Below are 61,627 nucleotides of genomic sequence, written 5' to 3' on the forward strand. Positions count from 1 at the left end.
TTATTCATATATTTACAAAAGTTATTTTCGTTGTTTGACAGTAAAGATTATAAAAACAACATTTAAAACATTTGTCAATAAGAGCTTTATTAAAAAAAACAACAAACAAACGGTGGCATGTTTATTGCATGAAACTTGAATAAAATGGATTAAAAACAAACTTTGATGAAGAAATGCATGTTATTCCAGTGACACGATATGTTATTTTTTATGCAGATCTTCACACGTTTGCTTCATCTTGCTTTCCTGACATTCTTTTACAAGAAAAGAACTTTCGAAAAGACAAAAAGGAGTAAAACTTAATGCTTACAAAACATGAAAATCTGTAGACGTCAACGTTATCAATGTCCGCATCAGCGTCATTTCCGTTGTAGATAGTGACGTAATTATCGCCATCAGAGGGAACTGTATCAACACACCACACACTTTCAGATACTGTTGATAAAATATGACATTTTCATAATGTATTAGTACTTTTTAATACGTTTGTTACTATAAATAGTTACAGTTTTGCCAAAAATTTCAATTGATTACATGTATGCGTTTTCGGTCAGCGTATAACGCATGACGCCGTTTATAGAGTTATTTAATCATTGAGCAACTTAGCGCGCTCCTTGACGCCGTTTAAACAGTAATTTAAGCATAACCAAACTATGCGTGCTACCTGAAACCGTGTTAACAGTAATAAAAGTATGCCAAACTTTATGTGCTCACTGCCACCGCTTAAACAGTAATTTAAGCATAATCAAACTATTCGTCCTCTCTGACGCCGTTTAAACCATTATCTAAGCATAATCAAACTGTGCGTGCTCCCTGAAGCCGTTTAGAGAGTAATTTAAGCATAACCAAACTATGCGTGCTACCTGGCACCGTTTAGATAGTAATTTAAGTATAATTAAACTATGCGTCCTCCCTGACGCCGTTTAAACCGTAATATAAGCAAAATCAAACATGCGGGCTCCCTGAAGCCGTTTAGACAGTAATTTAAGCATAACAAAACTATGCATGCTCCCTGGCGCCGTTTTAACAGTAATTAAAGCATAACCAAACTATGCGTGCTACCGGGCACCGTTTTAACAGTAATTTAAGCATAATCAAACTATGCTTGCTCCCTGGCGACGTTTAGACAGTAATTTAAGTATAACCAAACTATGCGTCCTCCCTGACGTCGTCTTAACCGGGCACCGTTTTAACAGTAATTTAAGCATAATCAAACTATGTGTGCTCCTTGAAGCCGTTTAGACAGTAATTTAAGCATGACCAAACTATGCATGCTCATGCGTTGAAAACATTATGTGTAACAGTAAGAATTGACAATTTTCAGGGGTGATTAAGGGAGGAGCTGAAAACTTATGAGGTACTTCCTTTATAGAATATATGAAATTATAAAAATTTAATTCCTAATTAGTAGTTACAATATGTTTTAAAGGACTTTATTACTCTTAATTAGGAGAAATTACAACCTAATTAGAATTTTGTTTAAAAAGTTTAAAAAGCCGTTTTAGGATATATTATGAATGCTTGGAAAAACTAAGTCCTAATTAAAGGTGTCTTTTTTTTTTTTAAGATATAAAGAAGTATAAAATTTTAATAGGATATTTCTAAGTTTGATTTAGGTTTTCTGTTTTTCTTATTTAGTATTTCATAGCTCCTAATTAAGCATAAGAAAGTCGATGATATAATTTTATTTCTACTAATTAGGCTTTTAAAACTTATTTTTAAGATTTCTAAAGGATACTTTGGCTTATTTTTCCTAAGCAAGAGTTAAAAATTTTAATTAATTGTTTCTTGGAGTAAGAAAGTTCTAATTAGATATTTTATTTCGCCTATTTAGAAGTAGTAAAATCCTAATTATTCTTTTATAACTCCTAATAAAATAAGGAAATAGTCCTTATTAAGATTATAAAGCCCCTTAAGAAAAGCAAAGAAGTCCTTATTATAATACTTTTGCAATAGAACATTAAGATTTGGAAGCAAAACACATGTAAGAAAAAATGTTAGAGATTTTCGACCGTGCGACCACATACACGCATCGAGGACATTTCGGGAAAAAAGTGACCGTGCGACCACATACACGCATCACAGATTTCCCCTTCTCATACGAGAAAGGGACAAAGAGCAGTCCGCCCCTAAACAAAATAGGGCAGACTTTGAAATATTGCCTTTACCTGATCGATATTGATAAGGTGGCTATTTCCTTACCAAAATGTTTGAATTGGTTTATATACAACTATAATTATGCAAACCAAGCGGGTTTCAGTTTTCGTCCATTGCAGTTCCTTTTAAAATTTTAAGAATATTTTATATATTTGTTTGGAAAATTCTTAGTTTACAGTTTTATTTTATTTTCATTTTATGTATATTAGAGAATTTTCTGCAAAACATGAACGTTTCAAATACGTTTTTTATTCATTAAATGTTGGAGATATATTTCACACTTTGTTTGCAAATATTTGCTTGAGGGCATCTCGACTTATCCTACTTGCGAAGAAAAGTACCAGAACAGAAGAGGACAGAACTTGTAAAAGGAAAATACCAGTGAGACGGGCTGCAAAAAGATTAATTTTGAGCAGATGATGCAAGCAATCTGGTCGATTATGTACGAAAAACCAGTGTGGACATTTCAACTTCATGAATTCCCAATTTAATCTTCGTTAAATTCACAATTTTAACTTCCTGAATTCATGATTTCAACTTCGTGAACTTCAACTGCACAAACGTACGCTTTCAGCTTCAAGAATTTACGATTTCACCCCGAAAAAATTCACGATTTCAACTTTTCATTGATTAAGCTTCGGGAAATCGCGATTTTAACTTCACGAACTCATTATTTCCACTTTACGAATTCACTATTTAACTTCATTTATTCAAATTCATGTTTTCATTCTTCACGATTTCAACTTCACAAATTCAGGATTTCATCTTCATGAATTCACGAATTTAACTTCATTATGATAAAATTGTGAAGTTCAAAACATAAATTCATGAGGTAGAAACATAAATTCATGAGGTTGAATTCGTGGAGTTGAAATCGTGAATACAAAAACCATGTTTTATCAGAATACGATATATAACAAGAGCACCGCTAGGCGGAGCATTATATGCCCGAAAGTGTTTTTTTTTTAATAAGGATGAAGCATTTATAAGACATGGGAATTAGCTGTTCATCCTATAAAATTTTACAGCTGTAGGTTGATTAATACTTAAGTTATTAATAATGACCTTAACCTTTGACCTCTTTTGACCCCAAAATCAATAGGGGTCTTCTACCTTATATATGGACAATCATCCTAAAAAGTTTGAATATTGTTGGCCACTTGGAACTTTTAATTATGCTCTAGAAACTGTTTTCAGTATTAAGGTAAAAGTGACATTGACCTTTGACCTTGTGACCCAAAATCAATAGGGGTCTTATACCCAATATGGACAATCATCCTACGAAGTTTTGAATATTGTGGCCAAATGGAACTTACTTTATGCCCCGGAAACTGTTTTTTGGTTTTAAGGTAATTGTGACCTTGACCTTTGACCTTGTGACCCAAAATCAATAGGAGTCTTCTGCCCAATATGGACAATCATCCTATGAAGTTTGAATATTGTGGGCCAAATGGAACTTAAGTTATGCTCCAGAAACTGTTTTCAGTTTATAGGATAATAGTGACCTTGACCCTTGACCTTTTGACCCCAAAATCAATAGGGTCTTCTACCTAATATGGACAATCATCCTATGAAGTTTGAAACACTGTGGGCCAAATGGAACTTAAGTTATGCTCTGGAAACTGTTTCCAGTATCAATGTAATAGTGACCTTGACATTTGACCTTGTGACCCCAAAATCAATAGGGGTTTTCTTCCAAATATGGACAATCATCCTATGAAGTTTGAACACTGTGGGTCAATTGGAACTTAAGTTATACTCCGGAAACTGTTTTCAGTATCAAGGTAATAGTGACCTTGACCTTTGACCTTGTGACCCCAAAATCAATAGGGGTCTTTTGACCCAATATGGACAATCATCCTATGAAGTTTGACACTGTGGGTCAAATGGAACTTAAGTTATGCTCCGGAAACTGTTTTCAGTTTTAAGGTCATAGTGACCTTGACCTTTGACCTTTTGACCCCATAATCAATAGGGGTCTTTTACCCACTATAGACAATCATCCTATGAAGTTTGAACATTGTGGGTCATTTGGAACTTAAGTTATGCTCCGGAAACTGTTTTCAGTATCAAGGTAATAGCGACCTTGACCTTTGACCTTGTGACCCCAAAATCAATAGGGGTCTTCTACCTTATATGGACAATCATCCTATGAAGTTTGATTATTGTTGGTCGAATGGAACTTAAGTTATGCTCCGGAAACTGTTTTCAGTTTTAAGGTCATAGTGACCTTGACCTTTGACCTTTTGAGCCCAAAATCAATAGGGGTCTTCTACCCAATATGGACAATCATCCTATGAAGTTTGAACATTGTGGGCCAAATGGAACTTAAGTTATGCTCCGGAAACCAAATTGCTAACGGACGGACGGACGGACGTACGGACGGACGGACGGACAGACAGACAGACGGACGCCAGGGGCTATAACATAATATGCCCTTTCGGGCATATAAAAAGGACATTACCTGAATATGCTACTTTGGTACTGCATGTACTATAGTCGAATGACATTTCCTGGCTATCAAAACAAGTTGACAGCACGTCTCCTGGAGAGTTACAGGAAGTAGTACCGTCTGCCGTGTGAGTGTAGTCATAGGAGCCGAGAAATGTGTATGGGCAGTCAATCTTTGCTGCGGCAACATTGTCTAAAAGGAAGAAGAGTATATGGTAATTCTCAAAGGAATTTGAAATTGAGATAAGGTGCAAGAAAAATTTATCGGATTATATATGGGCTGGAAATTGGGCAAATATTTTGCTTAGAATAGCGGTATGGCCGAATGGTTAACATGTCTAATGATTGCCATCCGTGTGACTTCAAACCCCGTCAGAGTCGAACTGTTGTTTCCTTAAACCAGAAACTTTATACTCATTGCACAGTACTTGCTGGTTCCAGGAACCGATTCGAGAGTTGTCTATAAGCTAATAGCTTCCTACACAATCGAACTAATATATAATCTGTAAAAACACAGTAAGCATGAAAAATACTTAACAACCTTAACGTTAACTGTACAATGTTTCCAATCTTATGCAGTATTTATTCCATGCGCTCTTATGTTTGTTTTTCTTTAGTCAGCAAGCCGCTAAATTGATGCTACGCACAGTTCGACATGTTTTCCTGCATTCGTGGTTTATAAGTTCACAGTCTTGAGACTGTCAAGCTATTTGAAGCTCGCAATACATAATCGTCACTAGGACACCGAATCTTTATCATTACGTCATGAATACATTTTGATGTATAAAGATATTTTTTACAGTAAAACGAAGCTAAAGAGATCTTTTTAATCGTGACTTACCTTTTTTAATCATCACCCTATACTCAGAATCAGCCGGTCTTCCAGCGGCATATAGATCGTTCTGTAGACACAACAGTCCCCAATTCTCGCTATTGGCGTCTTCTGAAACACCGACGCGTTCGTTGTCCAACTCACCACTTGCACCTGAAGCATTTAAAAGTACATCAGATTTAACTGAGACTTAACAGAACGTTGATTTCACTTAGAGTATAGTCCAATTAGGGCAAAAAGCCTTTTTATCATATCATTTCTAGTTGTGTAGTATGTGGGTGGTTCGGGTGTTAAAAACATCGACACTGTTAAGCTCATATTGCAACTTGTCTAGTTTAATTGGCGGAGGAAGACCCAAGGTGCCGGTCATCGCATTATTCTTTGCTCGAACGGGTACGTTAGAATAATCACCGATCTTCCGTAAACTAGCCGGATATATTTTCCTCAATGGAAAGAGTCCAAAAGTCACGGTCGGGATACAAACTCAGTAGGATGCAAAGAATATCTAGTCAGTGCTCTTCACCACTTGGTCATAAAAGCTAATTTTTATCAACAAGTACTTGAGTTTTGGGGTCCTTTTACCCTGAATTAGATATGGGGGTATTTTAGAATATAGAAAGCATTATTGACCAGTGTACCGTGATACTGACAATCAAGAATACTAACCAGATTTGAGGTAATATCTGTACGAAGACGGAGTAATTTCTGACAGTTGCAAACACAAAAATCCATAAAATTGTTTATTGAATAACTCGAATGTGTTCGGAGTGCTGGAAATAGAAATATAAAAAAGCTCCTTAAGTCTTTTTCTTCAAAGTTATTGTTACAAGTATTAATTTGTAACGGCACAATCATTTTTTCATATTATTTTGGTCATATCTGGAGATTAATACTGTTATAGAACGTAAACGAAATATTATCCTTAGGCTAATAAAACATACAAAAACAACATATTCATCTGCTGATATCATCATATTTACAGATGAATTTATGCATACGCCACCTACTTAAGAGGAATTTAACTATAATTGTTTTTCTTATGTTAGGTTCTTCGGCTTTTTTTTTCTTTCTTTTTTTTTAATCAAGAAACATGTACAAGCGGTTACAGACAGTCCAATATGCAGTAAAACCACCTGCAGAGCAACTCCCTTGGGATGTTGTTGCTAGGAGGTATTTCTCGAGAGAGTTTAAATTTGGCGTTAAAAGTTAGTGTGGGAAGTTCTGATTCTGCTGTAACAGTTGCAAAGAGGTTTGTGTCTTATAAAGGGCCTCTCTGCGGAGGCTACACTGTACCTTTATAACGTTTATGTTAATTTTTCTTTGTCAACACCGTCTCCAACATCATTGTCATCGTAATCATCATCACAATCATCAACAACATCATTATTATCATTATAATTTCATCAACAACATTATCACTCTAATCATAATGAGCATAACTATTATCATCATCATCATCATCACCATGAATGTAATCAATACCACCGTCATCACCATCACGATCATCATTATGATTACCATTATCTTCATAGTTAATATTATCATCATCGTAGTCATCACCTTATTTTTATATATAATTATCATCATCATATTCTTATTTCTATATTTCTATCGTTTTTGTTATCATTGTCTTTATCATTATCAGCTTATGAGCTTTGAAATTTAAATAACTGCGCATCTGAACTCTAACCTTGCATTTCATACGACAGTGTACTCAAAGAAGTCAAAACAATGGCACTCTTTAACAAGTACTTACATGGCGACTATAATGTTGTCCGACTGATACAGTGTTGTTGAGTGGCACTTCCAGGTATCGTAGTCAATACCAGCAGTTGTGAATGTCCATCCAGTTAAGGTATCTGTGGTGAAAGTAATCTCCCCTTTACTACTGTCATCCCATATCGTATTAGCCAAGACATCGGGCCAGTCACAGGATCCTAGTATATACAAGTTTATTTGTATGTCAGTCTAGATAAATCATGTACATTATTAATAATTAATATTTTTAATATGTTAAATTAACCTCTGCCCCCTCCCCCTGCTTCCCCCCTACGCCAATCCATTCACTTCACCCCTTTGTCACAAACAAACTAATAACAAGTTAATTTTCAATATTCCATTAAACCAAAGGGAGGGTCCATGAGGACAAACATACACATAATGAACAGGACAGTGTATAGCATATACATACAATATTGATAATAAAATGTGTAAGCGGAGTATCAAAAACAAAACAACATATAAAATGCTGAAGGTAGCTCGCTACTTTCCGACTAAAATTTGACAACAAAGCGCCCATACTAATGCTCCTTCTTTAGAAAATAATGCTGCTGATCTAAATGTTCGAGTACCAAAAAATCAAGATCTGTGATTTTGTCAAATTTCGGTAGAGAAAATAGCGAGCTACCTTAAATAATAGCAAAAATTAGTAAGAGGTTATCTGCAAAACATTGCTATGCATGAGAGTGATAAAATATATTTATTATGTGTAATTTAAATTTACATTCATATGTTTTCGTGTATGTTGTTCTTGTCGAAACAAAACATATACTAGTATATTCAAAAATGTTAATTGAAGTTCGTTTTTTATCGTAAATTTTAAGAGTAATTTTTCAATTGTTCTGGTGACATGATAACTATTTAAAAAAACTTTTGACTACAGCACTTACCTGATATATTTTTCACTATGAACAATATAATTGATATTAGTTTTATAACCATTTTCATGTATTATAAGGTCTAAATATTATAATAAAAATATTAAAATCCATAAACAAAACTATGAATAATACATAAATAAATTATAACTATATACGAAAACATTCCATAGTTGTTATCATTCAGAAAAAGTCCCTTAATTTCTTTATGAAGTATTATATTACATTTTCGTTTAAGCATAACAACTTTAAACAAAAGACGAATGGCACGCCTAATGACTCCGCAAGTGCGTTTGTGTTTTTAAAAGATAGATAAAAGTGATTTAGTATCACGTAGTCTTTATTGTAAGAGATAAGGTGATTAGTTAAACTGCTCTGACTAATTTTCAATAATGATATTTCTGATTTGAACCATTATTATTATTTGAAAAATAACATCAGAATATAATAAAGATGACACTGGTGTTATGATGATATGTGTTGTTTTGATATATTGAATAAATTATACTTGAAATATTATTATAGATGTTAATGGCAATATTGTTATACTGAAAACATGATTTTGAAAAATTTGACTATATTAATTAAATTATAAAGGCAATATTTAATTAATTATATTTGAAATGTAACTAGTATATTAAATAGGGGCAATATTGTTATGTTGAATATATTATATAGGAAATGTAACTATATTGAACACATGATAGGGCAATATTGATATATTGTAATGAATTAATTATACAAATGTACTTGAAGTGTGTAACTATATCAAATAGATGTTAAGGGCAGTATTGTTATATTGAGTAAATCATATTTAGTGTCTTGAACTATATATATGAAACTATATTAAACACATGAGGGGGACAATATTGATATATTGAATAAATTATAATTGAAATGTAATCTTATTACTGATGGAATCATCACTTAAGGATACGTATGCAAAAAATCAACCCAGAGTGTCTTTTCTTGAGAATGGTACAGGCGTCCGACGTGAAAATGCTGCCGTTGTAATTGCATGCAGAAATGTAATTTCGAGGCTGCCTGTTATGACGGAAAATGCACTGAAAGTTGCTAGCAGTCTGACAGAAAATCAAGCTTACTCTTTTATCATTATTAAAAAAAAGTAGAGGCTTGAAAAGTACATTTTACCAATACAGCGGGGTTAACATTGAGCTTGAAAATATGTACAGTATTACCAGTGTAAGAATTGTCAGAAGCTCTTGCTTAAATTATTTTTATCACATTATTTCCTATTACAAGTAGGATAAGTCGAATATAGAAATTAAATGCGTACTTTGGCAAATACGTATGCCCCCAGGTTAATATTTGCAAACAAAGTGTGAAATTATCTCCCATATCTAATGCATTGAAACGTTCATGTTTTGCAAAAAATTAATAATTCTGTTATATACATAGAATGGAAATTAGATAAAAACTGTAAACTCAAAATTTTCCAAGAAATTAAATAAGATCTTTTTAAAATTTTACAGCGGACTTAAAAGGACGAATACTGTTACCCAACTTGATTTGTATTACTGTTCTCGTATATAAACCAATTCAACACATATCTATGACAATTAGCCTCCTTATCAATGAATAAGGAATTGGCATGTTTTTAAAGTTTGCCCTTTAAAAAAGGGCAGACAACTCTTTGTCCCTTTCTCATACGAGAAGGGGAATTCCGTGATGCGTGTATGTGGTCGCACGGTTACTGTTCCTTCTAAAATGTCCTCGATGCATGTATGTGGTCGCATGGTCGAAACTCTAAAATAATAATAGTCTGAAGGTCTCAACAAAATTTGGTAACGAATTCTAATTAGTAAATAATTTTAAAAGTCAAAGTAGAAATGTCCTATTTCTATATAGGAGTTTTAAAAGCCTAAAAAGGACTTTCTAATTAAGATGCAGTATAATTAGGATTTTGATTCTTCTAATTAGGAGATGCAATAAGCCTTATTACAATTTCATACTCCCAGTAAAAAATTAGGAAATTTACCTCATAATTAGGAGTAATAAACCTGTTAATAACGTGAAACTCTTAATAAGAAATTCTAAAAGCCAAAGTAGGAGACATAAAATTATTAATAGGAGTTGAGTAATATAATCATAATTAGGAGGAGCTTATAAATTAAGAACCAAATTCGAACTTTGTTCCTTATAATTAAGTTTAATAAAAAGAAGAGATAATAATTCTATTTCTCCAAATAATATTTAAAAATTCTATTTAGGTAGTTTTCAGATATTAAAACTTCTCAACAACAAAGTAAGGTCATACAGCAATTTTCAAGCTTGACTCGTGGAGGAATGTTGTTATAATTGTGTTTGAAATGTAGTTGTGGCGGCGTTTCCCAGTTAGAGAATTCAGCGTTGAAATGGGCCGTTTCATCATGAAACAGATTATTTTTCCTCCAATTTTCATATAAGCAGCATTTCGGATTAAAAACAAATACGTTTCAAGTAGATATAATGTCTAAAGATGAAATAAGATTGAAATCAAATCAAAACATTAGTTAATAAAGAAAATATAGGATATTTGTTCTTGGAGACAGCTCTGTCGTGAAGGAGGTAGTCATGTCGCCAAGGAGATAGTTCTATGGTTACGTACAAAGTGTTTTATTGTGTATATTTTATTCATAACATTTCTCACGACACAAAAATTTAATAAACACAATATACATGTATATTGTTTATATATAATTACAGCGTTCAAATTGTTATCGACTTAATTGTTTTTCACTGTACACAACGACATGCACTAGCTGGGAAGTAGCGATAGAGCGATTTACCGTATACCTCCGAAAGAGGTACATGTAGCTCTATCATTTACCATTCGTGTTCTACTGTACTCCAGTTAATAGTTTAAACATTTTATTTGCAAACAAAAAGGACATTTAAAGTGTATTGGTCTATGATGAAAAGTACGAATATATTGATAGTCTAAAGCATCATGTGTGATAACAAACCATAAAATAATAATATGTGGATGTTGATAATAAATTGTTTGGAAAAAAAAACCCATTAGTAATTCATCATATAGATGTGTTATCAAATCACGAAGAACTAGATAAGCATTTATGTTTAATAAATATTTTGTAAGAATATCCGAATGACACGTTTCTATTGCTTTCATCAATAGACTGGTAAAGAGATATTTTAAAAAGCACGTGAAAGTACAAGTTGAATGAGTTTGATCAGTTACTTCATCTTTTCATCGACGCCGACTATTAATTTTATACCTACCCTACAAAATAGTTTAAACAAATTAGTAATAACGTATTCTAGTCAGTAGTTCTGTGCTTCTCCTGCCTTTAATTGCATGTCTCGTACAAGGTTAATATGGCAAATTATATATTTGCACCTCACCGATGTTGGCTACATTGCCAATAATCGTCATTTCCTCTTTTTCTTCTTCTTCCTTTTCTTTTTATTTTTAATAATCATTCTTATTACGTGTTATTATGTTTGCCAGATACAAAAATACGCCAGGGACAATGTGTTTTATTAGAAAACAAATAAAACATCCAGTAAAATGGTTATTTATCGAAAACAAAACATAAGGACGAAAATTCTTTAATTATCAAAGAGAGAAAAGTTAAAGAATTTCGTAAGCTCTCACATAATTTGAGTCACGTAACAACATTCACATTACAAATGTACAAAACAATCACAAAGGAGTACTTCAAATAAACTGGTAAAACAGTTCGCCATTACATTTACAACATTTAATATCTTAAATTGACATGTCAATCTTTCAGACTCGACAAAACCTTTCATCCCTTTTTTACGGAGAATTTCATACGAAAACAGTTAATACAATTGTCCAGTTGTAACATACAGGGTAATGATTAACTAATAACACGTGATTCAACAGAAACTTAATAAATAAATGAACAAGTAAATAACATTTTATTGAACAGTTGTAAACATATTTGATCTTGGAGTACTACATTCATCGGGTTCTTTGACTTTCATGTGATGTTTAACTGGAGTTGAGGCTCTCTGTGGCTGCTCAGACAGCTTTAGCTTTGGTACTACCGATCCTCCATTACTAATGCCTCCCCCAGTCTTAGATACTGACCCAAAACGTTTAACCTTTGTTGTAGACCGAGCACTAGCTTTCTCCGATTCACTTTCAGTATTGTTTTCTTTCTCGTACTTGCTATTCTTCACTTCAGACTCATTAGCTTCAATAGAATTCTGACGTTGAATTTTCTTACCGAACGACAATTTCTTCTTTTTAGTGTGACTCTGTGTGGTGCTAGAGTTACCTCTTGGAGTAACCAAAGTGCCGTTTTCTGATATAGGTGGAAATATACTAGGGTTAGAACTATAGCTGGGTCCATTTTCGTGTTTAAGTTTGGATTTTATGCTCCAAGGAGCTGGATTGTTTTGGTCTAATATCACTGAGCTCGTCGTGTCTTCTCGTATTAGGTTTAAATGGCTCAGATGAAGACTGGAATTTGACGTGGATGACGATAAAGACCGTGGAGTGACGGAATCAACTCTGAAAGGAAACATTATGTGTCTTTAATAAAGTTTTGGAGTTTAGGATCAGATTTTTTTAAAGATCTATCTCATATGAAGATATTAAGGAAGCCTCATTGACAGATGACTGTGGCGCCGTTATATGTCGCAATGCCGCTAAATGTCGCAATTGCCGCTAAATGTCGCACCATTGCCGCTAAATGCCGCAACCGCCGCTAAATGTCGCAAAATCATTTGCCGTTAAATGTACGCAATGTTAACGTTAATGTCGCACGAATTTCCCTTACCGTTAAATGTCGCAACACTACCGTTAATGTCGCAAGATGTAAATTCATGTTAAAATCATTTCTAAAGTAGAATTATGTTACCTTTTAACATTCTCATAGTTATTTTAATTGTAGTTGCAATTACACAAAAAAATCTTTGTCTTACTTGGTTTCTTTAATGAACCTAAATTTTCGAGGTTTTGAAGCTGCTATATAATGTAAATCTTCAGGCTAGAAAGGATAATTGATACTAAATTCTTAATAGATAAGTATTTTTCTTTTCTTTAACATTTCGTTTGTAACCCTGATTGACAACAGATTAAAGGTATAATGGTAATTGTTTCGCCCTTTCAGAATTTGGTTTAAGTCATTTCATTTTTTTTCTCAGAAACTACCGAATTTACTTTAAAAGTGGTTTAGTTGTTCACTATGCTCATATGATGCAATATAAAAGGCACATAATCCTAGTTATATTTTGCTAAGTTATTCCCCTTATTTCTCTAAGATGTTTTCGCTCTGATTAACCTTTTGGTTACGGCTTATTTCAAACATATTCACTTTAAACTTAAAATACTTATTTCATATGAAAGTACTTATGCATTTCTAAATGACAGATGACCCAGAAAGGTATTTTTTCTAAAAATATCTCCCTTTTTATTTTTCCAAAATAAAAACAACATCACAAATATTCACTTCAAACGTGAAAATATAGATTGAATATCAAGGCAATTTTTTTTTATTTTAACTGAAACGGCAAATACGTGAAAAACATAGTATGAAATGCACGTTCAATACGAAAATCAAAGAAAAAAATCATGTAGTACTCCTTGATCATGTAGTATTCGATCCGCAGTCGGGTGCTAGATATGAGCGAATTTTACGATTATATGCACCGGAATTTTTGTAAGCAGCCAGCCCGCATAGAGCTCGAGACTTGTAACCTCGACCTTGTTGGTTCTATTCCCGGGCTGGCCAACTAAAATTACTTATCAGTCTTTCGGATGATACTTTAAATCGGGGTCCCGTGTATGGGTGCTAAAACAACTTGGCACTTTAAAGAAGGGGAAGCGTCTGGAATCGGAGCATCTTTCTAAATCTGTAATTGCACTATCCTCTAAAATCTAAAATGACTTGTACTCTTCTGGAGGACTCGCCCATATGGGCAACCGGTGGCGAGTATAAATAAACGCAAATTCACACACAGTAAGCAGATGTCAAAGTTAAAATAAGTACACAAGATTTAGTACATTTTACTATTTGTCAAACATTATTTACGCTTTGACATTGTGGCAAGTGATATTTTACTCGCCAAAGTCCGCTTTATAACTATGAAAGATTCTCAGTAAATATCATATAATAAGAATTCAAATAATTGATTAAGCTCATATTGGCCTTGCTGTTTGGCTGAAGACAGCTAGCCGTTTTGGCCAGAGAATTTAGGCTTTTTATATCATTGCTTTGCTGTTATGAAAATCTTAATCTGTAACGCCCTTATTATAAATATTTCAATGAAATTAAAATCTGACTTTTCGAAAAAACACAAGACATGAATATTACATATGTAGCGACGGTATTTTGGTTAGATATCTGTAACCACTTTTATGTTCGTCCTTAAATGCGCATGTCGAGTACGTCATAGTGAAGTTCAAATGACCATAAAATACAAAGATACGCACAATAGTGTATCTATTTTAAGATAATTTTAAGAACTTTATTTTTCAAAACAAAAAAATGGAAGCAGATGTGTAAAGAAAACATCTTTTTAATTTATCGCAACAATAATATGAATGACCACTGCCTTTCTGGCGTTAAAATGGAAATAAAAACACACATACGACTAGCAAATTTGATAAAAGCATAAACTGTTTGTGTGAACTTCATCCTGCAAATTTAAATCTATTTTAGCATTTGTGACCGTGACCAATTGATCCCTTCCACAATCAAAAGGAAGAATACCATGCAAGTTATCTACCTTCCAAATATGAAATACATTTGTCAATAGATAAAGGCTGTAAAAGAGTAGAAATCTATTTCAGAACTGGTGACCTTGACCCAACTGAACCATAACTCTATCCAAAGGAGAAGACCTCAATTCCATGTTCCTACCAAATATAAAAGACATTTTCCAAAAGAATAATGTTAAAACACCTGTAAAAATGTTAAAATCTATTTTTGGCATTGGTGACCCCCAACTAAACCCACAGGAAGAGGACCTCCCTTGGCATGTTTGTATATGTATGTTATAAAAATCACACCTGTGACCTTGACACTAGGGACCCCTTACTCCATAAAAAATACCATTTATGGTATCCACCTATATAGAGGATATCATTAAATAATTTTTAAGATAAATCCAACTTACTGGAATAGTTTAACCATACAAGGTCCTATTTTCAAAGTGAAAAAAAAGGAATATAACTTGGGAAAATGGATGGCAATATCATGAACTTTTCCTAAATAAGTAAGTGTGGAAATTATGAAGCCATAAGTATAGACAGTACTTAAATAAATCCAAACTGCCGTTTAAGGTTAACGATATTCATTCTCAAACTGCTGGAAAATGACATAACTTGATTAAAATTTATGAAATAATAATGTTACTTGCCAGGATCAAGTTTATTGTATTGATTAAATAAATGTGTAAATTATGAAGCCATTTGTACGAGTAGATTTTAGGAAAAATCCAACTTGCCGTTTTAATTATTTGATCGTTCCATTTTTTAAAACATGACACCAATTTTAGGCTGCCAGGCTACTAGACTGCCAGCTTTAGACTATAGACTACAAAGTTAAGTGTCCTAAAGGTAAATGCATTTTTTTTTCCCATAATCATGCATGTGTATGTGCTTTTTGCATTACCTTTCATAGTGATTTTAATGTATTTTAAATTGTTTCCATATTTATAATATAAGTCATTTAACTTTGAGCTACTAGGCTGCCGACTCTAAGCTGTTAGATTTTCCAACTTCAAGGTTGCAAAGCTGACATCGATAGGCTGTTAGGATGTGAGGCGGCCTCATCAGGATACCAGGCTGCCAACGTTAGGCTATCAGGGCGTTAGGCAAACTCCTAAGGCCTAGGGCGTCAGCAATTTAGGCTTCCTCTTCCAACAGCGAGACAATTTGCCTCCTCAGTCAACTAGGCCATCAGACTGCCACCTCAGGCAGCCTGTCTCTTCTGCCATTTACAGACACAATTTTACTAAACTATTTACAGAACAATACCAATTTTGCAGTTCCATAAAAATAGTAGACAATTGTATAATTATCAATATCGAGGGCTGAAAGCGAAACTAGTGTAAGTGCATTTTCAAACATTTTACAGGAGAAGGAAATAACTGTTTAAATTTATTATTACTAAATATTTTAACTAAATACTACAATTATATGTGCAAATCAATTATTTTTCACTACTTCTTTGTTTTGATTTTCAGATTCATTCATCACAGATAAAAATATTATAATAAACGTCACTTAGAACAGTTTCACGCTAAAAAACCTTTTAAAATGTTTAAAAAATTGAATGTGAAAGGTGTGTAAGTGCAGTTACTCAAGATTATTTTTTCAACTATTTATACCTCAATTAATGTGGTTTTGGTTCTAAAGAGCTGTTTTTTTTATAATATTCATCTTTTTTGTAAAATGTCAGTTACATTGTTATCACATTTATAAATGCAGACATTTGAAAGTCTGTCATTGTCACTTACATACTGGTAGGATCAGCTCAACCAAAGTTCCAAAAGGTATCTAAGGGGAATAATTGAAAGAATTGAGTCTGGTGTTAAATTTTATTCAATGGGGTTTATTAGTGAAATAAAATCTGTATCACCCACAGTTTATCACTGACATAGGGGAATATTGGTTTAGAAAGTAATTTGAACCACAATTTGGTTCCACATTGTCATGTTACTTTGTTATAATAATCACTTAAGTTTGTAAGAGGTTAAAAAGGCCTTGTGTTAAGTCAATTCCAGGTCTTCATAGATATGAACTATAAATACTTAAAAACATACTATAGCATATTTTGTAAGTCATGTTCTTATGGGATTTTGCAAACATTGGAAACAATGAAAAACAATGTTATTTTAAATGTTTCATTTCGATTAAGCTTTAGTGAGAATTCATAATTTTGGCAAGTTTAGTATGCAATTTATCTTTAAGTAAATCATACATTCATTACAGATACATTTGTTTGCTCAAATAACTTATCATAAATATTTCACACACAGGAGTCAATATGATTTTACTATTTACTGTAAAGTATTTAATTACAGGTGATAAGGCTAATTCATTTGTGCCAAATGGCATTTTAAATGCACTGCTGTCACATACCATTGATCTGCACCGAAACAGTTAACTTTTGCACCACCATTTACATCATCATTTGTACCAATTGCAATTACAGTGGTGCAATAATTGAAATCACAATTATTGGTTTTACCTTTATGATTTTAGGCACAATTGATATGAAACTTTTTGTGCAAATGATAAATTCTAATTGGCCCAATTGGCACATTTGCAATTGCCCAGGTGATACAATTCTAATAAATTTAAGTTTACCATTGTAGAAAATGTAATATACATGCATATGTATGCCGAATAACATGTAGGTAAATCATATATACCTGTACTGGGGTCCTACATATTTACCGGACAATAAGTTTACCGGACAAAATTTATTTCTGTGAAATAAGGCTTTTTTTTTTGTTTTGATTAAAAAATCATCTGGTCTGAATTCAACACACACTTTCTATTTCAAAGTAAATAACAACAAAACCACTCTCAGGCATGTACATAAAGTTAGTTCCCTATTCCTTATTCCTTATTCCTTTTTCGAATAAGGAATAAGGAATCAGTTCCTTATTCCTTTTTCGAATAAGGAATAGGGAACTAGTTCCTGATTCCTTATTCAAATCTAAATAAGGAACAGCAGAATTAGTATTTAATTAAAATAAAATTTATACCTCATTCAAATCATTGCATAAAGAATCTGCATGAATTATTTTGAAAAAAAAATCGAATAAGGAATAGGGAACCAGTTCCTTATTCCTTATTCATCTCCGAATAAGGAACAGAAGTAAATACGTAAAGAAAAGACACCAGTTGCAATTATTTTTGATAAATCTGCATTAGAATTGCAAGGATCAATCATAAAAATCATGAAATAAAGCATCTGCATAAAAATATTTTTGAACAAAATGTTAAAGTCGAATAAGGAATAGGGAACCAGTTCCTTATTCCTTATTCAACTCCGGATAAGGAACAGAAGAAAATACGTAAAGAAAGACACTAGTTGCAATTATTTTTGATAAATCTGCATTAAAATTGCAAGAATCAATCATTAAAATCATGAAATAAAGCATTTACATAATTTCTTTTTGAAAAAAATGTTAAAGTCAAATAAGGAATAGGGAACCAGTTCCTTATTCCTTATTCAACTCCGAATAAGGAACAGAAGGAAATACGTAAAGAAAGACACCAGTGGCATTTATTTTTGATAAATATGCATAAGAATTGCAAGAATCAATCATTAAAATCATTTCATAAAGCATCTTCATATTTTTTTTTTGAAAAAAAATGTTAAAGTCGAATAAGGAATAGGGAACCAGTTCTTATTCTTATTCAACTCCGAATAAGGAACAGAAGAAATTACGTAAAGAAAGACACCAGTTGCAGTTATTTTTGATAAATCTGCATTATAATTGCAAGGATCAATCATAAAAATCATGAAATAAAGCATTAGCATAAAAATATTTTGGAAAAAAAATGTTCAGGTTCATTCGACTCCGAATAAGGAACAGAAAGAATTACGTAAAGAAAGACAGCAGTTGCAATTATTATTGATAAATCTGCATTAGAATTGCAAGGATCAATCATTAAAACCATGAAATAAAGCATCTACATAATTTTTTTTGAAAAAAAAATGTTAAAGTCGAATAAGGAATAGGGAACCAGTTCCTTATTCCTTATTCAACTCCGAATAAGGAACAGAAAGAATTACGTAAAGAAAGACAACAGTTGCAGTTATTTTTGATAAATCTGCATGATAATTGCAAAGATCAATCATTAAAATCATGAAATAAAGCATAAGCATAACAATATTTTGGGAAAAAAATGTTCAGGTTCATTCGACTCCGAATAAGGAACAGAAAGAATTACGTAAAGAAAGACAGCAGTTGCAATTATTATTGATAAATCTGCATTAGAATTGCAAGGATCAATCATTAAAACCATGAAATAAAGCATCTACATAATTTTTTTTGAAAAAAAAATGTTAAAGTCGAATAAGGAATAGGGAACCAGTTCCTTATTCCTTATTCAACTCCGAATAAGGAACAGAAGAAATTACGTAAAGAAAGACACCAGTTGCAGTTATTTTTGATAAATCTGCATTATAATTGCAAGGATCAATCATAAAAATCATGAAATAAAGCATTAGCATAAAAATATTTTGGAAAAAAAAATGTTCAGGTTCATTCGACTCCGAATAAGGAACAGAAAGAATTACGTAAAGAAAGACAGCAGTTGCAATTATTATTGATAAATCTGCATTAGAATTGCAAGGATCAATCATTAAAACCATGAAATAAAGCATCTACATAATTTTTTTTGAAAAAATGTTTAAAGTCGAATAAGGAATAGGGAACCAGTTCCTTATTCCTTATTCAACTCCGAATAAGGAACAGAAGAAATTACGTAAAGAAAGACACCAGTTGCAGTTATTTTTGATAAATCTGCATTATAATTGCAAGGATCAATCATAAAAATCATGAAATAAAGCATTAGCATTAAAATATTTTGGAAAAAAAATGTTCAGGTTCATTCGACTCCGAATAAGGAACAGAAAGAATTACGTAAAGAAAGACAGCAGTTGCAATTATTATTGATAAATCTGCATTAGAATTGCAAGGATCAATCATTAAAACCATGAAATAAAGCATCTACATAATTTTTTTTGAAAAAAAAATGTTAAAGTCGAATAAGGAATAGGGAACCAGTTCCTTATTCCTTATTCAACTCCGAATAAGGAACAGAAGAAATTACGTAAAGAAAGACACCAGTTGCAGTTATTTTTTGATAAATCTGCATTATAATTGCAAGGATCAATCATAAAAATCATGAAATAAAGCATTAGCATAAAAATATTTTGGAAAAAAAAATGTTCAGGTTCATTCGACTCCGAATAAGGAACAGAAAGAATTACGTAAAGAAAGACAGCAGTTGCAATTATTATTGATAAATCTGCATTAGAATTGCAAGGATCAATCATTAAAACCATGAAATAAAGCATCTACATAATTTTTTTTGAAAAAAAAATGTTAAAGTCGAATAAGGAATAGGGAACCAGTTCCTTATTCCTTATTCAACTCCGAATAAGGAACAGAAGAAATTACGTAAAGAAAGACACCAGTTGCAGTTATTTTTGATAAATCTGCATTATAATTGCAAGGATCAATCATAAAAATCATGAAATAAAGCATAAGCATAACAATATTTTGGAAAAAAAATGTTCAGGTTCATTCGACTCCGAATAAGGAACAGAAAGAATTACGTAAAATTACGTAAAGAAAGACACGTATCTTTACGTATTTCCTTCTGTTCCTTATTCGGAGTTGAATAAGGAATAAGGAACTGGTTCCCTATTCCTTATTCGACTTAAACATTTTTTTCAAAAAAAATTATGTAAATGCTTTATTTCATGGTTTTAATGATTGATCCTTGCAATTCTAATGCAGATTTATCAATAATAATTGCAACTGCTGTCTTTCTTTACGTAATTCTTTCTGTTCCTTATTCGGAGTCGAATGAACCTGAACATTTTTTCCCCAAAATCTTTTTATGCTAATGCTTTATTTCATGATTTTTATGATTGATCCTTGCAATTATAATGCAGATTTATCAAAAATAACTGCAACTGGTGTCTTTCTTTACGTAATTTCTTCTGTTCCTTATTCGGAGTTGAATAAGGAATAAGGAACTGGTTCCCTATTCCTTATTCGACTTTAACATTTTTTTCAAAAAGAAATTATCTAAATGCTTTATTTCATGATTTTAATGATTGATTCTTGCAATTTTAATGCAGATTTATCAAAAATAATTGCAACTGCTGTCTTTCTTTACGTAATTACTTCTGTTCCTTATTCGGAGTCGAATGAACCTGAACATTTTTTTTTCATAAATACTTTTTATGCAGATGTTTTATTTCATGATTTTTATTATTGATCATTGCAATTATAATGCAGATTTATAAAAAAATAACTGCAACTGGTGTCTTTCTTTACGTAATTTCTTCTGTTCCTTATTCGGAGTTGAATAAGGAATAAGGAACTGGTTCCCTATTCCTTATTTGACTTTAACATTTTTTTCAAAAAAAATTTATTAGATGCTTTATTTCATGGTTTTAATGATTGATCCTTGCAATTCTAATGCAGATTTATCAATAATAATTGCAACTGCTGTCTTTCTTTACGTAATTCTTTCTGTTCCTTATTCGGAGTCGAATGAACCTGAACATTTTTTTTTCCAAAATATTTTAATGCTAATGCTTTATTTCATGATTTTTATGATTGATCCTTGCAATTATAATGCAGATTTATAAAAAAAAACTGCAACAGGTGTCTTTCTTTACGTAATTTCTTCTGTTCCTTATTCGGAGTTGAATAAGGAATAAGGAACTGGTTCCCTATTCCTTATTCGACTTTAACATTTTTTTCAAAAAGAAATGATGTAAATGCTTTATTTCATGATTTTAATGATTGATCCTTGCAATTCTAATGCAGATTTATCAATAATAATTGAAACTGCTGTCTTTCTTTACGTAATTCTTTCTGTTCCTTATTCGGAGTCGAATGAACCTGAACATTTTTTTTCCAAAATATTTTTATGCTAATGCTTTATTTCATGATTTTTATGATTGATCCATGCAATTATAATGCAGATTTATCAAAAATAACTGCAACTGGTGTTTTTCTTTACGTAATTTCTTCTGTTCCTTATTCGGAGTTGAATAAGGAATAAGGAACTGGTTCCCTATTCCTTATTCGACTTTAACATTTTTTTTTCAAAAAAAATTATGTAGATGCTTTATTTCATGGTTTTAATGATTGATCCTTGCAATTCTAATGCAGATTTATCAATAATAATTGCAACTGCTGTCTTTCTTTACGTAATTCTTTCTGTTCCTTATTCGGAGTCGAATGAACCTGAACATTTTTTTTCCAAAATATTGTTATGCTTATGCTTTATTTCATGATTTTTATGATTGATCCTTGCAATTATAATGCAGATTTATCAAAAATAACTGCAACTGGTGTCTTTCTTTACGTAATTTCTTCTGTTCCTTATTCGGAGTTGAATAAGGAATAAGGAACTGGTTCTTTATTCCTTATTCGACTTTAACATTTTTTTCAAAAAAAATTATTTAGATGCTTTTATTTCATGGTTTTAATGATTGATCCTTGCAATTCTAATGCAGATTTATCAATAATAATTGCAACTGCTGTCTTTCTTTACGTAATTCTTTCTGTTCCTTATTCGGAGTCGAATGAACCTGAACATTTTTTTTCCAAAATATTTTTATGCTAATGCTTTATTTCATGATTTTTATGATTGATCCTTGCAATTATAATGCAGATTTATCAAAAATAACTGCAACTGGTGTCTTTCTTTACGTAATTTCTTCTGTTCCTTATTCGGAGTTGAATAAGGAATAAGGAACTGGTTCCCTATTCCTTATTCGACTTTAACATTTTTTTCAAAAAAAAATATGAAGATGCTTTATGAAATGATTTTAATGATTGATTCTTGCAATTCTTATGCATATTTATCAAAAATAAATGCCACTGGTGTCTTTCTTTACGTATTTCCTTCTGTTCCTTATTCGGAGTTGAATAAGGAATAAGGAACTGGTTCCCTATTCCTTATTCGACTTTAACATTTTTTTCAAAAAGAAATTATGTAAATGCTTCATTTCATGATTTTAATGATTGATTCTTGCAATTTTAATGCAGATTTATCAAAAATAATTGCAAACTAGTGTCTTTCTTTACGTATTTTCTTCTGTTCCTTATTCGGAGTTGAATAAGGAATAAGGAACTGGTTCCCTATTCCTTATTCGACTTTAACATTTTTTTCAAAAATATTTTTATGCAGATGCTTTATTTCATGATTTTTATGATTGATCCTTGCAATTCTAATGCAGATTTATCAAAAAATAATTGCAACTGGTGTCTTTTCTTTACGTATTTACTTCTGTTCCTTATTCGGAGATGAATAAGGAATAAGGAACTGGTTCCCTATTCCTTATTCGATTTTTTTTTCAAAATAATTTATGCAGATTCTTTATGCAATGATTTGAATGAGGTATAAATTTTATTTTAATTAAATACTAATTCTGCTGTTCCTTATTTAGATTTGAATAAGGAATCAGGAACTAGTTCCCTATTCCTTATTCGAAAAAGGAATAAGGAACTGATTCCTTATTCCTTATTCGAAAAAGGAATAAGGAATAAGGAATAGGGAACTAACTTTATGTACATCTCTCAGGCAAATATTGTTGATTAAGGTCTTTAATTACTAACATACCCTTTTGTTTACTATAGTTATTCCATGACCTGTTCATGCGGGGGAATAATCTGTTCTGCGCATGCCCAAATATTGTGGCCCTTAATGGGATTTAAGATGGGTTTTACTTTTAATTTTTCTCAACGTTAACTCAGGAGACAAATTATAAAACATATAAGGAAACGGGTTATGCCCATGGGAGGAAACTCTACACAGGTACGTATATTAATATTTATTTATACGTATATATTTTATGGCTTTTGTAACATGCTACATGATGACCAAAACGGAACTGTATGACAAAGAACATAATTCCATTTGAATATGGAAATGTTTCATGCGTTTAAGGATTATCAAGAATCAATACTTTAATTGAGTTATTAGTGTTAATTTCAATTACACCCCTACATGGCCTCTTCGTAACAAGCATGGCTGCCGTGTCTATTTTACTGACATACTGGGTTTGCCATTCAAAAGTCGTAGTTTCCTAGATTAATTTCAATTCACGACTTCAGAATGTTTTGATACACAATGTCCGGTAAATTGAGTTGTCTACACGATTTTTTCCTCTTACAATGCCCTACTCTAAAGACATATGTCTACGGTCAAATGTTAAATTTCATGTTTGATAAAGGAATGTTTACGTGTATTAAGAACCCAAAATTATTTAGGTAAAATTCCATTCTTTTTCATTATTTTAAATAAAAGTTACAGCGAAAAAACATCATATTATAAAAGTAACACTAGAACAATAGTCACTATTATATTACAATTATTAGATGGAAAGCATGAAATAGAAAAACTCTCATATAAATTGCCACTTTTAAAAATACCAGAAATTAGCATTATACATTAACATCCAATAAGTAATAGAAAGAGCACCGAAACATGAGGCTATCTGATTTGTACGAGGGGGCAGTGCCCCCCGAGTATAAATCAGATTGCTAAGTGTTTTGGTGTTCTTTCTCTTTTGTATCATAGTCAAACATAAAACATGTTCCCTGCTGTCACAATATGAAACCCCGGGAAAAAGTAACCAATGAACGAGCATCTACATATGATATTTCTGTCCCTTTCCTTTTCTCGTCCGTCACAATAAGTAAACCCCATCAAAAATGAACCAATCAATGGGCACGCTCTGGAGTGCGGGTAACGAATATCTGCACTCCAGTTAACGCCACTGTACATGTATATGTATACTATTTAACTCTGACACATTTTCAACAGAAAATCCCCAAACTATGATACAAGTAAATAAAGAGCATCGAACACTAGGCCTATCTGATTTGTACGAGGGGGCGATAGCCCTGAGTATAAGCAGATTGCGAGTGTTTTGATGTTCTTTCGCTTTTGTATCATAGTCAAACATAAAAACACATTCCCTGTTGTCGCAATATGAAACCCCGGAGAAAAGTGACCAATGAGCGAGCATCTGATATGATATTTCTGTATCCCTTTCTCTGCTGTCGCATATGTAAACCCCAGCAAAAATAACCTATCAATGGGCATGCTCTGGAGTGAGGGTAACTTAATAATCCCTGCACTCCAGTTAATCACACTGTGCATGTATATGTATACAATTTAACTCTGACACATTTTTCAAACAGAAAGGTCCCCAAACTACGATTGACAATTTTGATTTAACACATTTTCCAGTCACTATATATCTATTATTGTTATGCACACGATGAGAAACTTATAAACATTCCACTTTTCAATTAAAACAATTTAAATATAGAACAAATCAATATTATAAGTTTCAATGTATTTTCATCAAGTTTTTTTGTAATTACATCAAGGACAAGATCTGCCAGTATGATTGAAATGTTCCACAGCTTTACTCCTAATTAAGAGGTTAATACAATATTCAGACAAATCTTAAACAATATTCGGTATCTATAATTTGTATCATAGTTTGGAGACCTTTCTGTTGAAAATGTGTCAGGGTTAAATCTTATACATATACATGCACAGTGCGTTAACTGGAGTGCGGGTATTAGTTACCCTCACTCCAGAGCATGCCCATTGATTGGCTCATTTTTGCTGGGTTTTACATATTGTGACGGCAGAGAAAGGGAAAGCGACAGAAATGTCATATTCAGATGTTCGTTCATTGGTTCATTTTTGCCGGGGTTTCATATTGTGACAACAGGGAACGTGCTTTTATGTTTGACTATGATACAAAAGCCAAAGAACACCAAAACACTCGGCAATCTGAGTAATACTCGGGGGCTACGCCCCCTCGTTCAAATCAGATAGCCTCGTGTTTCGGTGCTCTTTCTATTACTAAATTAACAAAACTTAACTTCAAATTTACTTTGCACAAGTTGCATTTGCTTGTTATAAAAATTTAGATATATAGCTGCTTTTAGAAGATGCAAAATATACATTAAATATCATAGAGACTTACTTTAGAATGACTAAAATACACACACCTATGCAATAATTAACAACATTTTTAAAAAACTTTAATAATATGGCATATACATGTAATGTAATGCTATAATAGGTAGCACAATTTAATATAAACTTGAAATGAACATTGACCCCTAATGAACTGGCCTAAAACCCGGTAACTACTCAAAATTTCTATCATAAATGCTATAATGGGTATGCACTACATAGATATTTAATTAACAATCTTTATAAAAATCACTTATCGTAATAAGTTTCTTACACAAGAATTTTCTTAAGGACTCATGTGTCATTTTTAAACTACATTATTCTTGTGACTGTTCAATACTAGTTTCATGTGGCAGAAAAGCATAGAAAAAATGGTTTGCTCTAGGAATGATGTTATCAAGGCACAGAGTAACAAGATCATTAAATTTATCAGCACTTATCTTTTACATAGTCATTTCTTAATTTAGCCAGGCCTAAAATAAGTCATTAGACCCTAAAGGTATGCTGGCAATATGACGTCTGATAGGTGACACTAAGACTTACGACTTCAAAAGACATAATCGTATAATTGTATTTAAACTTATATTTATTTGGTTCATCAGACTCGACTTTAAGTACTCTAACTTGACTTATGAATACCGTTCGCCTTTCTTCATTCAAGTTAAAAATTTTCAAACACTAATATAAAAGTTTAAAGTAAAAAAATCAATCATGCAAGGACATCTCATGAACTTTGTGGTTTACTTTGTGGATCAGCAGTGATTTTTCTCGCTTTATTGGGAAGAGGCCTTAGCCTCTTGATTTTGGGAAAAATTATCGCTAAAATTGCTGATTTGGGAAGTAAAAAAGCTGGTTTGAGTTCAGATTTTTGGGAAAACTGCATGATTTTAAAGAAAATTTCAATTGGGAAGAGGCCTTTTTTTGGAGTCTGTTTATAAAGTAGGAAAATCACTCGGATGCCTGCGTCTAGCTGTTTGTATAATACCTGCCCACTGACTAGTTGTGTAAAAGTTTAAGATTAAACCAAAGTTTCATCAATCACAGAATCTAACTTAAACTCCATCAGGATCACTACCACCCTTAACACTCTCACTAAGTAATTTGCCATCTGACCTAACAGCTTTCTACTGTATCCTCACATAGCATCACCACTACCATTTACATTCTCAATAACTAATTCACTATCTGACCTACAACTTTCTACCATATCTTCACCTAGCACTGTATCAAACTTAACTATATTAGCATCACCACTACCATTTACATTCTCAATAACTAATTCACCATCTGACCTACAACTTTCTACCATATCCTCACCTAGCACTGTATCTAACTTACACCACTACCATTTGCATTCTCAATAACTAATTCACCATCTGTCTACCTACAACTTTCTACCATATTCTCACCTAGCACTGTATTGACCTCAACATGATCAGCATCACCACTACCATTAATAAAAAATTTTATTCTCAATAACTAATTCACAATCTGACCTTCAACTTTCTACCATATCTTCACCTAGCACTGTATCTAACTTACACCACTACCATTTACATTCTCAATTACTAATTCACCACCTGACCTACAACTTTCTACCTATCATCTCCCAGCAATGTATCTAACTCAACTCGGTCAGGATCACTTTCACACTCTCACTAAGTAATTTTCACCATCTGACTCACATCTCTCAACCATATTTTCTCCTAGATCTTGTGTCTACCTCAACTCTATCATCATCTGTGACCACCCTTTATTTTATAAACAGGCTAAATCATCATATGATTAAGAACCTTCAATCGTATCATTAACTAGCTCTGTATTTAAATAATCTTTTTTTTCAAGATCATTAATACTAGAAAATTTCAAACTCAGACTTGTCTGTGTCATCTGATTCAGATAAAAGTTAATTTTTCATTTCTTCTATCAAGTAAAGATGACAGGGCATATTCACCTTCACTCAGTGTTGTAAAACCTGACAAATCACTAGAAGAATCTGAAAAGCAGTCAGAAATCTTTACCTGTTATTATTGTTACATGATTAATTTTCAAAATAACTTCAGTGCATAAGGGCTTAATCTAATGTTGTAAGAACTTGGGTCAACCCATTTGCATTTTGATATATACTCATTATTTGTATGATATATTTGTAAACATGTATTAAATGAAATAAAATATGTTTTAAACTAAACTAGTGCATATAAGAGAAGAACTGATGATGAGAGGTGTCGAATAATAGATATTAAGTTTTCCAGACAGGAGTGTCCAGTCAAAACTACCATATCCCTTTAACTCAAGACATCCCACATTCACATAAATACCAATCAAAATAAGAAATAAATAAATGTATTTATTCATTTAATTATTTACTCATCTGCATTCATTGTTATATGAAAAAAGGACAAAGTTTTACACAAAATTGATGACATCACTCATGATGTAATCATACTTAAAGTTTTAAGTGAGTACACTTACACTAAATTAATATTTAAACCTCTTTGAAAACTTGGATTGTGAATATGAAAAACAGTGTATGTGACATATGCTTTATAACCTGCATATTTTTTCCTCTAAAATGTTGTCCATTTTGCCAACAATCACTAACATTGTGTCAAATACTTTTTAATATTAAATAATTCAAAACAATTTTACATACTTTCATCACTTAAACATTTTGCTTATAAATGTATTGGAAAAAATTTGAATGTGAAACTGATGTAAGTGCCTTTGTCACTTAGTCTAGTTTCACATTTAAAAAAATGGGGCACTTTCACTTACATCATTTGTCATAAATATGAGATAATCTTATTTAATGTTGGAAATCATAGAAAAAACTTATACAGGGGACAGATATGTTATTTCTAGACACAATTATAGAAAAAAGTGATTTTTGCTAAAAATGTCACTTACACTAGTTTCGCGTTAAGCCCTCGATATGTACTTGCATAAGATCAGCTAAAAATCGAACGCTAAACAATATACATTTATTAACAAGATGAGTATTATCGCCGCCTAAATTGTAGCGCAGTTCCATATATAATAAATTCACTCGCTTTCAATTTGAGTATACAAATTTAATTAATATGATACAACAATAAAACTTGAGTTCAACATAAAATTACATCTTGCGACATTTAACGGTAGTGTTGCGACATTTAACGGTAAGGGAAATTCGTGCGACATTTAACGTTAACATTGCGACATTTAACGGCAAATGATTTTGCGACATTTAGCGGCGGTTGCGACATTTAGCGTCAATGGTGCGACATTTAGCGGCATGTGCGACATTTAGCGGCGTTGCGACATATAACGGCGCCACAATGACTAATATCGTTTCTTGACCTAACCTCATTTTGAATTATCAAATTTGACATCTTCTGTTTCAAATAACCAAAAATATTGTTGTCAATTACGCTTTTCTTTTGTTTTGTTCCTCTTTATTTCAAAAAATGTGTTTGTTTCTTACCACTTCTTAAGTTAAATAAATCAATCAAAGTCTTCTTACATTTATGAAACTATATTTGTTGTTGTTGATCTTTATAAGTGACACAAGTATTTGTAAACTTTAGTGTGAAAAATATCATTAAATCTTATTTTATAATGTAATGTTTTAGATGACTTTTGAAACATTGTCAATTATACAGTTTATACCTTGAATATAGTTCAGTTAAACACGAGTGATTAACTGAATAATGTTGGCGTGAAAAGAAATTTAAAAGAAAACCTTGGTGATGGAACATAGCTCATCGGTGCAGACATGGCTGAGGACCTATTCCAGGTATCCATAATATGCTGGGTGTGTCCTCTGGGAGGTAAAGATGTAAACATAGGAGAGTTCATGCCATTCTCGTTTCGTTTTTTGTCGTCAGTTTTTCCTAAAAGTGTTTCAGAAAATTATTAAACCTTAAACCCCTGCTAAAGTGTAATGTAAATTTTGCTCTGCTTTGAATTAAGAAAACGATTTAAATATAAAGGGGTTCCACTGGGTTCATTGACATGATGGAACTTGAAATATTTTAAGGTTGACGTACCACTTGATTAAATAACAGGTCAATAACGTGTAAAACGTCAGACCATTCGCTAATATCATTTTCTAGAATAATTATTCTAATTCTGAAAAATAACCACAATCTAAAATGTATTGCTATGCTTTTCATTCAGATTGGACAAGAATCGCACAATAAAACGAGATTCTACTTAATTTCTCATTTATATATATTTATTTTTTAAGTATTCCAGCTGATCTATGTAAGAAATTCAAAGTTTTTGTTTTTAAGCTTTTAGACCTCAGTGGAATTCCTTTAAAATGTAACCAAATTCAAATATTTAGATACCAAAAAAAGGAGCCTTGTCAAACTACATGGACGTGCAGGCTGGCCTTGCTTCATATTCTGTTGGCAAAAAGCTTATCAGTTTTGGTAACAGCATATTAAGGCTTAAAACTTTTTTTCTAGCTTGACACATTACTATCGCACTTTCCATACTCACTGATAGTGGAAAACCCAATAAATAAGACATCAAAATAGGGAAATATTTATGGTAATATCTTGTTTACAATAACATAAATGTGGCCATGGCTTAATGTTAAGCCTCTTAAAAAATTCCTAATTTTGCTCAATTGCTTATAAATTATAGGTAGCGTACATAAGTATGAATCATGGAGTGGCAAGTTTATTGCCTGAAAGTTGCACATTTTTAATTGTTTTATCTTTTCATATTCATAACGTTTTCAAGTGCTCTTCATCGCGGCTTTAAAACAACTGATACTAAAAATCACTAATTCAGAATGCCGCTGAATATTTCTATATACAAAATATTCTTTATCTATTTTTGCTTTCTATAGGATCTATGGTAAATTTAACCTGATATGATTTTCTTCAGTTTCCAAATGTATAACAATGCTAATCCTAGGGCTGTTCCAATGGCTGCAGCTAAAACTGACAAAGCAATAACAGCTGGTAATAAATTGCCATCATTGTTATTGCTCTCTGTTGACGAGGGTGTCGACACTAAAATCAGAGAAATGTTATGGAAGTATTAGTTTTTTTGTTTAGATCATTTCAACATATTCATGGTGTTTACACATGTCAGCAAATGTTAACGTTGCTAGAGTTGAAATTTATCAATCTGGAATTTATTTTGGTAAAGTTGTTTTAACATATTCATGTTGTTTATTCATGTAAGCAAATGGAAATGTTGCTTTACTTGGCATTTGTCAATGTGGTGCATATAGAAGATATATCTTGTTAAGCCTGTATGGGAACAATTGTGGAAAACAGTGTATAATTCAATCATAAATAGTCTGTCAATATGTAAACAACTTTGGTAAACAACGTGTAGTTCAACAAAAGAATCTGAAAAATTGATATAACTCTGGCTCTACCACAAGTACAATGGCCAAATATTGGTTGAAGAGGCCGGTTTTCTATTCATAATGATAATCTACGACCTTCTATGCTACCATTAGAACCTTTAGTGTTACCCAGGAAACCAACTGCATTATTATCAATTTAAGTGACAAAAGCTTGTTCAACATAGACCCATACATATCTAAATATATATCTAAACAAAACTTTACCGCATTGCGATGACTCCACACTAGAAGACCATGTCCCGTTGCTTTGACATTCAATGGATCCGCCGTTCTCAAGGGTATATCCACTTTCACAGACAAGTACAGCCGTTGACGTAGTGCCATCTGTTGATATTTCAAATTTCCCGCCAGAAGTTGAAAGAGCAGGACATTCAACTGTTGATTAAGATGATTAAGATTAACATCATGCAGCATTTATTTTCGGTTATATTTGATCTACGGTGAATTGGTTGGATTGATTAAACTTCCGATCCTAATTCATATTATGGACTTTATAGAATGATAATTAACATTCATTTAACGTATATAAAGATAATCTAGACTTGAAAAAAAATAAAGAAAACTGATGATGTCGTTTTAATTACCACAAGAAGTTGTTCCCGATGCAACAGTCCACACCCCACTTGCGTCACATGCAATAGTGACGTCACCACTTATAGTGGTACCAATGCTGCACGAGTATTTAGCTGACGTTGTTGTTCCATCAGATATCAGAGTGTATGAAGCAGACGATACGGTTGGAACGACGTCACACAGAGCTAACATCAAATGAAAATTTGTTATTATTTCTTGCAAGGAATTTTTTTGGATAAATAAAATAAAATTTGAATTGTTCTTAAAGATTTACCTTCTACAATTTACAAAGTTCTACAATGGCAATTTTGCTTTTGGTGTTATTCAGTAAAATATACTAGGTCTAAAATATGCATATTATCAAACATCGTTTGATCAGGCCTTAGAACTTATACAATTGGTCAAATAGATTGAAATTCTAAATCTATGATTACTGTTTAATATTTAGCTATCATATATTTTATACTTAGGTAATATATACGAAATATAAATTGTAAAGAATAAAAGATAAGGTATACAGCATGTCGGTGCAAGCGAGGACCATGATCCGTCTGTCTGGCAGTCTGAAGTTGTATCTCCATTCATTGTATATCCAACAATACACGAGTAATTTGCTACTGTTAAAGTCCCATTTGTTGATAAAGATACACTCCCATTGCCTGGCTCTATCAGTGAGGGACATCCGACTGAAATTAAATTTGACAGTTTCGTTGCTAGCAACGATGTCTTTCAAATGCAATCAATGTTACGCTAAATCTGTCTAGAGATAACGCAAGTCTGACAAAACTGTTATGCTATTTGCTGTTTATTGTTGTAATATTTTTAATGATATGTTTGAAACTTACACTGGATAGTCCGGGTTCAAAGGAGGACACGTTTACGTTTCACAAATCAGGAAGGTTTGGAATAAAATGTATCATGGAAAAGACACATATTCAGATTCAATCTTTAAGCAATAAAATCCACTAATGAGAATGTATATACAAATCAGACAAAGTTAGAATCTATTTCAAATAAATCATATTCAAAATATTTTGCAAGACAATAGCAAGAAAGAACTTTGTTGAAGGATATAGCCGATCAAAGAACAGATGTATTTCGTTACTAGAATGGATCGCTGTGTAACGTGATTTAATAACATATATACATATATGTATTTAAAGGTTTAACTGTTTTCCCTTCACATGGAAGCAGATGTCTAGTTAATTTGACAAACAAAACAATATACCACAGACAGGGTCATCACTTGACCATCCGGTTCCATCATCTGGACAAGTTCTTTTGCTGACTCCATGCAATGTAAATCCCAAGTTACATGTATAGACCGCTTGCGTTCTGTCATTGGAAACCGTCACTGTTCCATTGTCGGGTATCGACGGATCATTGCATTCTTAAACGAGCAAAACCAGACATTTAATACATCGTTATTTCATAGAAATCGAGAAAAATCATGATCCTTCGGAAGCAATGAAAATAACAAAATTATATAAAAATTGAAATCTCGGTTTGATTGAATCTGATTATGAGAGATGGTGTAAAAGTGCAACATTTGTCATGCTTCGTTACATTGGTGTTAGCCGTATTCAATTTTCTTTGAATCAATATTCGTTAATGACAAAAAAAACAACAACAATTCTTATTAAAAGTGAATTAAATGACACAAGTATGTAAATGTACAAGTTTGTACAATTTGGATGATTCCACACGATATATGGTTTTATGAAACACTGAAATACAAAATTAAAAAGCAGATGAAATAAGTTTCTGATATTTCTACAATTCGATATCAGTATAAAGGCAACAGTGAAGCACAAAGAAATTATCATCTAAATATATTCTGTATCGTTGTAAAAAAGGAACCACTCACGACATAGAGGGGGATTGGAATCCCACGATCCGGATATAGTACATTCAGCCGTGCTGTCGCCACTTATAGAATACCCAGGTGCACAATAATGTATTGCTGTTGTTGTCGTATTGTCAGTAGTTATTGTAACATTTCCACTTGCTATGTCAGACAGTGCTGGACATGATGCTACAAAAGAAAATGTAATTTACTAATTACACGTTAGATAAATGATAAAAATTATTTTGCAAATACAATGTAGATCATCAAATGTTTAATGAGATAATAAGTATAAATAAACCCTGTGTTGTATGGTCCTTCAATACAACAGAAAACCAAGGAAATATATTTATCAAAGTGCGCACTAAGGCCCGGCATGCAAGTTATGACTTAATGAAATATAAGTAATTATTTGTTAGGATGAATAGGTGTTGAAATGGGAATGATATAGAATAGTGGCTTCTATATCAAACTGTAAAGAAATATAACACATAAATAACAGACAATTACAAAAGAAATATACAAATACGAGGACAAAATGATACATTAAACGATATTCGTTAAATTCGAATATCGACCTTATGCCACCTAAATTACTCGAACCTTTTTAATTCAAATTATCAGATTAGTTGACTACAAGATGGATTTTACCAAATCGTATTTGATAACAAAAGAGCATATGTCAATCTATTGACATTCAATTAAAAGTAACTGTTATCAATTCAGTCTTCTTATCATACTATTTTTACTTTATAAAGCCAAAAGGTCATCCATATTCAAATAATCACATCTTTTTATCATATATTTTAGTTTAAAAACAGAAGCACTTGTATCAAAAATGCAAATCATTAATATCCAAAACTATCTTTATTTTTCTTATCCTATTCTTATTTTCTAGTTTCTATATCTAAAAGATGTAAACGTTCAAAAAGCCTTTTCAGTGGTATCTTTTTATGTTTATTTTCTCTAAAAGTAAAGTTCATAACATACTACACGTTGGCGCGTTATTTGTCCAGGTTGAGTCAGTTCTACATGTTCTAGAAGAATCTCCGTTCAAAGTTGTACCCGCATCACACGAATAGGTGGCAACCGTCGTGATACCATTGCTGGATAATGTAACTGAACCATCTGTAGGTTCAGCTAATGTTTGACATGCATCTGCAACATAATTATACATGTACATACCAGTTTCTTTTTTTCAATATCTACGTATTTATCACTTGCTCACTTCTGTACATTTGAAGTATGTCATTTTAAGCAACACTTTCTGTCATACAGTAATAAGGGACATTCCTGCCATACAAAAATAATGGATTTGATTAATTACATTATATTTGAATATGATGTTCAATAGTTAGCATAAAGGCTATCGAAATAATGAAAAAATAAAATAAAGAAAATTATAAAAAAAAGGTGGCAGTGTTTATTTTCAAAAGTACAATACCGCATGTAGGAAAAGCGTCAGACCATTCGTTTGTCACTGTATTGCAGGTAAGTGTCGCTGTTCCAATCAGGACATAACCAGTTTCACAAGTAAATGATACAGTCAGCCCGGCATCTTTTACCTCATATTTACATACTGTCAGGATACAGAATTGACAATAGATATATTAAGAACAAAGCATTATTTTGAAGCATTTCTCAAGAAAGAGACCCTAATTTTTTATCAATTTAAACTTCAAAGTAATACATAATACTATTCCAAGACAATATAATTTTTAATTTTTTCTAATGTATTGTAACGATGAATTGTATTACCAGTAAATCTTTATAGCATAAATAACACTTAGGCATGGTTCTAACCGAAGGTTAAAACCGAACAAAAATTTTAACGTTAACAATTTTTGCATTGCTTTGTCCATTTTATGAGTGTTTATCTTTTTTTCCATACAGATGGAACTGATTGTATTTTGTTATTAGATGTGTAGACTTAATACCTACATAAAAGGATCAGTATCTAGACACTGTCATTGAGTTCATATTCTTGTTTTCATTTCCAAACTTAAGAGTTACGTTGCGTCACACAGTACGGTTGCGAGGTTACGCACATTGCTTGATATATTTGACGCTCCACGAAGGGTCTTAAGACTGACAGGGTGCTATGAAAATTTCTATCTTTTCTCATAATTAGTTTTAACAGTATAACATACAAACATGTTAAGCACATTCAAATTTGCCAGAGTATGTGAGATATAAGACTAGTATATGTATTAAATTTTGTTGACATAAACTTGCATTGAATTACTAGTTTTTATTGTTATTTAAGAGGATGCTTATCCTACTTACGTGTGAATTTAAAATACCGGCAAGAATGTTATATTTGCTTTCCAGAAATATAAATTTCATAGCCCAGTGAAATTACTCTTAATGTTGCTGTTGATTGACTTTTATTTGTGGATTGTTTTAGTTTCCATCTATTATATAACGTTTATTCAATAGTAAAAAGATGGTAAATTATTAATTTTTAAAATAAATTCCCATGATAACCAGAGTGTATTGCTTAATAACACAACTGTATTTTCAACATTGTATACAAACTTGTAGAAATTGGAAATAAAAGAGATAGGTGTTTAGTAAATGTCAACTTACGACAGGGATCTGAAGAAAAAAAAATAAGTGCAATTATTAGAAAGTCTATTGAAACACTAATTTAATGATAAAATATGTTAATAGGTGGATAATATAATAAATTATTATAAACGTTTAAAAATTATGTTTAACTTTTGGAGTATTCCTCCACTATCTTATATTTATGTAATATGTATACACTCTCTCAAGTTCCCGGATTAAATATATGGGTTTCTGGATGTAAAACATTATTTTTAATTGAGGGGTTACATATACTGGTAATATAAGGTTATTCTGGCCTATTAAACTATTTACTTTATTAATTGATAGATTACAAATATGAATCGATTCAAAAAATGACATGCCATGTTAAGAAGAAATAAATCGTGCAAAAGAACGTCAACTATACCTCCCGATGGGCTCAAACTCCAAACTGCACCAGTTTCCACACCAGAATTGTTTGTCGGTACATCGGTCGATGTTTGGCCTGCTTTGCAATGTTGTGGTGTTACAGACAAAGATGTCCCGTCAGAATTTATGTTCTAAAGAACCAGAGCATTAATCAATTTGCCATTAAAAGGCTATAAATCAGCGTTCTTGTTTACATTATATCAGTCCTATCCATTATTCTTGATAGAAAGTTCTCTCTAATGTTGAACTATTCATATTTAAATGCATTATTATTGCCTTGTTTTTCAATGATTGATGTTTTGCCATGCCAAAAAGATGCGAGCACCCCAGAGTGATCTTTTTTGGAGAATACAACATTCTTTAGGTTTGAAAACCGAAAGCCCGGCAATATGAACCTTTATTGATATATTTGTGCTGCATATGAAATGAGTTTTATTAACAGCACTTATACATATATCTGACTATATGTGGGGTATTCTATTTAAATTGTGACATTGTACAAACTTTTACAATGCGATATTATTAAAATACTAACGAAATAATAGCAGTTGATCAAGGTGCGAAGCACAAGTGTTAAACTGTTGACAACTATAGTAATATGAGACACAGTATATAGGATATTACGAAATAGAGTATCTAACATTTCAGTGTCACCTATTTCTCGTGGCATCTAAACCTACTTTAATTATGTCTGTTGTGGATATTCTGCATTTTTCTGGTTTTCATCATTTTCTTTTGCGCTAATTGGTATTCGAATCTACCACGATTTTTGGGATCTATTACTTTTGTTTAGTCACCATCTTGCATCGATTTGCATTAAAAGGCATTGAATGGATCCATAACGTCAAACTACAATAACTTAGCAGGATTATTATTTAATTCACACCACAAATTGATGAGTTATTTGTTATAGAATTTCATGTTATCATTTATGATAACAATGTATCGGAGCCCTCATCCACCAATTCTTACGCACAATGAGTAATTTCAACTGAATAAAGTCTCTTTCATTGATAAAAGAATTCGATTGATAGTGGAATGTTTAATCTGTAAGCAATAATGTGGGCAAGTTGGATTGTTTGTGTATGAAGAAATTGTTTTTCGTTGTAAGTTGTATGTTGCTTTTTATTTTTTTAATACTTAAAGTCAGGGTTAGAAACATTTATTATATTGTGGTTTGTGTGTATTCGAGAGATCACTTGTTTCGAGACTAGCATTTTAACTAAACATTAATCAAATAAGTGTCAAAATAATGTCATGACAAAATCTGAGTGATATTCTCAAACAGTGGCAATCTATTCGATTCTCAATTAAGTTATATCTTTTAAAATTTTAGACACTGTAACTAGAACTTATAGTATTTGATATAAAATGTTGATACCAAAGGCGTCTTGCATGACATTGAAGTAGATAAATAACACTTCTGGTACTAGCTCTGCTTGGCCATATCACGTTTACAAAGCAAACATCAGGAATCGTGTGAATTATTTTGTTCTCCGCGGTATTGATTTAAACGACATGAAGCGCCATTTAAAATATATGACTTAAAAATGAAGAAACATTTCCTGAACATATCCCCAACAATATACGAGCGAACAGAGCACGGACAGCAAACAGGAATATAAGGCCCATGCAAGATATTAAATACCAACAAACCAAGTATGGATGGTTGACGAAAACAAGAAATAATAGATGGAAGAGTGGATACACCAAAAATCATATGATCATATGAAGATTTAAATTTACATAATTACTTACTTGTGTACATTGGATAAGGCGAACAACTCAATGGCTGGACTGATATCTCTGTGGTATTTGTACACATATTCACGTTTCCTATATCATTGGAATTACAAGAGTCAGATCCATCCGTCTTGGAATACGTGAATGTATAATCCGCCAATAAGTTATAGGGACAAGTAACCTTTGCAAAGGCTTCAAATCCTACAATAAAATAGGGGTGTTTTAAAAGCTATTGTGTTGGTTTTATTTCCCTTTTCTGTTGTCATTTTTATTTCTTGATGAGTTATTGAAACTACAAAGAAGAAAATGTTTTGTTTAGGGGTTTTTGTTTAAAATCATTTTCTTAAAAACTTTATATTGCCCTTTTCCCCGGATACGGTTAAAAATTTAAAACCGAAAAAGGGAAAAACATTAAGTTAAAAAAAACTTTAAAATTTATTTTTCTAATTTTACAATTTAATTTTTTTATTTTTTAATTGCTTTAAATAAACTTTCCCAAATTTATTATTCCAAAAAAGCTTAAATTTTATATTTTGTATATGCATTAATGTTAAAAATTTCCTTTTAAAGTTAAAAGGGTTTTTCCTTTTTTTCAATTAACCCGAAATCCCCCGCCCGGATGGGTGTGTAACAAAAAAAGGAAAATTTTTCAAAGAAATATTTCGATTAAAAGTTTCCGCTTTTTCTAAAATGTATTGGGTTGCTTTACAAAAATAAAAGTTACTTTTAGTAATTGTAAAACAAAATTTTTTGTGCTTTTTTATTTTCAGAATGATCTAAATGATTTAAATTTTTAAAATTTACATAAATTTGGGTTTTTTAGATTCGGCTTTTAAAGAAATGGAGTGGAACCCGAGCAAAAAACTTTAGAAAAAATGGGTTTTAAAATTTAATTGGGTTGAATTTGGGACGAAAATTAAAAAGTGGGGGGGTATTTGATAGAAAAGGGAAAAAGGAAATGGGGCCCCGATGGGTGGGGCAGATGGGTTTGGATTTCGGGGGGGGTAGGATGTGGGAAAAAAAGGGGGAAGGGGGGAAAAAGAACAGTTTGGGGCGGCTGGGATGTGGGTGGAATTTAGGTTTGGAGAAAGAGGAATTTATGGGTTTGGATGGGTGTTTGAAATAGATGGGATGGGTTTTGAGGGGAAAAATTTTGGTATTTGGATTTTTATAAGGGGGGTGCGATTTGGGCCCGCATTTTCTAATTCATTATTTTTTTAAATTTGACTTAGATAGCCCTTTCCTTTTAAAAATTTTTAATTTTGGGTGTTGCTGAAATTATTTTATCTGGGACCCCCATATTTTAAACCCCAAAATTTTAAAATGCAAAAGGGGGGGCAAATACAAAAAATAAAAAAACGGAAAAGACAAAAACTCCCCTTTTGTTTTTTTTTAAATCTATGGAAAAGATCTGTTATTTTTTCCCAGAAAAATGCAAAAGATACCCTGTAAAATTTTCTGTTAAAGAACTGTAGAAACCAATTTAAACTGTCAAAAAAAGAAAACTGGTTTTAAAAGATTATCAAAAAAATTTAAAAAAAAAATTTGTTTCTTTTTTCCCCAGAGTTTTTATTGTTTTTTAAAAATTTGAATTTCGATATGGTTTACTAATGGAAAATAGTAACTAAAAAAATTGTGAAAATCAAAATTTGATGTGAATTTTTCCCCAAAGGGGAATTTGTCCCCTTTTAGTTTCTACAAAGTATCAACTTAAATGCTTTTTAAAAGGGTTTGGTCTGTGTGTTTTTTTAAAAACAAAACGCTGTCCGTTATTAGCAAAACAAAGCAAAAGGGAAGGGTATTGTTCGCGAAAAGCGCAATTTTGCCTTAGGGAGAAACATAAACGCCCTTACTAAAAAATGTGGGTTTGCCCCTTCATAAAAATTTTGTGCGAAATTTTGCCCAAACGAAGGGTTTCAAATTTTATTTTTAAAAAAACCCAGATATTTAAAACAAAAACGGGAAAAGAAAGGGGCGAAAAAAACCCTTATAAAAGATCCCAAAAATTCCCCGGGCCTTGGCCCAAACTTTTTAAATTTTGTATTCGCATTTGAAACCTTTAAATTGTTTGATTTTTTTTAATTTTTTCGAAAATTTTTTTTTTTTATACTTTTATAACAAGAAATTTTAATGGGGAAGTAGAATTTTAGCAGTTAACAGTAGCCAAAAAAAGGCATTTCGATTTATATGGGGAAAATAAATTTATCTTCTGTTATCCCTCAGCTGGGAAGGGCCAATTTTAACAGAGCTTTCCCAAAAAATAAAAGTGAAAGAAATGCTTTGCTGGAAAATGCTCAGCGGGGTTAAAGCAATCAAAGGCCAGCCATTACTAAAAAAGGGGAAAAAATCCCTCTGCGGGTATCCCTTTAAAGCGGCTAGGCAATCTGCGGGGCTTTCCCAAAATAAAAAGCGTAAAAAATGCTCTGCGGGAAATGCTAAAGCGGGCCCTAGGCAATCTAGCAGGGCATTCCTAAATATATTTGTAAAAATACCCCTGCTGTTTTTACCCCAGCTGGCTAAGCAATCTAGGGGGGCTTTCCCAAAAATATAGTGTAAAAAGCTCTGCTTTTTACGCTCAGTTTGGCTGGGCCCTTTCTAAGGGGGCATTCCAAAATATAGGAAAAAAGGGCTCTGCTGTTATGCTCAGCTGGTTTAAGCAATCAAAGGGGGAAAAATTCCCCAAAATTTTAGTGTAAAAATCTTTGCGGGAATGCTAAGCGGGCCCTAGGAAAATCTAGCAGGAATTCCTAAATAAAAAAAATGTAGTGAAAAAATGCTTTTGGGGGTAGGCTAAAAGCGGGCCCTGGGCCCAATCTAGCAGGGCATTCCTAAATATATTTAAAAAAAATTACTTGCTTTTTATATTCAGCTGGCTAAGCAATCTAGGGGGCCCATTCCAAAAAAATAGTGAAAAAAGGGCTCTGCTTTTTATCCCCAGCTGGCAAGAAATCTAGGGGGGCTTTCCCAAAAATTTTAGGGGAAAAAACCCTCTCTGTTATCCCTCCCCGGGGGGGTTTAAAGCAATCAAAGCGGGGCAATTCCCAAAAAATATTGGGGAAAAAAATGCTTTTGGCTGTTTGCCCCCTTAAATAAGAAATCTAGGGGGGCTTTCCCAAAATTTATAGTGTAAACATGATCTCGGGTTTTGCTCAGCTGGTTTGGGCCCTTTCTAGAAAAGGACATTCCTAAATATGGGGGTGTAAAAATGCTTAGCTTTTAAATGCTCAGCTGGCAAAGAAAATTTTAGGGGGGTTCTTTTCCAAAAATGTAGTGAAAAAGTTTCTCTAAATTTCCCTCAGCGGGGCTGGGGCAATCTAGAAGGGCTTTCCCCTAAAAAATAGTGTTAAAAAATGCTCACGGCTAGGAAAACCCAGAGAGCTTTCCAAAAATATAGTGAAAAAAATGCTCTGCTGGCAAGTTTCACTGGCTAAGAAAATCTAGCAGAGGGGCCCAAAAAATTTTAGGGGCAAAAAAAAGCTCTGCGGTATCTCACCCTAGCAAAGAAATCAAAGCAGGGAATCCTAAATATAGTGTTTAAAATCTCACGGGTTTAGGCAATCCAGCAAAGCATTCTAAAAAATTGGGTGTAAAAATGTTCTGTCGGAATCCGGGACCTGCCCTTGGGAAAAACCGGGAAAGGGCTTTCCTTAAAAAAAAGTAAAATTTCCCTTTTTGTCGGGCAACTGATTTTTTTGGCCTCTTTAAATTTTCCCCAAAAATATTTAGTGCCAATGCGGGAAAAAAAGGGAACTTTTTTACTTCTACGGGCCCCCTTAAGTCCCCCTTTTTCCCTTTGGTCTCCGCCGATCCCCCGGGACTTTAAAGGAATTTTTTTGGTGTTAATGCGGATAATCATTTGTAAATTTTTAAGGTTTAAACCCCAGAGTCCATTTCTTTGGGTTTCTGCGAATGTTTCTGGAACATTTCGCAGTTTCAAAAAATTTTTGGTTTCCAATGGAGAAATGACATTTTTACTTCAAAAAGGGCCCTCCTGAGTCCCCATTTCGTTGGTCTGGGGACCCAATTCTGAGTCACTCGGGAGACTTTCAGGGGAAATTTTTGGGGGTCAATTGGGAATAAAAAATATTTTGAAATTTTTGGGACCTTTCTGAATCCCTTTTTTTGGTCTGCGACTGGGTTCTGGGCCCCTCAAAAGCTTTTTATGAATTTTTATGTCAAGGGGGGGATAATACAAAAATTTTTTCTTCTAGGGGGCCTCCAGGGCCTTTTTTTTGGTTTTTGTGGGCTTAAAACTTTGACCCGTCACAGACTTTCCCGGGGAAATTTTTTTGGGGGGGCCCAATTTGAGATAATTAAAAAATTATGAATTTTTTTTTACCATCCCCGATCTATTTCGTTTTGGGCCCGCCCACTTTTTAATTTTGGGCCCCCTTGAAAAATTTCAGGGTTTTTTGGTTTCTAATGAAAATAATGGGCATTTTTTGGGAAAAAAGGGTTTTGCCCTTTTTGGGCTAAGGGGTCCTTAAAAAATTAAAAAAATCTGATCTTTCAATTTGGGACTAAAAATCCTGAAAGTCTGCGAGTCTTAAGGGAAAAAAGTCGCCGGGCCCAAGAAATGTTTCTCTGGCCGGGTTTTTCCCAAAAGTCCCAAAAAAGTCATTATCCCCCTTGGCATCAAAATTACTGAAAGTCCCCGCCAAAATGGGCCCAAAATCGTTCCCCCAGACCAGCGAATGAAAATCTGGTGGGTCGCTAGAATCATAAAAAAGTCATTATCGCCCCTTGGCACCCCGAGAAATTCCCGAAAGTCTGCGAAAAGTCCCCGAATCAAATCGCCCGACCAAAAAAAAATGGACCCCGGGGGGTTCCCCAGAAGTTTAAAAAATTGGCCCCTCATTTTCTTTGGACCAAACTTTTCCCGAAAGTCTGCGAAAGTCCAACAATACGCTGCAGGCCCAAAGAAAAAGGACTCTTAAAAAAGTCCCTAGAAGTCAAAAAAAATGATTATTTCCCCTTTTTACCAAAACCCTTTCCCCGAAAATCTGTGAGTGTCCAAGAATTTGTCGCAGACGACCAAAAAAGGGCTCTTTTGGGGGCCCTAGAAGTCCCCTTTAAATTTCAATATTTAGCATTTTTCACAAAAAAATTTCCCCCGAAAATCTGCGAGGTGTCCTTCAAAAAGTCGCAGGACAATAAAAAAGTCTCTTAAAGGGGCCCTTTGAAGTTAAAAAAAAATTTAATTTTTTCTATTTGCCCCCGAAAATACCTGAAAGTCTGCGAGTGCCCCCCAGAATTTCCTAGGGAAATCGAAAATGTCCCAAAACAACTTTGGGAACAAAAAAATCCCCGGGAAACCCGAATTGTCCCGCCAAATGGCATTCACCAGGGCATTTTTTTAAATATATTTCGGAAAAGCCCTTTCTAAAAGTGCCTAGCAACATAGCATTTTACCAAGCATTTTTTTTCACCATATTTAAATAATGCCCTGCTAGATTGGCCCCAGCCAGCCTTTAACATTCCATCAAAAGCCTTTTTTATTTTTTAAGGGAATTTCCCCTGCTATTTTGCCTAGCCAGCTGAGCATTCCAAACAGAGCAATTTTTTCAAATATAAACTAGTAAAAGCTCTGCTAGATTGCCTAGCCCACTGAGCCCTTCCCCAGAGCATTTTTTTTTACTATAATTTAAGGGGAAAGCCCCTTTCTATAGTGCCTAAACCAAACTGAGCATTCCTGAAAAACAATTTTTTAAAAATTTATTTAAATGCCCTGCTAGATTTTCCTAGCCCCGCTTAGCATTCCCCCCAGAGGGATTTTTTTCATTATAAATTTTTGTAAAAGTCTGCTAGATTTACCTAGCCAGCTTTGCATCCACCAGAGCATTTTTTTCACTATAAATTTTGGGAAAGTCCTGCTAGATTGCCTAAACCGCTTAGGGATTCCAGCAGACATTTTTTAAAAACTATAAATTTGTAATGCCCCGCTAGATTGCCTTTCCAGCTTTTGCATTCCAGCAGAAAACATTTTTTTCACTTTATTTTCTAATGCTCTGCCAGATTGGGGGTAAACCAAACTTAGCATTCCACCAGAGCATTTTTTAAAACTATATTTCGTAATGCTCTGCTAGATTGGGCCAGCCAGCTGGGCATTTTCCAAACAAAAGCATTTTTTCATAATTTAGCAATTTCCCCGCTAGATTGCCTAAAACCAGCTTTTGCAAATTTAAGCAGAGCATTTTTACAAATAATTTAGGGAATGCCCCTTTCTTTGATTACCCAGCCAGCCTTTTGCATTCCAGCAGAGCATTTTTTTTACTATATTTAGGAATGCCCTGTTAAAAATTTCCTAGCCCCGCTTAGCATTTTCCCGCAGAGGGGGAAATTTTTTCAAAATATATTTAAATAATGCCCGCTTTTGATTGCCTAGCCAGCTTTGCAATTTCCAAAAAAGCATTTTTTTTACACTTTTATTTAGTTTAAAGTTTCCCGCTGAAATGCCCAGCCGCTTAGCCCTTCCCCGAAAAAGCTTTGTTTCCCCTTATTTTTGTTTAAAGTCCTGCTAATTGCCCCAGCCAGCTTAGCATTCCCCGCAGAAGCATTTTAAAAACTATTTTTTTGTAATGCACTGCTAATTGCTAGCCAGCTGAGCGTTCCCAAACAGAGCATTTTTTCACTAAAAACTAGGGAAAGCCCCCTGCTAGATTGCCAAGAAAAAGCCCGAGTATTGCAAACAGAGCATTTTTACACTATATTTAAAGGAATGCCCTGCTAGATGCCCAAAAAAAGCTGGAGCATTACGCAGATATTACCCTTTTCCCCATATAAAAATTTAAATGCCCCTTTTTTCCCTTTGTTACTGTTTTAAATCTAACTTCTCAACCCTACTAATTAAAATTCAAATGATAACAATTTTTTAAGAAAAACCCCAAAAAGCAATCTACTAGAAATTAAGATCTAAATTATTTCTAAATGCGGGCCCCTTATTTAGAGCTTGGGTTTTAATCAGATTGTAAAAGACAAGCCTGTTTTCAGTTGGGATTTAAATTGAAAAAAATAATTTAACCAAAATTCCCAATTTGGCTAGAAAGAAAATTTGATCCATAGAACCCGCATTCACACTTCTAAATTAGAAGTTCATTGTTTTTTTATGACTAGCAACCTTTGCATACATTTACCAGATAATTTTATAGAAAGTTACATAAATTTATGCATCTAAAGCACACTTAAATACAAGAGAGGGTTAGTTTAATTCAACTGCTGGTGTTTATTTGTTGTTGTTATATTAATAATACGCATATTGCGCATGCGCGAAATGCTACGTCCGTTAATAAAGAAACATTGTATTGTTAAAAGTTTAAATGTATACTTGGTATGATACTACGTTAGCATTGTTTAAAAGTTATAACATAAAAAAATTACAAACTTCATTATCAGATAAGGCCCAGATTCATCGTATATTACACATTCCCATTCATTCAGCTTTTGAACGGTAGCCTGACTCTGAATTTTGACCTCAAATGGCCATCCCGTCATGGTGGATGATCCGAACACCATGTCTCCCTTCAGACTGTCAATCCATGTGCTGTCGGCAAAGTCCTCGGGCCAAGTGCATGCTGCGTCTGTGTAACAAATGATCAGATATTTGGTTACATTATGTATTACTTAAATTTGATTCTAGCACTATACCAGTGTTTCAAGATAGTTTCAAAAATATACTTGCATATGAAGACTTTATATGCAAGTTCTTGTTACAGTAGAACTATATAGGACATACTTTTTTTATTCTCGTCCACTTTCTTTGAGTATCTTTGATATATAATTTGATTTTAATGCATTCTTATTGTATATAAGTATAAATTTAGAAAATAAATAAGTTTAAAGCTACCGGTATATGCCTCCAGATGAGCCAATACATTTCAAGAAAAAATTAAACTTAGAAAAAAGTACTAAAAATTTTTTAAAAAATTAAATTTTAAAATTTTTAATTTTTGCAGATTAATTTTCAGGTGAAAAATTTTAGGACCCCAAACAGAAAAGAGCTTTTGTAGGCCCCCCAATGTGTCAAATTTACAAATTTGCCCCAAGTTTTTTATGAAAATTTTTGAAAGAAAAGTGATCCCCATTCGTCACAAATGACTTTTGTTTAACGAATGTGATTTGGGGAAAAAAATCGGGAAAAAAAGCCAAAAACACAAAAAGTCACAAGGGAAAAAATTTAGAATTTTTTTTAAAAAGGGGAATCCCCAAATTCACAAGGTTTTTTTTTTCAAAAAATTTTTGATACACGGGGAAAATCAATTAAAGGGCAATCGTGGATATCAGTGCGTAGTAAAAAGGGGGACAATGCAAAAAAATCGATATGTGATGTTTTGACATCAAAGATACCAATATCTTTTCACCCCCATTGGGATTATCCCCCATCGTACTAACCCTTTTGCAAAAATCGTAACGTCGGCATTGAAATTTTCTTCATAGAAACTTTTCGCATTGTCGTAATGGTATTGCTTCAAGTCGTCTTACGTTTCTCGAAAACCCCAAAAAAATTTTTGGGGAAAATGCACGGCATAGGGATCGACTTCCAAATGGAAGTGATCTTTTTACCTCTGGGGGCCCTTTTAAATTTTTTTCCCAATACAAACGACAGTCTAAAAAGGAAACTTTACAGACTTAACTTAGTTTCCCGTACAAAAATTTTGAACCCAAAATTTAAAAACCAATGAAACCCTATATGATTTTTTGGGGAATACTGAGACCCCCGTTGGGCTTTTTTAGGAAAAATTAAAATTTGAATTAGGAAACCTTTTACCCTCAAGAACCTTTTTTGGTCTGAAAAGAAATTTTTACTTCCGCAAAAACCCTTTCCCGGAATCTTGGTTCCCAAAAAGAGTAATGAAATTTTGACATCCATGGAAAAACCCTTCCCTTTTCCGAGACGATTTTTTTCAAGTCTGGGGCCCAAATTTCTTGCAGACGCTCTATGGAAATTTCCATAAACTATTCACTAAATAAAAAATAAAATAGTTTATTCCCTTTAAAAAAAGATGTTCTTTTTGGCGGGGCCCCCTTTAAACGTTTTTTTCCTGTAAAATTTGTATCTAAAGATATTCACATGAAAATCGGTATTATTGGGGTCTCGGGGAATTTTGAATTTTTTAAAACAACGGGAAAAAAAATGCCCTTTTTCCCCATATTGGGAAAAAGAAAAGCAAAAAATAAATTAGCAATAAAAAGGTTATAGAAAAAGGTCTGGGGTTTTCCTAAATGCGAAATATTACATGTTTGAACTTTTTCGGGGGGGGTGTAATAAAAACCATTACAAAAATTTTTCCATATTAAATTTTGAAAAGGTTATTAAACAAAAGGGCAAATTTGGCCTGAAGGAAGATATCGGCAAAACTTGGTTTTTGGTTAAAATTGGGGCCCCAGGGCTTTAAAAACCCGGGGCAATGCGGACCCAATTGGGGCCGATTAAACTTCCCCCCCCGGACACTTGCCCTGTTAAACATTTAAACCCTTTTTTGCATAAAGTTTGACACTAAATTAAAGTTATTCTTCTAAACAAAAAATTTTTAAAGTTTTATCTCCTACTGTTTTCTTTAAAAAATCGTGTTATTTTCTTCAACCCTTTTTCCCGTTTGCCACAAACATTTGTAAATTTTTTAAAAAAATCTGGGTTTATTAAAATTTCCCAATAAAATCATTTTAAAAAAGTGGAAATTTTAATCCTTTTTCTACCTGTTGCGTGTTATGCTGGGTAAATTTAAATATAAATTAAAATCTTGAGCGGCCCCCCTCCCAAAAAAATTTTTTACGTTTACCGGGGGGACGTCATGATATGGATTTTTTTGGGGACTACAAGTTTGGCCCCATATCTGGCACACTTGCCAATGCTCTTTTATCGGCACTCTTTGGGGGAAAAATCAAACACACTTCCCTTTGCATTTTTTTTAAATAATTTTTAGGGAACAAAAGCAAAAAACCCAGTATAAAAAATCCGGGGTTTTTAAAGTCGACGGGCATTTAACGTTAGGGGGACGTCCCCTTTGATTTTACCAAAAAACTTTTTAAAAAGGAAAAGGCAAAATAAAAACCCAAATTTTTTGGTTTATCGGCTCCAAAATTTTTAACCTGTAATGGGAAAAAAAATAATAAAATGCTCCCCCCCAAGAAAAAACCCCGCAATTTTAATTTTTTTTATCCAACTGGGTTTTAAAAAATTTAATATGAAAAAAACACTCAAAGAAATATCCTTTTATATTGGCCTACGAGACGCTAAAGCCCTCGGGGGCCCAAAATCTTCTTGGCCAATATTGCATTCCCGACAAAACCCAGACCGTGTAAAACCTATAAATACGCAAGGCAAAAAAACTAAAAAATTAAAAAAACAAAAATGTGAATTTAAAAGTTTATGAGTTTTTTTTCCCTGTAATATTTAAATTGGGGTCAGGTGGGCGTGATGCGCCAAAAAATTTGATATCGGGCCGAAATTCCGGGTTTGGGCCCATATCGAATTTTTCCCCCCTTTGGGGTTGGGTAAAAAAAACGGGAAAGATTGAAAAATTTTAAAAAAAGAAAAAATACCCTTTAAAAAATGAAATATACTTTGAATAAAAAAGCAAAAATTGAAGAAACACTTGAAAAAAAAATCTCCAAAACCCCGTTAAATTTAAAGCCAAAAAAAATATTAAAAAAAATTTTGTGAGGAAATGACGGGCAAAAAGGGCCCTTAGAAAGACGTCAAAAATCCCTCGCTTTTTAAAAAAAAAATTATAAAATTTGGTTTGGGTGGGAAAAATGTTTTTTAAAAAGGGGAATTTTTTTAATTCTATAATGAAAAACCAAAAAATAAAATGAGCCCAAAGCAATAAAAAGGGTTATAGAACAGGGCTGGGTGCCTTAATGCGATTAAAGGTTAAAAAGACGGTTTAATTTGCCCTCGGGCTTTTTAGTGGGCCAAAACCCAATAAAGGCACTCAGGGCCTCTGTAATTTAAACCTTTTTAAAAATCCCCCCTCTAAAACCAAAGAAAATTCGTGAACTTTTATTAGGGAGTATTAAAAATTGGGGGCTATATTGTGGGAATGTGAAAGTTTTTCTTTTTTTCTTCCCTTGGAATCCATGCAAGGGGTTTTTTATTAACTTTTTTTTAATTTTTACTTTTAAAAAAGAAATATTGAAAAAATATTTATGAAAATAAATGCCCTATTTTTCCTTTTTCCCTTTTTTTTAAATGGGAAAAATTTTTTTTTCCAATGGGAGTGGGAAAAAATTTTTTTTTCCCGGTTTTTTTTCACTGGGGGTCATGCAGGACTACTTTCTTTTAAAATTTGCCCGTACTCCCAAAAATTTTAAGGGGAAAATCTTGCAAAAATTTTAATTTTCCTGAAAGAAAAAAATGTATATAATAAAAAGAAAAATTTCCCAAGGGTTTTTTTTAAAAAAATTTCATGAATTTTTTTCAAAAACTTTTGGCAAAAAAAATTACCGATATTTTTACTCGTGGGTACTGCCCCCCTCAAAGAAAAAATTTATTTTATACCCAAAATTTGATGAAAATAAAAAATGTATTTATAGAAAAAAATTGAATAAACCTCTATATATTCTAACATTAAAACCCGGGGGTTATAACCATGATTTTTGGGGTGTTTTTAACAGGAAACCAAAAAAGGGCTTTTAACAAGGAATTCTAACGCTCATTTCGCGGGGTTTAAAAAACCTTTTGGGTATACGTTTTTTCCCTTTGGGACAAAAAGGTCAAAACATTGGGGGGCCCGGACGCTGCTTTAAATAAAACGGAAATTTAACGTAAAAAGGGTCACATACAACGCTGAGTTCCCCTGCCCAAAACCAGGAAAATCAGTTTATGTTTTCTTTGAAATTTGGTTTAAGGGTTTTTGTTAAAAAATTTATGCATGCTTTAAACTAGAATAGCGTTAACGAAGAATTTTCCGTGTCCAAAAACAACTCCCGAAACCTCGGGATAAAAATTGGGTGGGGAACCAAAATAATTTCCCCTTTGGGGTTTCCCAACAGAATTTTAAAAGAAAAAAGAAAAAATCCGTTTTTCCTATATTATATCAAAAGTTCTTTTTGTACTGACCGGGGTCATCTAGGGTTAATATGGCGGGGGTTCAATATAGTTTTTTACCAGTAATAAAATTTTTAAAGGGGAAAAAGGGGGAAATAGAATCATGAAAGGGAAATTGAATAAATAAATTAAAGAAAAAATTTTAAAATTTCTTTTTTTAGAATTTTGATTGGTCTTTGCGAAAAACTATAATTAAAACGAGGTTTATTCAAAAAAACCTTTCAAGCAAATTCGTTTAAAATTAAAGTTTTTTTCCGGGCCGGGCAAAAATCCCTATACTTTATTGGGGAAATTTTTAAAAAATTGCAGGATACATTTTGGGAAAAAAACTCCGGGGGAAAAAGTTCGGGTTTAAAAACATAAAATTTTCAAAAAAGGGGCCCCCTATCACTCAAAGGGCAAAAAAAGGCCTTGCCCTGCCCCCTTTTGTATTGGGTTTCCCCAAATTTTAAAAATTTGATATATTTTAAAATTTGAAGACAAAGAAATACTTAAGTTTAAACTGGGGCTGAAATATTAAGCAACCCAGGGGTCTTCTTTTGGGTTTAAATGCCGTAATAAACACATCTCCCGTTGGTTTAAAAAATTTGAAAGTACCCACATAGTTTTGTTTAAATTATTTTGCAGAAATTTTTTTTTAAGAATAGGGGGTTTAAATTAAAAGCTTTTTTTATGAACAATAAATGAATAATAAAATTTTTTGGAAACATAACTCCCGTAAATTTAAAGGCCAAACGGGAAAACTGATGAAAGGATATAATGATAAATGATATGCAAAATCTTTTTTTGTTTGTTTTTTTTGTGTTTATCTAAAGTCGCCCCCCCAAAACCCCATAAAAAGGGGGACCGTTCCCAGTTTGGACCAAAACCTTTTGTGTCCCTCGAGATTTTTTGAAATGCGCATCTCCTCTTTAATTTTAAACTAAATTTTTGGGTTTAAATTTTCCCAGAGCGCAGAAAAGCATTTCTATAAAACAAATGTTTTTTTAAATAAAACAAAAACAAGGGGGGGGGGGAAAAAAAAAAAAATCTTTTTTTTAAAAAGAAATGGGGGAAATTGCTGGTTTTTATTTCCCAAATGGTTTTTTGAAAAAAGGTTCTAAAATTGCAAACATCGATATCCATCCCGAAAATTCCCGAAAAATGCGTGGAAAAGGAAATGAAATTCCCCTATACAAATGTATTAAAAAAATAAAACAAAAAGGGCCGGGAAAAGTGCGGAAACCCAAAACCCGGAATGCAGGCGGGCGAACCCCGCTAAAACAGTCCCAAACAAATCCGATTTAATTTAGGGGGGAGGGGATAAAAATGTCCCGTAGTTTTGTCCCAATAATTGATTTCAGTCCTAAAAAATTTTTTGACCCTTTTTTTGAAATCAGTGAAAAGGGATTGAAAAAAAAACAAATTTTTTCTCAAATTTTTTGACATTTGTGAATTTTTAAACTGTGACGAATGTGATTTTTCTAAAAAATTGGGGTCACCCTGCAAACACAAAAAATTTTTTTTTTTTTTTTGACGAAAGTGATCTTTATTTCTTCACAAAATTTTGAACCCCAATGTGGGTTTGGGGACACAATTTTTGGGCCCTTAAAAGAGCTTTGGGCGACCTAAACGCAAAAAGGGGCCCTTTTTTAAAAAAGGGTTTCCTTGGGGGGAAAGAAATAGGCGTAACTTTCAGATTACATTTTTATGTTTTATAACATGAAAATCGACTATAAAAATTTAATATATCATATCAAATATCGACAATTTTTAAAACGTAAACATATTGCTTTTGTAAACACAGCATGTCCATTTGATTATCGCCAAAACGACGTAAACAAATATTGCAAAATATGCTCGTCCATGATTAGGTTTCTGTCAATACAAACTCGCTTCGTTAAAATTGTATAAAGTTTTCACGCAATTAAAGAATCTTATTTAATAAACCACAGCAAAAGATAATCAAAATAGTACCACCTACCTAAATATACGTTACCCAGAAAACAATACAAAATTAAAATATAAACAAACATTTTAAATTCATTCTGTTTTGTAAATAAGCCGTAGATCGTAATATCATATCTCCTTTAAAAAAATAAAACTTTAAATAGCACAATATTAAAACGTTAAATGGTTTATTTTTAACCCCAATAAGACAATGGAAATCACAAGCGTTAAATTTTGAAAGTTCAAATAAGAACACACCACGAACTATCAGATTTAAAATAACTATCATTTAAGCAGTGTGAGTGAGTCAGTCAGTGAGTGGAAAGGTGTGTGAGTGAGTTGGTGCACGCGTGCGTGCGTACGACCAAGCAAGATAGTGTTTAAACGACTAAATAATTTGTTTTGAAAGTATTCAAGTAAAAGTGTCTTCTGTTCATGTTGTTGTTGCTTCTGCGAATGAGTGAGTGAGATGGTGAGTTGGTGAGTGAGTGAGTGAGTGAGTGAGTGAGTGAGTGAGTGAGTGAGTGAGTGAGTGAGTGAGTGAGTGAGTGAGTGAGTGAGTGAGTGAGTGAGTGAGTGAGTGAGTGAGTGAGTGACTGTGTGAGATGGTGAGTGAGTGAGTGAATGAGTGAGTGAGTGAGTGAGTGAGATGGTGAGATGGTGAGTGAGTGAGTGAGTGAGATGGTGAGTTGGTGAGTGAGTGAGTGAGTGAGTGAGTGAGTGAGTGAGTGAGTGAGTGAGTGAGATGGTGAGTTGGTGAGTGAGTGAGTGAGTGAGTGAGTGAGTGAGTGAGTGAGTGAGTGAGTGAGTGAGTGAGTGAGTGAGTGAGTGAGTGAGTGAGTGAGTGAGTGAGTGAGTGAGTGAGTGAGTGAGTGAGTGAGTGAGTGAGTGAGTGAGTGAGTTGGTGAGTGAGTGAGTTGGTGAGTCAGTCAGTCAGTCAGTCAGTCAGTCAGTGTGCGTGAATGCGAGCGAGCGAGCAGGTGTTGAAACGACTAAAAAATTGTTTTGAAAAGTATTTATGTAAAAGTATCTTCTGTTCATGTTGTTGTTGTTGTAACTGTTGCTTCTGCGAGCGAGCGATGGAGTGAGAATTCCATATATATTAACAATAGTTCAGTTTCATAGGCGATAATCATAATACACAGATATTACACTGCCTTTTCAAAAATTCCAGTCCAAGATTATATTCATTATTTCAAGGAACCAAACAACATACTTACTTTAAATTGTGTCTTACTTTGAATGCAGTCATTGATAAAGTAATATGTGCGGCTGAATACTGTCTTTTAAAATATCATTTAAGTAAGAGGGCATTCTGTACATGTCGTTGTTATAGCTGCTGCTGCTGCTGCTGCTGCTGTTGTTGTTGTTGTTGTTGTTGTTGTTGTTTGGCCATATACTTTGCTAAAATAATCTTTTTTGTACCTATCGCTATCAATCACGCATAATATCTAAAGCAAGTATGACTTTAAAAATACAATAAATCAATACGAATGAAAAACAAAAGAAAAAAATCTTATTTGTATGTTTTATGTAACTACGGTTATTTTTAGTCATCAAAGGTTACTCCCAAGATTAAAATATCTGATAGACTGTATGTACACGGTGAATTGTAAATCATTAATCCCTTTCATAAACTAGTCATTAAGATAAATGAATTAAAAAAAGAAACGAGTATTCGATTTCAACCGATTTTCACTTTATAAACAATACAAAGTTTAGCCGTACCGTCCCGTAAATGAAACGCCTGGCAGTTTAAAACAATGACGGGGTGAATCGATAAATGCCGTGTCCGAACATATCCAAATTGTGTTTGAAAATTTGATTTGAAGCAATGGAAAACAATAGTTCATACAAGACAATTAAACAATGAATTTCAATTATAGGAGAAAATCGAATTTAGGATGGATTTAAGTTTAGTGATTTTATTTATTATTAATTTTATACAGCATTTAATATTAGAAGGTATGTATATGCATTTTTTTATTTATTCATTTTTTTATTTTGTTTTTATTAGTTTATTTTTTCATTTATCGTCACATTTATTTTCGACAAATCTCATGTTCTGTCTTTTTCGTACATCTGAAATATTCAGAATATCCTATAATCTTTCATTATAGAATTTTAATGTCTAAGTTTATGAATAAATGCAGAAAAAATGTAAATGTCATTGTAGTATTTTAATTTCTAGTTTAAGAAACCAATGCAGAAAAGAAAATCGTTCAAATAATGATGAAATTTCAAAGTTGGGGAGATAAATAGCAATAACATAGTCTAAAATATCGGTCTATAATCAACTACCATAGAATATTTCAATGCATTTTTAAACGTTTTGATTAAATTGAAGTTGGGTCTAATGAAGTTAGCAAATTTTCATTTCTATCAACGACATATGACTCTTTTATAACATATAACATAATCTGCTAATATGGTTTTTATTTCTTTTAATGATTCTTTATATACGGTTCATACTTTTTGATAATGGGAACGTTGGTGGAACTGTTTAAGTGCCATTTTTTCTCTTTTCTTTGTGTTTGTTATTGTTCATTAATTTCTATGAGTAATAATTCAATAACTTCAAAATCTTACAAAACGAATGCAATATACGATAGGCATATAACATATTATACATTTATTGGTATATGTACACTATTTGTTTTATTCTATCTTGTTGTCATTATTGGTGTTTTATTATAACTGTTGTTGTTGTTGTTGTTTTTTGTTGTTGTTTTTTTGTTTGTTTTTTGCTGCTCGTTTATTTCAAAGACTTTTAAATAATTTGCATCTTACAAAAACAATGCAGTATTCATATTGATATTGATATTTTTATTACCTATATACATGTATTTATGTTTTTAAGTGCAGACGGATTTGGGATTAATCTCAACTAAGATTAAAATGTTTTTCTTTTATTCTATTAATCGCTCTTATAAGGTACAGTGCGACTAAACATCAGAAATTAATCCTTGATATAAGTTTGTGTAAAATTAAATTTAAAAAATCTTAGACCACTTCTAATCGAATAAAAAACATTGACTTCCACGTTTTGTTAAGGATGCTCTGCGAATGCACGTTATTTTGGTGGCAAAAACATATTATTAAATAGTTTTACCATAAAACAGGAGCATTTTTAAACAATAAAAATAATTCTGTTATAGATATAAAATACCATATTTCAGGTTAATGTCAATCGCATTTTGTTTGCGATATAATACAAAATATGCCGGTATATACATGTATGTATGTATTGTTTACAACGCGACGTATTAATTCAAATTCTTTATTTTCCGGTTTCTCCCATTCACAAACGAAAACAAAGAAAACAACTTTTCAAAAAACATATATTTTTTAATGACACAAATAGTTTATTGAAATAATATTTAGTAGAAAACCCAGGTTTAAAGGCCGGGTAATTAAAATCGACGTTTGCTTGTGTTTTACCTGTTAATAAATAATAGACTATAGGATATCCATGAAGCTGTATGAAAATCAATTAGTTTTTATCCACAAACTTTTGTTCAGAATCGATTTGGTCTATGGATAATTTAAATGTTTAAATTGTGCATGATCTGCAGTATTATGAATAGAAATGTCGGTTGAAATGAATCTCTGTAACCGCTGTAATAAGTTCTTTACAGACGTTAACCCATACTCAAGTCCATTAATCATTAGACTGAATTAATTGTGCTGCATTAGGTTTGAACAAGGAGGGTACCTAGTTGTTCAAATCTTATAAGACCTAGTTGAAACCTTATGGTAGCAAGCAAGTGTCTGGTGGTGCACAATTAATCCTAGTTAAAATCTAGTGGTACCAACCTGGTACCAAGTGTTGCATAGAATTTTGTACCTTTTTTGAAACCTAGTTGCACAAAGCTAGTACCACGTGTTGCATAGCTGTACCTTTTTGAAACCAAGCTAGTACCCTGTGTTGCATAGCTGTACCTTTTTGAAACCAAGCTAGTACCCTGTGTTGCATAGCTGTACCTTTTTGAAACCAAGCTAGTACCCGGTGTTGCATAGCTGTACCTTTTTGAAACCAAGCTAGTACCCTGTGTTGCATAGCTGTACCTTTTTGAAACCAAGCTAGTACCCTGTGTTGCATAGCTGTACCTTTTTGAAACCAAGCTAGTACCCTGTGTTGCCATAGCTGTACCTTTTTGAAACCAAGCTAGTACCCTGTGTTGCATAGTTGTACATTTGTGAAACCTATTGACAAAAATCTGGTGCCCAATGTTGCGTAGCTGTACCTTTTTGAAACCTATTGACAATAAGCTAGTGCCCAGTGTTGCATAGCTGTACCTTTTTGAAACCTAGTGGCACCAAGCTAGTATACATTTTTGTACAGCTGTACCTTTTTGAAACCTCCTGGCAAAACATAATACCCAGTGGTGCATAGTTGTGCCTTGTGGAAACCAAGTGGCACCAACCTAGTACACATGACTGCAAACATGTCGTTCTTTTTAGTTGAAACTTTGTTGTCACCTAGTGATTCAAAGAAAGTACCTAGTGGTACAGGTACTTATTGGCACCTTTTGATACTTTTATGGTTTCTAGATGGTTCAAATCGATTCTAGCTAGTACTGTATTTGATATATCCAGTGAAAATGACAAATCACCTAAAATGATTCTATTTTATTGCGTTATTTTAAATAGTCAATGGCGACTGCACGTGGCCAACAGAATTCAATTCCAACCAATGGCATGACAGTTCAAGAGGCATTCTCACATTTGGCACAAAGTCAATGCAGGGATGGACGTTTCAACCTACATCTACATTGACTGTTAACTCCTGGGATTGTGTTTCTGTCTCAACATACAGTACAGACGGACGAATTCTTTTAATGTAAGTATCATGATTATTGTAGAAATAAATTCCAAAATTCCGGTTAATCAGTTTAATTAAGTATTTTTTTATTCAACTAACAATATCAGAATCGTACAAGAAACCAATTCCTTACATTATATTTAGTATACACGTCTATTTGAATTTTTGATACGTGTATTAATACACGGGTATGTTTTAAAGGCCAATCTAAACATTACCTCTTACATTATAAGTCGTTACGCTGTTTGAAGCTATTCTTCCAAGCTTTTGAGATATGATTTTATTTATAAAATCGATAATGATGATTATGATGTTGATGATGATTATGATGATGAAGAAGATGATGATGATGATACTTAACATTATGATAATGTTTGATGATGATGATGATGATGATGATGACGATAACGATGATGATACTGAATATAATGATGATTTTAATGGTGATGTTCATGATGATGATGATGATGATGATGATGATGATGATGATGATGATGATTATTATTATTATTATTATTATTATTATTATTATTATTATTATATATTATATTATTTATTATATTATTATTTTAGATTGTAAACAAAACAATTAGAAAGCAAAATACAACCTGTACACTTTCATAAAAAGTATTCTTTTATTTTTTTTCAGAACATCCCAACCTTTTAGCTTATTTTCAACAAATTACTACGCCTATTTATGTATAACTGTCACCAAGATTACCGAGTCATCCTACAGTTACTATATCAATCATGGTTTGTTTTTTATTCTATATTTATTATATTTAGAAATAGTTATCATTCATTCAAACACCCGCAAGTCACGTCTAGTCAGGGTACTCCCAAAGAACAACGAGAATTAGACGAACCCTGCTTTGAGCTTACGATATTCGCTAATTGAATACTTTTTTTTGTTTTGGGAGATAATCCTTTTTAATAAACTTTTTCATTACACATATTTTTTATATTTTTTATTTTATTATTATTATTGTTGTTGCACTTTTAAGATACACATTGAAAATGTTCAGCTTTAAAATACCGATGTTCATTAATTCTGCCATGAGCACCTGAGTAGAACCACGTTTTCGAACTCGCATTGATGAGAGCCATGTGACCACTCTGTCACGAAAGGGGCCACAACAATATGTTAATTATATACATGTTAATTATAAAAACTATAAGCTGTTTAATAGCGTTATGTATATAGTGGTTTATTTTTGATATTACGAAATAATCTCTGTTTAATTTACAGAGATACAACATAATGTAAATTTTGAACGTGCATTTATCTACCCAGCAAACAATTTAACTGACCATAACACAATATGTTCGAACTCTGGGGCATCCGGCGGGGAATATCAAATGCTGGTAAAAGAAGGTAATTTAAAAACCATAGGAATTCGAGAACGGGACCGCAGATTGCGGCGTATATTTTCGATCTTGTAACGGTTTTTAAATACGTTTCTGCTACATCTAAATATCTTTTAGTAGTATCCGAGTGTATGGACTCAAAAAATATATTATCAATTGAACCCAATCTGTCTCTTTTGAAATTGGTCAAATTTTACGGTATTATAAAAAAAGACAAGGAGTGACATCCACCATTTGCCGCAACGTTTTCGGCATGAGTTTTTCCCCTTTGGCTACAATTGATTACTATTTTTTCAGAATTTTGTTCCCGTTATTTTTGTCAACTATCAGGTATCGTCCGGATATAACGTTAACGGTTTGTACACGTGTTGCCATGTATAGGCGGCATTATAACGGGCGTATTCGTGTATTGATTTGTTAAAAAGGAGAAAACAGACACTTTAGTAATATGGTCCAACTGATTTTGTCTAACTGAAAAAAGGAACATTTAAACATGATCCACAGACAAATATTTTAGGCACTCATCTCGTATTCATTACTAGGAAAATTAAAACAAAAATCAAGCATATCAAGGGGGGTAACTTACGCCGAACGTTGCGGCAAATGGCGGATGTCACTCCTTTTCTTTTTTCAATATACCGTATATTTGACTGATTTTTAAATTAGCAGATTATATTTAATTGAGATTAGATAATTAAAGACCACCCGCTCGCATAATATGAAAAGATATTCAAAGGTCGGACAAACAATATGTAAAGCCGGTACGGATTCGGATTTATGCGCCGCAATATGCGGTCCTGTTCCAGAGTTCCTATGGTAAAAACTTTATAATCAATGCCCCAAACATTAAAACAAAATTGCAAATTATACAGTTAAGTATACAGTTAAATGTGTCAAAGAAAGAGCACGTCTTTCATTTTTGTGTCGCCACTACTCCGTAGGGATCACTTCTCCGTCGTCTGTCTGTCCGTCTGTCTGTCTGTCTGTCTGTCCGTCCGTCCGTCACAAAACTTGTCCGGACTACTGCTCATAAACTACTGGTGCAATTTCATCCAAACTTTACAGGAATGATCAGTATCAAGTCTAGTTTTGCATATTGTCAGCATTTTCCGGTTCAATGATTTTTGTCAGAGTTATGGCCCTTTAATAATTTTTAATTTTAAAGTTTGTCCGGACTACTTCTCTGATACCACTAATGCAATTTCAATGAAACTTTACAGGATTGATTTGTAGCTCAAGTCCTTGCGCAAATTGCACTGGTTTTCCGGTTGAATGATTTTTGGCCGAGTTATGGCCCTTTGATAAAAAGGTGTTTTTTTCTATGTGTTGCCAGATACACAAAAGCTTGTCCGGACTACTCCTCATAAACTACTGGTGCAATTTCATCCAAACTTTACAGGAATGATCAGAACCAAGTCTAGTTGTGCAATTGTCAGCATTTTCCAGTTCAATGATTTTTGTCAGAATTATGGCCCTTTAATAATTTTTATTTTTAAAGTTTGTTCGGACTACTTCTCTTATACCACTTATGCAATTTCAATGAAACTTTACAGGATTGATCTGTAGCTCAAGTTCTTGCGCATATTGCACTGGTTTTCCGGTTGAATGATTTTTGGCCCAGTTATGGCCCTTTGTTAAAAAGGTGTTTTTTTTTCAGTGTGTTACCAGATACACAATAGCTTTTCCGGACTACTCCTCATAAACTACTGGTGCAATTTTATCCAAACTTTACAGGAATGATCAGTACCAAGTCTAGTTGTGCACTGTCCGTCTGGCTGTCACAAAATTTGTCCCAACATGAAATTGGCCATCATGAGGCGGCACATGTGATTACTGATCGCTCTTGTTTATTTTATAAGATTACTAAATTGAAATGATTCAATTGTATTATGGCAGTTTCGACTTTAAAAGTGAATTGGTCTACATTAAACACGGTTTATGACAAGTATAACGAATATAGAAACGAACAATAGAAATGTATCATCTGCATATTCCTATAAAATATTGCATGAAAAAATGTTGATAAAGTTTTAAGATATACATAATAAACATTTTTATTTTAAATACTGCAATTTCATTGTAGAAAAGAAATATTATCTGTTACATAGATATGATTATGTAATATCGGATTATGTTTTTCTGCAGTTGCCACCAAAAACGATATAAAATTAAAGTATTGTTATCGTATTACAGACTTTCCAATATAGAACAATTCACTTTAATTCAAATTAAACATTTTTGGAATTCTGCATCATAGAAACTATGATGTTTTTTTATCAATTTCCGTGAGAAAAAGCTATTACAACAATATATGCTAATTCAATTTTTATACATGATACAAAATATGAATAATCCCATGGTCATGGTGAAAGGTGTGCCAACAGAAAAAATCCAATCGTAAAACAAAAATATTCTTTTAGAAAAATATTTCCATAAGAAACAATAACCCGCAGATTAAAGTTTTCTTAAACTTTAATATTCAAGAAAAAATATTCCAATTAAAACATACGTTTTATTATGAAAAGTTATTCCGCAAGGAAAATCTCTAAAGGGAGAGTAATTTCACCAATTTTATTCATCCCTTGGCAAAAGTTTTTTCTAAGCAGAAACTTTTCACTTGCAAAAAAATGTTTTATTTGATAATCAAAATACATTTGTACACTCATAAAGCAAAATATATTGCACAATCATTCATAATTGTTTCAAAGAACGTTATTTTAGCACATAGAATTTCAATGCCCGTAGTTTTGTCTTTTTGACAAGACAAGGTCGTTATTTTCATATATTTCAAGTTAATGTCCAGAGATATTTTTTCTTATTTTCAGGGAGTGAATTTGCAGCAAAGGTCCACTGTCCATGGCACTTTTTAGGTCAGTATGGATATACGCATACTACTTCCGATGCTGTGACAACGTGTGATCAATCTTCCTCTAAAATTAGCACGTGTACAAATACGCAGCATATGAAATTTGATTACATCGCATGTGCCACGAAGGTTGCCTATTCAGGTAGGATATATGGATATTTTGTGTGTGTGTGTGTGTGTGTGTGTGTGTGAAAACGTATATTTTTCGTGACAGTCATACGGGTGCATGTGAAAGAAATCTCACGTTTGTTCTAACACAAGA

General features: G+C 32.8%; 2 protein-coding genes across 2 annotated transcripts in view; one reads left to right on the forward strand and one right to left on the reverse strand.

Moving 5' to 3' along the window:
* Positions 1-11,652: 11,652 nt before the first annotated feature.
* On the reverse strand, positions 11,653-38,413 carry LOC132741820 (P-selectin-like). The gene is made up of 11 exons (XM_060730082.1): positions 38,347-38,413; positions 35,054-35,188; positions 34,600-34,767; positions 33,631-33,798; positions 32,992-33,153; positions 32,282-32,449; positions 31,775-31,948; positions 31,395-31,565; positions 30,679-30,825; positions 29,541-29,691; positions 11,653-12,604 (listed from the first exon to the last, which is right to left on the reverse strand). Exons 1-11 carry the CDS (start codon positions 38,411-38,413, stop codon positions 12,007-12,009), a joined length of 2,109 nt encoding a protein of 702 aa, XP_060586065.1. The 3' UTR covers positions 11,653-12,006.
* A 15,583-nt stretch (positions 38,414-53,996) lies between these two features.
* The window catches only part of LOC132741821 (uncharacterized), a 13,185-nt gene continuing 5,554 nt past the window's right edge, over positions 53,997-61,627 (forward strand). The window contains exons 1-5 of the mRNA XM_060730083.1: positions 53,997-54,271; positions 56,960-57,149; positions 57,781-57,884; positions 58,381-58,506; positions 61,325-61,507. Coding sequence (XP_060586066.1) covers positions 54,211-54,271; positions 56,960-57,149; positions 57,781-57,884; positions 58,381-58,506; positions 61,325-61,507 — 664 coding nt within the window. The 5' untranslated portion in view covers positions 53,997-54,210. The remainder of the gene's footprint in view (positions 54,272-56,959; positions 57,150-57,780; positions 57,885-58,380; positions 58,507-61,324; positions 61,508-61,627) is intronic.

Source organism: Ruditapes philippinarum, unplaced genomic scaffold (assembly GCF_026571515.1).
Source record: "Ruditapes philippinarum isolate M1 unplaced genomic scaffold, ASM2657151v2 ctg5090_1_1_1_1, whole genome shotgun sequence".
Lineage (NCBI taxonomy): Eukaryota > Metazoa > Mollusca > Bivalvia > Venerida > Veneridae > Ruditapes > Ruditapes philippinarum.

What these genes read in the sequence shown, in the direction of transcription:
- LOC132741820 (XM_060730082.1), bottom strand. Translation starts at nt 38,413, where the DNA reads ATGTGTACAAATACCACAGAGATATCAGTCCAGCCATTGAGTTGTTCG. An exon ending in GCCTTATCCAATGTACACAA is followed by an intron (nt 35,189 to 38,346) that starts GTAAGTAATTAT and finishes GTATCCTGACAG; the next exon opens with TATGTAAATATGAGGTAAAA. An exon ending in ATCGGGAACAACTTCTTGTG is followed by an intron (nt 31,566 to 31,774) that starts GTAATTAAAACG and finishes CTTAATCAACAG; the next exon opens with TTGAATGTCCTGCTCTTTCA.